Raw genomic sequence first — 72,089 nt, forward strand, 5'->3', positions numbered from 1 at the left:
GATTATTAGTGTTAATGTGATTATTAAGACGATAACAATTATTCTTTGCATCTTCTGGCATTTATTCCGACAAAGGATGGACATATCTGCAGTGTGTATTTATATTTAGTTTTGATATAGGACCTCTGCAATAACCAGCTGACGGTGAGAAATCCAAAAGAAAAATGCAAGTTGTAAAACCAAGAAACCAGAGCCATTTCACGTTGATTCCTCAGGGACTGTATTATGCGAAGATAAAGTTAACATTATAATGAAGAAATGATTGGTTCATTATTTTGTAGTAATTAATGAAACGAATGAAAAAAAAGACCAGTTCTCAATTATATGTAACAAATCATGTTCAAGTTGCTTTTGTTCATTATCTATTATTTGAGGATTATTTTTGTGTTATAGATGAACAATCCAGTTCATATGTTACAACAACAACAAGAACAACCCAGTATAATCTCACTAGTGGGGTCTGGAGAGGGTAGTGTGTACGCAGACCTTACCCCTACCATGAGGTAGAGAGACTGTTTCCAATAGACCCTCGGCATCCTTCCCTCTAAGAACTCCCCACCTTGCTCTTGGGGTGACTCAAACTCACAACCTCTTGGTTGGAAGTGGAGGTTGATTACCATCAGAGCAACCCCTCTTGCCAATAAATACTAGTGTTGAATTGTGACTTAAGAATAATGGGCAAATTACTATGAAAATAGTCACTTTCACTTTAATATATATATACTACGTTCTTTCTCTATTTGAAATAGAGTGAATGGGCAGTTTGGTGTTCTACCCAATTTTTCTAGCTATGTTTTTAGCTTTTGACGGATAGCACCTGCCTTTTACTAATTTCCTATCAAAAGTCTTAAAAGTAGAAGTCTTTAATTCATTCAGGAATTAACGATCAAATATATAGAAAAAACTAATTCTTGGTTTGCATAACTTAAACTGTTACTACTATACAATTCATAAAAATAGTATAATCTAATTTAGGACGAAAACTATGTTCTCTTCATTTGCTTTGAGTCGATAGTTACTGGATAAAGAAAAAAAACATTTTATGGAATTGCTCATGCTCGTATAGACTATGAGAATTTATATTTCTGGCTTTATTTTGTTTGGAATTAAGCCGCAATTATTGTTGTTTTAATATGTATTAGGGAAAAATATATATATAGTGGAACTAGAATTGGAAAGGTTCTAGCTACAAATTTTACATGGTTCAATTTGGACTTCCAATGTATATTCAAAGTAAAAGATTGTAAAAGTGACAAAACCATCTATTGGCATTCCCTTTAGGAAAAACTCGACAAAATATTTCAAATAAATGCAGATTAATTACAAACTGTAAATTCAATTACCTCACTTTAAACGCTATAAAATTAACAAGAAACTTCAGTATATATTCAACAGTAAACTTGTCTTCCTCCATTAAACAAAACAAAGAATTCCTAAAAAATAACATATCAAAGACGATCTGCGATGAAAACTTAAAGAAAAAAAATATATATCTATGCATCATTATTTAATCATAGAGAGTTTTGGAGCAACGGTAAAGTTGTCTCCATATTATATATAGGTCACGGATTCGAACAATGGAAGCAATCACTAATACTTGTATTAGGGTATGTTGTCCACGTCACATTCCTTGAGGTGCGGCCCTTCCCCGAACCCTGCACGAACTCGAGATGCCTTGTATATCGGGAGTCTATCATTTCTTTCGCCCTCTATTGTGTGAATACATTGAGCAATGAAACTCTTGCATTAAGTAAACTCCTAAAAACTTTCTCCCCACCACTTTCAATTCCACAAATACAATCTTCCAATTCATGCAATTTTTTAGACACCATTTTCACTTCTTCATCGTCTTTCTTTCTCAAACCCCACAATAAACTCTCCAATCCCATTTCTACAAATTCCACAATACCTTCATCTTCTTTCACTTTCTTGGTTTTCTTTCCTAATCCAATCCAAGAGCAAGTTGGTTTTGGAAATGCCATTGATACCCCAAGTCCATTAAAAAGTGCAATAGAAACCAATTCTGTAACTTCTATAATATCTTTCATGACTTCTGCTAGTTCTGCATCTCCATCTGGCACTGGTACACATTGTTGAGGCACAATATATTTTCCTATACATTGCACGTTAGACACAAGTTTTTCCATTTCTTTAGCCATTTTTCTCAAAGCTATTGCATAGGAAGCAATCTTGGATTCATCTTTGCGCCTTACAGCTACCTGTTGAAACATAATATATAATTAAATGATTAAAAATATACTCTATTGTTTAACCGCTTTAAGTTTTTAGATACGACGATCACATAATTAAACATGCTATCAGAGCGAACAAGAAGAGATTATTTGAATTCTATAGCCTTTTTTGAGGCTACTCTTTATTCTATCTCCTATAGCCATGTGGGCTAAATTTTGCCTTTAAAAGTATTTGGATGATTCTTTTTCTTTTTTGAAGACAATTTAGCTCACTCGGCTAAGGAGGGGCCAAAATGTAAAGAGTAGTCTAAAAAGGTCATTTGTGTCATGCACCGACAGGAGTTCTTGGTTCAAATCTCAGCGTCACTAAGTAAAAGCCACCGGAGCACTAAGCTCCCGCTATGCGCGGGATCCGGGAAGAGCCGAACCACAAGAGTATATCGTACGCAGCTTTACTCGCATCATTGCATCAACGTCACTCAAAACATAAAAAATACTTTCATGCGTATAGTTATGAAAAAGAATCAAGTTCACACGCAAGTAACGTGTTAAAGACACATCAATTTTTTTTTGAAAAACTTAAGTTTAAACTACCTGAGCAGCTAAATGCTCTTCCTTGAACGTGAGAATCAATGTCTGAAAAATTCCATAAACGTCAACAAAATGAAGGAAATCATCTAGAAGCTTCTCGACCAAATCAGAATGGCCATGTAAAGATTCATGAGTTTGTGGAAGCTGAAGAAGATCGTCAAGAGACTCGTGAACAATCTTGAGTTGATTCAATCCATCACAAAGCCAAGCTGAAGATCGATTTTCGGGCTTTAAAGCCCATGATTTAAGCTCGTTTAAATCATCTTTGAGCTGAGAAATTAAAGGATGAGATCGACAAGGAAGACTAGCTGATCGGACATGGAAGGTTTTTTTGGGTTTGTTTGAATGGTTAGGATGATTTGGAAAAGAAAGAGATCTTCGGAAATTGGCCACGATATTTGGTGTCATTGTTCTGGATTTTGATAATTTTTTCTCTTTTCCCATTTGGAGAGAGATGGGAATTTTGTGAGCAAAAATGTAAGGGGTTAGATAGTTGAGAGTGTTTATATAGGGACAAGAGGTTTTGGATCTAAAATTTTAGATCATGGGTGTACAAGTATTATTTTCCTAACTACTTCCATCTTTTTCATTTATCACTTTTATCCAAAAAATTAAATTGATACAAAATACTTTTCACTATTTAAGAAGGTAATACTATTTATTTCTCAATGTCAATCATACTCCTCCAACAAGGCCTTGAGTAGTTATAAATTACTCATTTAAAGAAGGATAAGTAATAATATTATTTAGTCAAATACTCTGGAACCCAGTATAACATTAAAAACCTATAATTTCGAAAACATAATGAGTTTGGTAGTAAAACCCTAAATATTAAATTCATAAAAAAAGGGCAGCCCGTGCACAAAGCATCCCGAATTCACGCGTGATCCGGGAAAGGGCCTCCTCTAAGGGTTTGATGTAGACAATCTACTCTAATACAAACATTAGTGATTGTTTTCACGCTTCGAACCCGTGACTTATACGCTACACGAAATTAACTTTACGGTTGCTCCAAGTCTCCTCTTTCTAAATATTAAGTTCATCAAATCAAAATTTTAGATCATCTTTCAACTAACCCCAAAAGTAAAGTAAAAGAGCATATAAAAGAGAATAAGGGAGAATATATCAAGGAATAAATCGACCTGTTGGGGAAGGCAAAAAGGCAAAATCCCGTTACAAAAGCTGAATGGGAGATTGGAGATGATCTGTATTCTGTAATTCACAGGTTATTCTGGTTTTCTTGTTGTGCTGGAGCCTAGACATCACGTGCAACTCACACCCTGTCCTATTTAATTTACTCTCTTATACTTATCCAACTGTTCTAAGCTATGACCTTTTGTTACTGCTAGAGCAAACAAGTTAAATTAATTTCCAGAATGTCATTCTTGTACTATACTACTACTTGTGTAACAATTATTGGCTGTTGCGTTATTATAATATTTTTGAGTTTTTTTAAAGACTGAACTGTTAGTAAGAAATATAGATACTGCCCATACTATAATATTTTCTTTTAGTATGTCCTGGTTTATTTGGCGTTATAATTTGGAAAATGATAAGAGAAAAAACTAAACGAAAAGTTTTTTTTTTTTTGCACACAGGTAATATGGAATAAGGACCGATATTCAATTGAGCAGCGGTTCAAAATTAATTTCTGGGTTGTGAGTCACGTTGTCTTTTCAAAATAAAGAAAAAGCTTCGTATTTGCGTGTTGAATGCGGTGAAATTAATAGCGAAATGTAGACCTAACTCACGTGTCCATTTATATAGTTGCCGCAATCAAAGGAAATCGAACAGCATATATAAATATATATGCCTTTTTATGATATCTTCAAAAGCTTCAAATACTATCGATCGCTATAATATTTTGTTGAGGTTTTTTATTTTTAAGATGAAATAGTCTTAAAATGAGGGTGAATGGAAAATGGAGGGAAAATGAAATTTTTGAGTAAAATTTTAAGTTTCCCTCTCTTGACAATGAGACATTGTCCCATACTGGAAGATGAAAAGATTTTTGATGGGTATATATATAATTGTTCTTCTTGTAGCTCTTAAATAGTTAAGAAGAAAGCAAGCCTCGCGCCGTCGTCGTCGTCGCTCGTTCGGCTTCGGCTTCGGTCAAATGATCGATTGATTGAGCTACGACAAAAACAATAATATTGGTGGGAAAAACACTCTTAAGGAATTTAATTTTATTTCTGTATTTGTGTTATTCTTATTATTCTGCAAACTAAAACCTTTGTGGATTTGTGTACTCCCGTTTTGGAGAGTAAAGCCTTCGTGGCGTTTTGTTGGAGATTAAAATCTACGTGACGTTTACTCCAGTTTGAAAACGTGTATTAAACGTTTGTTTGTGTCATTTTTTTACAGAAAAAATGACGACTGAAAGCGAAAACCAAGCTATTCTGATGGTGACTGCCAACGCATCGACAAGCCGAACACCGGTGTTGGCACAGGCAGAAAAACCCGGAAAATTTTTTGGGATTGATTTCAAGCGCTGGCAGCAGAAGATGTTCTTCTACGTAACTACGTTATGTCTACAGAAGTTCATCAAGGAAGATGTTCCTGATCTGCCAGATAAAACTCCAGAGAATGAACGCTTTATCGTGATTGAAGCGTGGAAGCATTCTGATTTTTTATGCAAGAATTATATTCTTAGCGGACTGGATGATAATCTGTATAATGTATACAGTAGCGTGGAGACGTCAAAAGAATTGTGGAATGCGCTTGAAAAGAAATATAATATTGAAGATGCTGGGATGAAGAAATTCGTTGCCGCAAAATTTTTGGACTACAAAATGGTAGATAGCAAGTCTGTTATTACCCAAGCCCAGGAATTGCAAGTGATTATTCATGATCTACTTGCTGAAGGTCTTGTCATCAATGAAGCATTCCAAGTAGCAGCAATGATTGAGAAGTTACCTCCGTTGTGGAAGGACTTCAAAAATTATTTGAAACACAAACGAAAGGAAATGCCCCTTGAAGATCTCATTGTTCGGTTGAGAATCGAAGAGGACAATAAAGCTGCTGAAAGGAGAGGCCGTGGAAATTCAACAATAATGGGAGCAAATATTGTTGAAGATAACAAAAAGAGGAAGAAGGCTTCTGGTCCGAAATACAACCCAAGCAAGAAGCAGTTCAGTGGAAACTGCTACAACTGTGGGAAAACCGGACACAAATCTACGGAGTGTCGTACTCCGAAGAAAGACAAGAAAAGGGGTCAAGCAAACATGGTAGTAAACCATGATGATGTTGATAACTTGTGTGCCATGCTTTCTGAATGTAACTTGGTGGGAAATCCTAAACTGTGGTGGTTTGATTCAGGAGCCACTCGCCATGTTTGTGCAGTTAGAGAAGCTTTTGCTACTTATGCTCCTGCTGGACCCGGAGAGACAGTTTATATGGGAAATGCTTCAACAGCAAAAGTTGAAGGATATGGGAAGATATTTCTGAAAATAACTTCTGGCAAGGTCATGACTTTGAACAATGTCCTTCATGTTCCCGAAATGAGAAAGAATTTAGTCTCTACTGGACTTCTTGTTAAGCACGGTTTTAAGTACGTTTTTGTGTCCAACAAGGTTGTCATAAGTAAGAATAAAATATTTGTAGGAAAAGGTTACCTCACTGAGGGACTTTTCAATCTGAATTTAATAGTTGTGGAAAACAATAATAATATTTCAGCTTCTTCTTACTTACTTGAGTCAAATGATTTATGGCATATACGTTTGGGTCATGTCAATTATAAAACCTTGCGGAAAATGATTAACTTGGAAGTACTGCCTAAGTTTGAATGCGAAAAATCAAAATGTCAAACATGTGTGGAATCTAAGTATGTTAAACATCCTTATAAGTCAGTTGAAAGGAATTCAAATCCTTTAGACTTAATTCACACAGATATTTGTGACATGAAGTCAATACCATCTCGCGGTGGAAAGAAGTATTTCATAACTTTTATTGACGATGGTACTCGATATTGCTATGTTTACTTACTGAATAGTAAAGATGAAGCAATAGACGCATTCAGGCAATATAAAAATGAAGTTAAAACGCAACTTAACAAGAAAGTAAAAATGATAAGAAGTGATAGGGGTGGTGAATATGAATCTCCTTTTGAAGAAATATGTTTAGAATATGGAATTATTCATCAAACAACAGCCCCTTACACGCCCCAATCTAATGGGATTGCGGAAAGAAAGAATCGCACATTAAAGGAGATGATGAATGCGTTGTTGATAAGTTCTGGTTTGCCACAGAACTTGTGGGGGGAAGCCATTCTTACGGCTAATCGAATATTAAATCGAGTGCCCCATAGCAAAACACAATCCATTCCATATGAAAAATGGAAAGGAAGGAAGCCCAACTTGAATTATTTTAAAGTGTGGGGGTGTTTGGCAAAAGTGCAAGTTCCTAAACCCAAAAGGGTAAAGATAGGACCGAAAACCGTTGATTGTGTTTTCATAGGATATGCGACAAATAGTAAAGCATATCGATTTCTGGTTCATAAATCAGAAAATCCCGACATTCATAATAATACGGTTATAGAATCAGATAATGCTGAGTTCTTTGAAAATATATATCCGTATAAGAAGGAATGTGAGTCGTTTGGTGAAGGATCTAAACGACCTCGGGAAGAAATAAAAAAAAGTACATGTAATTAGGAGAATCCAAGACGTAGTAAACGTCAAAGAACGTCTACTTCATTTGGACCAGATTTTGTGACTTTCTTATTGGAGAATGAGTCTCAAACGTTTAAAGAAGCTATGACTTCTTCGAAATTATTGTTTTGGAAAGAGGCAGTCAATAGTGAAATAGAATCCATATTGAACAACCATACATGGAAATTGGTTGATCTTCCTCCTGGAAATAAACCTTTGGGTTCTAAATGGATTTTTAAGAGAAAAATCAAAGATGATGGCACTATTGATAAATTCAAGGCAAGGCTCGTAGTCAAAGGGTATAGACAACGAGAAGGTCTAGACTACTTTGATACATACTCTCCAGTTACAAGAATTACGTCCATACGGATGTTAGTAGCATTAGCTGCAGTGTATGGTCTTGAAATTCATCAAATGGATGTTAAGACGGCCTTCTTAAATGGAGAGTTGGAGGAAGAAATTTACATGAAACAACCTGAAGGGTTTGTGGTTCCAGGTAAAGAAAAGAAGGTATGTAGACTTGTTAAGTCTTTTTACGGACTAAAACAAGCACCCAAATAATGGCATGCGAAATTTGACCAAACAATGTTGTCAAATGGTTTTAAGATAAATGAATGTGATAAATGTGTGTACATTAAAAATGTTCCAAATTACATAGTCATTGTTTGCCTATATGTGGATGATATGCTGATAATGAGTAATGACATTGCCAACATAAATGCTACTAAGCGTATGTTCAATAGCAAGTTTGATATGAAAGACTTGGGAGTTGCTGATTTAATTCTGGGAATTAAGATCCATAAGACTCCTCAAGGTCTGGCATTGTCACAATCTCATTATATTAAGACAGTACTTGAAAAATTCAAGCACTTGGGCTTTAAAGTTGCAAAGACTCCAATTGACGTGAATCTTGCATTAGCAAAGAATAAAGGCCAAAGCATATCACAATTGGATTATGCTCGTGTGTTGGGATGCTTAATGTATATCATGAATTGTACACGACCAGATATAGCTTGTGCTATAAGTAAACTGAGTCGATATACGAGCAATCCAGGCCAATCTCATTGGATGGCAATGAAACGAGTTTTGGGATATTTAGAACATACCCAGAACTTTGACTTGCACTACAGTAAATTTCCTACGGTGATTGAGGGATACTGTGATGCAAATTGGATCACCGGTTCAACTGATTCTAAGTCCACGAGTGGATATGTATTCACTATTGGTGGAGGAGCGGTATCTTGGAAGTCGTCCAAATAAACATGTATTGCCCGCTCTATAATGGAGGCTGAATTCATAGCCTTAGATAAAGCCGGTGAAGAAGCTGAATAGCTCCGGAATTTTTTGGAAGATATTCCATTTTGGCCCAAACCGTTGGCACCAATATGCATACATTGTGATAGTCAAGCGGCAATTGGAAGGGCTGGTAGCGTTATGTATAACGGTAAATCTCGTCATATACGACGAAGATATAAAACCGTTAGGCAATTACTCTCTAGAGGAATTATCACGATTGACTATGTAAAGTCAAGTGATAATGTGTCGGATCCACTTACAAAAGGCCTAACTAGAGAGGTAGTTGAGAAATCATCAAGGGGAATGGAGCTATGGCCGAGAACAAGTCATTGTGGCGGTAACTCTACCTAGAAGACTGGAGATCCCAAGATCTAGGTTCAAGGAGATCAAACAAAGTCATTAATGACGGTTCAACATTGTCAAATAAAATTTTAGTCCGTTCTCGTGATGAGATAATGTTCAGTACCAAGGATAAAACATTAAGGCTTTTTAATAATTTCTTAATTTGATACGGGGTATATCAAATAGTGCATCTACAGGATGACACGCTTAGGAATCACCTATGTAAGTGTGAAGTGTTAGCCGCTTCAAGGAGAACTTTGTAAGGCCAGTTCTCTACACACTTATGAAACCAGGCGGTGTTCATAGCTGAAACGAACACAACAATGAGAACCAAAGACGGTTAAGGGTTGATTGTGTGACTTATGGTTGTCTAGGTATACACCAAAGATCGACGGTTCAAGGATATCAAATCTACCGATTGACCGAGTATATCCGACATAAGTTTACTACGGAAAGTTCAAAGGGAAACCTACTTATCCAGATGCGATTAATCCTTGCTTGTAAATTACACAATTTTTCCATGCATACTTCCGTGATATAGCCATTCCCCATTTATGTGGGGGATTGTTGAGGTTTTTTGTTTTTAAGATGAAATAGTCTTAAAATGAGGGTGAATGGGAAATGGAGGAAAAATAAAATTTTTGAGTAAAATTTTAAGTTTTCCCCTCTTGACAATGAGACATTGCCCCATATTGGAAGAGGAAAAGATTTTTGATGGGTATATATATAATTGCTCTTCTTATAGCTCTTAAAGAGTTAAGAAGAAAGCAAGCATCGCGCCATCGTCGTCGTCGCTCGTTCGGCTTCGCCTACGGCTACGGCTACGGCTTCAGCTTCGGCTTCGGATTTGGATTTGGATTTGGATTTGGTCAAATGATCGATTGATTGATTAATTTTTTGGACCAAATTTATTTGTTAATAGTAAATATTAACGTAAGATTATTCGCATTTGTAACGGATATTTTCTAATCCGTGTATTGACCACAAGGCAGCCGCCTAATGCTCTTCCCACCATGAATGTGCTTGCTCCACAAACAAGCTAATGCTTGCTCCACCATGGAGGGTGGACGATTGTTCTTCTTCAACACTGGTTGCTATATATATGTGCAGCAGCTGTTGAAGAAAGACACACACAACACACAATACACAAGACTGAAATCGCTCAACAGATTTGGCTATACTTTGCACTCCTTCCTCTCAGCATTTCCATACGATTTTCTGAGTCTCTACTCATTCGTTCTGCATTGTTTTTAACTTCAAACAACGCAACTGTAAGTGTGATTTGCTACCGAACTTTGTGTTCGCTGAAACACTGGGGTTTGAAGTACCGCAACACCAGTGTGTGATTCGTTCTATCCTGGGAGGAAATAATCCATTACCTTGGGTACTAGGAGGGGATTAAATTCCTTAAGGAAACACTGTGACTTCAGTGGGCTCGAATTAATTACTGTTTCATTACGATAACTTATATTTTGCAGAATTATTATTTACAAATACAACAATATTGGCGGAAAAAACATATTTCAAGGACTTCTAGTAGATTAGCACAAAGCTTGAAGTAAAATTTTGTTTGGACAGAATGTATTAGTATTTCTTTTCTACATATTTTGGTCTAGATACCAACAAAGTCGACTGATAGTTACTTGACTATACAAATTTAAATAGTTATGCAAAAAGGGAAAAAAGGTACAACCATTGCTAGTCTAAAGAATTTTCTTTCCAAAAGTAAGTTTAGTAATAGTATTATCTTAAAGGCATTTTCATTCTTAAAACAATTTACAGCTAGGAATTTAGGAAAAGTCAATCATTCTGTCTATTCACATTATTGGCTACCTAGCAATAACAGAGGACGTTGCATGTACCATGCAGTTTAATAATTGAGTTAGATAATAAAGACCTTTTTGGTTAAAGATCATTCGAGAAAGAAAAGCTCCTAGAGATGATATCCTTCTATTTTAAATTTCTTTGCTTAGCAGTTGAAATTAATTAGAAAAACACATAAGATTGAAAACCACAAAGTCAAGTTTTTGGGATCCAAAATGTAGAAAAGGAAATTTTGCGTCACCTTAGTAAATGAAGAAAAGGTCTGGACAAGCAATAATAATAATAATAATAATAATAATAATAATAATAATTAAAGCGCGTGAAAGTCGAAGAAATCTCATATTAGAAGTCCTTCCTGATTTTCCTGCGTTTGTACTTTGTATGTCGCCTGATCCTTTTGTACTACTTTCTTTATTTATTACGTATCTCTTAAGTCTTTGATTGAATTATGAATAATTTTTTGTTTAATTAATCACACAATAGTACGGTTAATTTAGATTCACCTCATATATGGTTCATTTAATAGAAGCACTCTCTATCAAAATTTCTAAATTCCTAGAACTCGAGCCGAGACCTTTGGATAAAAATGAAGAGATTCCTATTCGTTCTACCATATCCCGGGGTGACTTATGAATGGAATAATTCCGTCCATCACCCTAATAACCGTTGCATGAAAAAGATCTTTTAGGATTAGTTAGTGCTTAAGTTGAGGCCATTAATGCCCCTTAATTTGATCTTATCTTAGAATCAAGCTAAGCCACTTTAGGGCTTTTTACTTCTGGAGGCTTTAAGTGCAAAGAATCAGAATAAGGACAACCTGTAATCTCAGAAACGTTTCAGTTGAAAATATTTTCTTGTGGTGGTCCTGGTGGAATAATATCAATGACGAGGCACCAAATTATAAGAGAGTGTATGCTCAAAAGTCAAAACAAAAACTGTTATTTGGTTTTAGTAAAATAAATTAGCTGTTGAATAATGTTATAACCAATTATGTCAACATGTCGTAATCCTAATGTTGTGGAAGATCGTGTGGAAGATAGTAGGTTAACTAGCACACAATCACACACAAAGCAAGTAAAGAAGAAAAATCAAAACAAGAATTTAACAAGGTTCGGCTAAGCCTAATCCTCGTACAGAAGCAGAGAGATTTTTTCACTATGAATGAGAAGAAATGCACAATATAATTTATAGAATCTCCAACTATAACCCCTATATATAGACCCTAAATAGTCTCAAACCTATAAGACAAAGGTTTTCCAATTTGACAAGGACAATATGTTTTCCTTTCCCAAATCTATTAGGACAATGGGGTTTCCTAACTCTATAAGGATTATAGGTTTCCTAAAAAATATAACAAAATAATTCAAGCCACAAAATAATAAATCTTCCCATTGGCTTGAATTCTCTTCATCAACCGGAACAACGTCTCTCTACCTTGCCCTCAGCCCTCGCAAGGGCTCTACCTATTGCCGCACATATCAACCAAGTCTAGGCAACGCCTAAACTTGTTAAAAGACTCAATCTCTTCAGCCATAGCACTAATCCGTCAAATTAGTTATGTACTTGGAATAGCTTCTCGATAACTATAACGCTCAAACACATCAACTGTCTCTGCAACTGCCAAAGCAAACTCCATAAAATTTGAATATCCAGGAAAATTACCATCAACTACATTTGCAAACCTTTGTGGTGGGTTGATCACTCTCTTCTCTCTGCCTGTTGCAATGCTATATGGTTGTTGCGCAGGTGCATCAACATTATCATCTTGATCAATATTCTGCACCTCCTCCACTACCTCTACTTTTGAACTACTGGCCTGAGCTAGTGGAGATTCAATTTCTAGCTCTATGTGGTCACTAACACCACAGTCTGTTTCTGCTATTGCCTTCTCCCTCTGACTGTCCAGTGAGGCAGATTCATTTAATGTTACATCCCTACTCATAATTAGCCCTGGAGTCTTTTGATATGTGCACCACAACCTATAATCTTTCACTCCAGTTGCATACCCTAAAAATATGCACTTCTTTGCCTTCATCTCAAGTTTTCCATCCCTAGCATGAGCATAAGCAGGACAACCAAATATCGTTAAATTTGAATAATCATCAAGCGAACCAGACCATACCTCAAAAGGAGTTTTGAACAGAATAGTTATGGATGGAGATCAGTTAACCAAATAACAAGCTGTATTGATTGCTTCAACCCAAAAATTCTTGATAACACATTAGTGTGAAAGCATGCTTCGTGCCCTATCACAAAGCGTTCTGTTCATATGTTCTGCAATACCATTTTTTTGTGGTGTTCCGACACAAGTGCGGTGTCTCACTATGCCCTCTCTGTTGCAGAAATTATCTAACTTAGAATTACAAAATTCCAAACCATTGTCAGTTCGAAGATGCTTAAATTTCTTTCCATCTGCCTCTGAACCATCGTCTTCCATTTAAGAAATGTCGGAAATGCCTCATCTTTTATTTTCCGAAAATACACCCACATTATCCTCGAGTAATCATCAATCAAAGTCATAAAATACTTGGCACCACTCTTGGAGGGAACTCTGTTTGGACCCCACAAGTCTGAATGTATATAATCTAACTTGCCTCTGGTCTTGTGCTCTGCCTTCTTGCTGAATTTTACCCTTGTATGTTTACTAAACACAAAATGCTCACAAAAATTCGAAATTTGATTTTTGTACCCATTCAACAAGTTTTGCTTACTCAACAAAGACAATCCCTAATCACTCATGTGACCAAGTCGCAAGTGTCACAACTGAGACTGATTCTGATCACTTTTCCCAGAAGCTACATCAGCTTCGGTTCAACTACAGTGGCCTGAAGAAGATACAATTTAGAATGTAGTTTACCCTTCATGAGTACTACAGATCATTTACGCACTTTAAGTATTCCATTCTTTGAGTGAAACCTATATCCTTGATCATCCAATGTCGAAACAGAGATCAAATTTCTCTTTATCCGAGGAACATTCCAACACTCAATATTTCTGATAATTCCATCAAATATTCTAAATCTGATGTTACCAATCCCCTCAACTGGTAATGGATTATCATCTCCCATGTAGACAGTCCCACTGATATGCTTGTAAGTTACAAACAAATTCTTGTGTGAACACATGTGGAAAGCACTAGAATTATGAACGCAGGAATTCTGCCCAAGACTAGAACTTACAGTACATACTTCCCCTACATAATCACTAGCATTAGAATTATTGCCAGTGTCAACAACATTTGACGAATTATCTATTTTCTACTTCCCTCTTTTCTCTTTCAGCTCGGGACAATCTTGCTTGCAGTGACCTTGCTCTTTGCACTCATAATAGTTTTGCTTCTTTTCTCTAGATTTCGATCTGGCAGTTGACTTTTTCCTTTTAAAGTCATTTTTTTGTGTTCTTCCTCTACTCACAACACCCCACCTCAGTTCTGCTGTCTGGAAAGCTCTTTTTCAACTCTTTAGATTTTAGTGCATTACTAACATCTTTAAGAGAAATATTGTCTTTCCCATATAGCAGCGTATCGATAAAAGTATCATAAGACGGTGGTAAAGAACATAATACAATCAAGGCCTGATCCTCACTCTCAATTTTGATATCCACGTTCTTCAGGTCCATTATAATTGAATTATCCTCATCAATGTGAGTTTTAACAGTTGTACCTTTATTCATACAGAGATTGTATAACCTCTTTTCAAGTAGAGGCTGTTTGTCAGTGATTTCTTAGAATACAGATATTCCAGCTTTTTCCATACCGTTGTTGCAGAAGTTTTTTCAGCAATTTAAGGAATAACGCTATCTATAACGCTCATAAAGATCGCACTCAAAGTCCCCCCTTCAGGTCTGCCTTCTCATTCAGGAAAATACTTATCAATTGCCTTCCATAACCCTTGTAACACCAGGGACGATTTGATCCTAATCTTCTATAGACTTAAACTAGAACCCCCGTCAAATTTCTCTACATCGTACTTTGTTGAAGATGATGAAGACATCTTAACCCTAGATTATATGTAGAAACCCGAACCTTGCTCTGATACCAATTATTATCGAAGATCATGCTAGCACACAATCACACACAAAACAAATAGAGAAGAAAATCAACACAAGGATTTAAAGAGGTTCAGCTAAGCCTAATCCTCGAGGCAGAAGCAAAGAGAGTTTTCCACTATGAGTGAGAAAAAAAGCACAATACAATCTTTAGAATCCCCAATTACAACCCCTATATATAGATCCCAAATAGTTTCAAACCTATAAGAGAAATATTTTCCAATTTGACAAGGACAATAGGTTTTCCTTTCCCAAATCTATTAGGACAATGGGGTTTCCTAAACCTATAAGGATTATGGGTTTCCTAAAAAATACAAGAAAATAATTCAAACCACAAAATAACAAATCTTCCCCTAGGCTTGAATTCTCTTCATCAACAGAAACAACGTCTCTCTACCTTGCCCTCAGCCTTCGCAAGGGCTCTACCCATTGCCACACACATCAACCAAGTCTAGGCAACGCCTAAACTTTTTAAGAGACTCAATCTCTTCAGTCATAACACTAATCCGTCAATTTGGTTATGTACTTGGAATAGCTTCTGGATAGCTATAACACTCAAACGCATCAACGATCTCTGCAACTACAAAAGCAAACTCCACAAAATTTGAATATCCAGGAAAATTACCATCAGCTACGTTTGCAAACCTTTGTGGTGGGTTGATCACTCTCTTCTCTTTGCCTGTTGCAATGCTATATGGTTGATGCGCAGGTGCATCAATATTATCATCTTGATCAATATTCTGCAACTCCTCCACTACCTTTACTTTTGAACTACTGGCCTGAGCTAGTGAAGATTCAATTTCTACCTCTATGCGGTCACTAACACCATAGTCTGTTTCTGCTATTGCTTTCTCCCTCTGACTGTCTAGTGAGGCAGATTCATTGAATGTTACATCCCTACTCATAATTAGCCCTGGAGTCTTTTGATCTATGCACAACAACCTATAACCTTTCACTCCAGTTGCATACCCTAGAAATATGCTCTTCTTTGCCCTTATCTCAAGTTTTCCATCCCTTACATGAGCATAAGCAGGACAACCAAATATCATTAGATTTGAATAATCATCAGGCAAACCAGACCATACCTCAAAAGGAGTTTTGAACTGAATAGTTGTGAATGGAGATCAGTTAACCAAATAACAAGTTGTATTGATTGCTTCAACCCAAAAATTCTTGATAACACATGAGTGTGAAAGCATGCTTTGTGCCCTATCACAAAGCGTTCTGTTCATACGTTCTGCAACACTATTTTGTTGTGGTGTTCCGACACAAGTGCGGTGTCTCACTATGCCCTCTCTGTTGCAGAAATTATCGAACTTAGAATTACAAAATTCCAACCCATTGTCAATTCGAAGATGCTTAACATTTCTTTCCATATGCCTCTCAACCATCGTCTTCCATTTAAGAAATGTCGGAAATGCCTCATCTTTTATTTTTTGAAAATACACCCACACCATCCTCGAGTAATCATCAATCAAAGTCATAAAATACTTGGCACCACTCTTGGAGAAAACTCTGTTTGGACCCCACAAGTCTGAATGTATATAATCTAACTTGCCTCTGGTCTTGTGCTCTGCCTTCTTGCTGAATTTTACCTTTATATGTTTACTAAACACACATGCTCACAAAAATTTGAAATTTGATTTTGTACCCATTCAGCAAGTTTTGCTTACTCAACAAAGACAATCCCTTATCACTCATGTGACCAAGTCGCAAGTGTCACAACTGAGACTGATTTTGATCACTTTTCCCAGAAGCTACATCAGCTTTCCATTCAACTACAGTGGCCTGATGATGATACAATTTAGAATGTAGTTTACTCTTCATGAGTACCATAGATCATTTACACACTTTAAGTATTCCATTCTCGGAGTAAAACGTATATCCTTGATCATCCAATGTCGAAACATAGATCAAATTTCTCTTTATCCGAGGAACATGCCAACACTCAATGTTTCTTATAATTCCATCAAACATTCTAAATCTGTTGTTACCAATCCCCTCTACTAGTAATGGATTGTCATCTCCCATGTAGACAGTCACACTGATCTGCTTGGAAGTTGCAAACCAATTCTTGTGTGGACACATGTAGAAAGTAGCACCAGAATCAAGAACCCAGGTTACGACACAGACTTCCCCTACAAGAACCTAGTGTTGACAACATTTGCCGAATTATCTATTTTCTACTTCCCTCTTTTCTCTTTCAGCTCAGGACAATCTCTCTTGTAGTGACCTTGCTCCCCGCACTCATAACAGTTCTGCTTCCTTGCTCTAGACTTCGATCTGGCGGTTGACGTTTTCCTGTTAAAGTCCTTTTGTTTTGTTCTTTCTCTACTCACAAGACCCTCACCCTCAGTTCTACTGTCTGGAAAGATCTTTTTTAACTCTTTAGATTTTAGTGCATTACTAACATCTTTCAGTGAAATACTGTCTTTCCCATATAGCAGCGTATCGACAAAAGTATCATAAGACGGTGGTAAAGAACATAACACAATCAAGGCCTGATCCTCACTCTTAATTTTGATATCCACGTTCTTCAAGTCCATTATAATTGAATTAAACTCATCAATGTGAGTTTTAACATGTGTACCTTCGTTCATACGGAGATTGTACAACCTCTTTTTTCAGGTAGAGGCAGTTTGTCAGCAATTTCTTAGAATACAGATCTTCCAGCTTCTTCCATACCGTTGTTGCAGAAGTTTCTTCAGCAATTTCTCAAAGAACGCTATCTATAATGCTCATAAAGATCGCACTCAAAGTCCTCTCCTTCAGGTTTGCCTTCTCTATCTCTTTCATCTCTTCAGGAAAATCCTCATCAATTGCCTTCCATAACCCTTGTAACACCAGGGGCAATTTCATCCTAATCTTCCATATACTGAAACTAGAACCCCCGTCAAATTTTTCTACTTCGTACTTTGTTGAAGATGGTAAAGACATCTTAATCCTAGATTGTACGTAAAAACCCGAACCTTGCTCTGATATCAATTGTTATGGAAGATCGTGCTAGCACACAATCACACACAAAGCAAATAGAGAAGAAAAATCAATACAAGGGTTTAACGAGGTTCGGCTAAGCCTAATCCTCGGGGCAGAAGCAGAGAGATGTTTTCACCATGAATGAGAAAAAAGGCACAATACAATCCAAAGATTCCCCAACTACAACACCTATATATAGATCCCAAATAGTCCCAAACCTATAAGAGAAATGTTTTTCAGTTTGACAAGGACAATAGGTTTTCCTTTCCCAAATCTATTAGGACAATGGGTTTTCCTAAACCTATAAGGATTATGAATTTCCTAAAAAATATAAGGAAATAATTCAACACGCAAAATAACACCTGATAATACTAATATGGTAGCAATATCATCTGCAATTTTTCTTACAATGTTCTTTGGTAGAACTAACTTATAAAGAGCTCATGCGCATACAGTGACAAACCCATATGCATGCAGGTTTCCTACATACCAAAAACAAGTACAGAGTCAGAATTCATGACATTTAAATTCTTTATACGTCACAACTGATGCAATGTCCAGGTAAAAAAATGTAAGTACGTACTTGGTAAACTATAGCTATGGATGCCAAAAAGTTTAAATATACGCTCCACTACCTCATGTGAATGACGATTTGTTTTTTAGTTTTTCTTACCCGTCCTACGAAGCTTTTCGTTTTGCTACTTTGATGATTCGAACCGACAATTTCAGGGTTAGAAGTGGAGGGTATCAGTGGCAAAGCCACATTGAAGCAAGGGGTGTCAAGCGACACACTTCACCAGAAAATTATACTATTTTGCTAGATAATATTTTTTAGGGAAAAGGGTCAACAACATCCCTCTATTATGTGAAAAGGATCACTTATACCCTCCGTTATACTTTCGGTCCACTATTACCCCTAACGTTATAAAATTAGTGTAAAAATAGCCTTCCTCCATTAAGACTCTCCACCACGGCTGATATCATTCTACATGGCCTGACATTATGCTGAGGTGGACACCACATGGCATGCCATCTCACCGCCCCAATCCCATTTTACCCCTCCCTCCACCTTATCTTCCACCACCACTTTCCACTTCACCTAACAACCGCCGTCATCACCACCTTAGTACAAGGAAAATCAAAATAAAAAGAAGAAAAGCTCCATTATAGGAAGGTAAAAAAAATCCAAACTACGAGTCTTCTAACATTTAACAACAATTAAACCCTCGCCTAAATCACCAACATCCAAACAATATCTAAGGCTAAGAAACTATAAAAAAAAAAAAAAAAAACTCAAGTTCCTGCAGCCCACATCTATACAACCAAGTCCAATATATGTTAGCAGTGGCGGACCCAATATTCTATACAGGCAGGTTCAATTTTAGAAGTACATAACTTTAGTCGTAAAATAGTAGTTGTCAAGTGGGTTCAAATAAAATATTTATACAAAATTTATGCAGCTTTAATCCTAATTTATACATATACACAGTATTATTTTTTGATGAAGCGGGTTCAGTTGAACCCGGTTGCCACCACGTACATCCGCCACTGTATGTTAGACTTATACCTCACCAATCACAACCTCATCCAAGTTCTCTGATTCAACTAATGCAACACCAACAACATCCTTCAACTCAATGGCATCTGTCAAGTTAATTTCAACTAAATTTTCACAATTTAATACCAAATTGGACAACCCCACATGGGTAAAAAAACTTAGACCTTGATAGATTGATTGACCTCAATATTTTCTTGCATAAACTAGTTGTAATTGTGAGTGAATTGAAGTGCCTGTAATTCTAGGACAAAGGGAAAGATCAAGATTGGTAACTCGAGGGTAATGGCCCAAGCATAATATGCATGTAATATTGAACTTAAGCAAGCTATGGATGTACGTACTGTTTTACTCATAGAATTAGGTGACCAAATGTGAGAATCAAGTTTTGAAGAAAGAGGTGATGATGGCGGTTGTGGCTGAGTGAGGGGGAAGGTAATTGGTGGAAGAAAAGGTGGAGGGAGGGGTAAAATGGGGTTGGGGCGGTGAGGTGGCATGCCATGTGGCGTCCACCTCAGCATGATATCAGGCCATGTAGAATGATATCAGCCATGGTGGAAAGTCTTAACGGAGGAAGGGTATTTTTGCACTAATTTTATAACATTAGGGATAATAATGGATCGAAAGCATAACGGAGGGTATAAGTGATCCCTTTCACACAGTAGAGGGATACTTTTGACCCTTTTTTCTTTTTTTTATTTTATATATATTTACTATACGTTGACTCCCCTTAATTTTTTGATGTATCTAATTATTTATATTTTGACACCAGTTGATGAAAATTCTGTATCCGTCACTGGAGGGTATTTGCCCCTTAACAACCCTCTCATGTGGCCGAGTTTCGGCGTATCTAATGAGCTTGCATGAGAACTAGTATGGAATGTGTTCGCAACGAAACAAGCGTTGCAAAGCTCAGCTGGCAATGTTGGCTATTAAGTCTACATCTCTTTAATGCACAAGTTGTGGATCACCCTGTCAAACTCCTATTATAGATTTTCAGTTCGATTCTCCTTTCCTGTCTCCATTTGTTTACATTTAGGTGGTTAGAATTATTGGTTCTGTTTTTGATATTTGAAAATAGTTCTTAAAAAGTTTTCAAAGGAATAATTTTGGAGAAAAGTTAATTACACGTGTAAATTTGTATTTGATAATGAGTTTCCTTGAAAGAATTTGTTATTCGAAAAAACAAAGTCTCTTTTTAGAATCACACATTCTTTTAAGATTTGAAGAACTTCGGCAAAAATTTTAAAAGAACTATCATTAATTGCAAAGGCAGATGTAGAGTACCGGTTTTGGATTCATCTGAAGATATAAATGTTTACCCGAAAAATTGGATAACGTTAGATTTGTGTATGGTTCTAAGGATATGTGATACAATTTGATATAAATCGTGTAGAAAAATAGAAATATGTGTATTGTTGACTATGAGAATGAAAATAGTGAGCAAAAAGAATGAATAAGATAAAGTAAAGCAAACACAAGGGGATATCTTTCAATATAAGAAGTGATCTTTTATTGCGGTATCCTGGCCTTGCTTACAATCCATGTCCCTCTTTATAGCAGAGGAGTCCTATTTTATATACAATAAACAATGCGTTAGTGGAGAGCCCATGATGTATTGTCTTTTCCTTGATTTCCGCCAAGATGCTCTCCCATAGTGCGGTTGCAACGGCCCTAGTCCGCGAGCTCGATACTGGCTCGAGCTTGGTGTTGGATCAAGCCTTCGGCCTTGGCCCGAGCTCGATTCTGACTTGGGGTCTCGGTATTTGGGATGAGTGTTGGTCGGTCCATGCATCCTCGATAATCTCCGCTTTGCCTCGTAGTTCTTTTTTGGATATGGGCTCGATAATGATATCGAGCTTATCATTGATCGGTCTTAGAGCTCGAAGCTCGCCGCCCTTACTTCGGACCTCGACCGAGCTTGCCATATAGATATCCTTTGATCGAAACATTATCATCTCTATCGGTCCGTACGACTGAGTCAAATCAGTTTCGACCATATACAGATAGTCCCCTCGTTTCTCGGAAAAGGATGTGGCGAGAAACGATATGATTTCCCAGTAGCTCGATCAAATATACACTGATATTTTTATCGATCCCAACCATGACGTATGTAATGCTCGATCATCTTATGCATCTTTACAGTCCCCGACTTTATCGAGGATACCCAAATTTTTTCTTCCCCTATGGGGATTGTCAGTTACCTTCGGTCCTTGGTGACCGAAGAAGATCAATCAGTGATGAATGCGGTGGGGCCCGCCTGTCTCTTCAACGAGGCCCAACATGCTTTGAATCGGGTAACTCTGATGGCATTTTCGCCGCTTTTTTTACACAGAGTTGTAGGTAATTTTAATGTTTCTCCTTTTGTTTGTAGGCTTCGATGTTGCATCACGAGGCTTTTCTTCGAATCAGGGAGGAGCATGATGCCGAGGTTCGGAGCCTCACTGAGAAGAGTGACTCGTACAAGCTTCTTAGTGAAAAACTTCGAGCAGATTTGACAGCGGCTTAGGAAGAGCATGAAGAGATGGCTAAGCAGTTATTCCGAATATTCCATGATAGTGAAGATAAAAAAGAGATAATCCCTAACGAACTGATTCTACAGGTTCGACAGAGGATCGGGCAGATTGGACGGCTTAACTCACAGGTAGATGCGCTACTGGCCGAGGCAGAAGAATTTAAAAAGTGTATGGATAACCATGCCTCGAGAAAGGAAACCGTCGAAGCTCAGTTGGAGCAGTCAGATGCCTAACTTCGATATGCGAAAGAAAATGCTTTGGGGATGATCGAAAAGATGAAAGAGCTTCAGCATCGGTTGGATTTGGCCAGCTTAGATAAAACAAATTTGGCCAAAGCACTCGAAGTGGCCAGATCTAAAGTGGTCGAGGCCAACAAAAGAGCCGATGCCAAAGTGGCTCAGTTCAGGATCGATGTCGAGGTTAATCAAGCCAAAGTAATGAGCATGGTCGAACATGCAAAGTGGCAGGCTCGGAGAGAGGCTCTCGAGGGGGTCAAAGCTCAGGGCTTCGATGTTGGGGCAGAGATTGAAGTCGCCAGGGCGGAGGAGAACAGAGCTCGGAGGTTGGCCTTTCCTGAGGAGGGCTCTGATGACTCGGGGGAGTCTGAAGACGAGGACGATGCCGAGAATACGGCCTCCGATGAAGATTGAGTCATTTAGGGCCTTAGGTCGATCGCTGCATTCTTTTGACACCACTTTCAATTTTTGTATAAAGAACTTCCTTTTGGAAGATTAGCCGCCTCTATACAAAATATTTGTAAATATAAATCTTTCTTCTTTTTGAAGAAAAATGGCCTTTCAAACTGAATAGATAGTTTGAATTTAAATCTCTGTTGCCTTCGGGCCTTGTGGGTAGTCCCCTTCGCTTTATCGGGCTCGAACATCCTTCAGCTCAAATAGTCAAGTGTTTGTTTTAATTAGAAGAAATGAGTAGTTTTGCTCGAAATCGAAATAAAAGTAGCACGCAGGCTTAGTAATAAAGTTAATGATTCAAACTTGATGCAATGCAGCCCGTAGGCGTAATGGTCGAAGTAGCCCGTAGGCTTAGTGGTCGAGTGAGTGCTTGCTCGAACTCAAAATAAAAGTATCCCGTAGGCTTAGTAGTCGAGTGAATGATTCGAACTCGAAATAATGTAGCCCTTAGGCATAATGGTCGAGTGAGTGCTTGCTCGAACTTGAAATAAAAGCAGCCCGTAGGCTTTAGTAGTTGAGTGAATGATTCGAACTCGAAATAAAGTAGTCCGTAGGCGTAATAGTCAAAGTAGCCCGTAGGCTTAGTAGTCGAGTGAATGATTCGAACTCGAAATAAAATAGCTCGTAGGTGTAATGGTCGAGTGAGTGCTTACTCGAACTCGAAATAAAAGTAGCCCGTAGGCTTTAGTAGTCGAGTGAATGATTCGAACTCGAAATAATGTAGCCCGTAGGTGTCATGATCGAGTGAGTGCTTGATCGGACTCGAAAAAGTAGCCCGTAGGCATCATGGTCGAGTGAGTGCTTGCTCGAACTCGAAAAAGTAGCCCGTAGGCTTAATAGTCGAGTGAGTGCTTGCTCGAACTCGAAACAAATAGTAGTCGAGTGAATGATTCGAACTCGAAATAATGTAACCCGTAGGCGTCATGGTCGAGTGAGTGCTTGCTCGAACTCGAAAAAGTAGCCCGTAGGCTTTGGTAGTCGAGCGAATGATTTGAACTCGAACTAATGTAGTCCGTAGGCATCATGGTTGAGTGAGTGCTTGCTCGAACTCGAAAAAGTAGCCCGTAGGCTTTAGTAGTCAAAGTAGCCCGTAGGCTTTAGTAGTCGAGTGAATGATTCGAACTCGAAATAATGTAGCCCGTAGGCGTAATGGTCGAGTGAGCGCTTGCTCGAACTCAATCCTGTTTGCATAATAAATCTTGAACATAGAATATTGGTAAAGTAGAGGGCTCTCTTCGCAAGTCATTATACATGGGTTCATGTTTTCCGTCAGGGCTCGGGCCAACTACATAAGCATGGTTCGTTTTGACCATTTGGCTCTTACAACGTTTCCTGTTGAGACACTGTTTGTCATGAAATAACGAAGTAACTTCCTTTGCACCGAACTTGATAATCGTCACAGATGCGTTCAATAATAAAGCCCCCTAGTATACGAGGTTGATTTTAAAGAGACCTTGGATACTCAGCAGTAGTATCATTTCCGCTATATTGTTGGTATCGATCTCTGGTCGACTTTTGCTTTTTTGTAACGGACCCAGAAATCAACTGGTCATCTTCGACTCTTATTTTGGATTGATATCGATTGTGCATATTGGTCTAAGTAATAGCTGGGTACTCGATCAGATTTTGCTTCAGCCGCCGCGAAGCCATCGAGCTCCGCTCGTTTAGACCTTGAGTGAAAGCTTGAACAGCCCAATCATCTGTGACCGGTGCAAGATCCATTCGTTCCATTTGAAAACGAGCTACGAACTCCCTTAGCATCTCGTTATCCTTTTGTATTACCTTGAATAGGTCTGACTTTCTGGTTTCGATCTTTATGGCTCCGGCATGTGCTTTTACGAAGTAATATGTAAGCATAGCAAAAGAATCAATAGAGTTAGATGGTAAATTATGATACCATATCATTACCCCCTTTGATAGGGTTTCATCGAATTTTTTCAATAATACAGATTCGATCTCATCATCTTCTAAATCATTGCCCTTGATGGCACACGTGTAAGAAGTGACGTGCTCGTTGGGGTCGGTCGTTCCTTTATATTTGGGTATTTTGGGCATACTGAATTTTTTGGGAATTGGTTTTGGGGCTGCACTCGAGGGAAAAGGCTTTTGAATGAATTTCTTCGAATCTAGCCCTTTTATCATTGGTGGAGCTCCCGGGATCTGATCGACCCTGGAATTATATGTTTCTACTTTTTTATCGTTGGCTTCGACTCGTTTTGTGAGTTCCTCGAGCAATTTAGCAATTTCGGGAGTAGTCCCCGATTATGGCTCATTTGACTTCACTATGGCTGGTTCCGTTCTGTGGGTGATTTCTCGAAGCGGATTGGGCTCCGGCCTGCTTTGTTCCTGAGTTTGGCTCTGCAACTGAGCTATCGCTATTTGCTGGGCTTGTAACATCTCGAAGATCTTCCGTAAGCTGACTCCGATCTCCCCCACGTTATGGGTGTCTCGAGCTACGGATCGAGTACCGCCCTGAATGCTTTTTTTTCCGGTTTGGAACGTTGGTTCGCCTCAAGGGCCACTTGTGAATTGACATCTAGCGGTACTTCGACTCGAGCTTCGGTGACATCGTTAATTTGCCTTCCGGCCCTGGGTGTGAAGTCGTTGGTTTCATCTTGAAGGCCGACTTCGTGGTCGATAGGCAAAGCCATCAATCAAGGGTTTGCCATTGTTGATATGAAGTTGTAGACTGGTGTGTATTGCGGATTTGTATCAAACAACCACTGTTACCCTTAGCCCCACGGTGGGCACCAAACTGTTTACCCGAAAAATCGGATAACATTAGATTTGTGTATGGTTCTAAGGATATGCGATACAATTTGATATAAATCGTGTAGAAAAATAGAAATATGTGTATTATTGACTATGAGAATGAAAATAATGAGCAAAAAGAATGAATAAGATAAAGTAAAACAAGCACAAGGGGATATCTTTCAATATAAGAAGTGATCTTTTGTTGCGGTGTCCTGGCCTTGCTTACAATCCATGTCCCTCTTTATAGCAGAGGAGTCCTATTTTATATACAATAAACAATGCGTTAGTGGAGAGCCTATGATGTATTGTCTTTTCTTTGATTTCCACCAAGATGCTCTCCCATAGTGCGGTTGCAATGGCCCTAGTCCGCGAGCTCAATACTGACTCGAGCTTGGTGTTGGATCAAGCCTTCGGCCTTGGCCCGAGCTCGATTGTGAGTTGGGGTCTCGGTATTCGGGATGAGTGTTGGTCGGTCCATGCATCCTCGATAATCTCCGCTTTGCCTCGTAGTTCGATTTGGATATGGGCTCGATAATGATATCGAGCTTGTCATTGATCGGTCTTAAAGCTCGAAGCTCGCCGCCCTTACTTCGGACCTCGACCGAACTTGCCATGCAGATATCCTTTGATCGAAACATTATCGTCTCTATCGGTCCGTACGACTGACTCAAATCGGTTTCGACCGTATACAATAACATATAATTATACAAATATAATGAGTTTAATACTAAGATCATTAAAGGTTGAACCCATAATAATATGTAAATCCTGAATCCAGATAATTGTCATCTTCAGATGATATATGTATAGATAAATCGCAAATAATCGAAAAGTAGAATTCTGGAATATAATTTGAATTTATCTCATTTGAATATTGTACCATTTATCTCTCGGGACATCCCGTACAATTGAAACAATAATATAAAACTGTAATATTATTTTACATTTGTTTTAAGAGTAAACTTAGCACGATGAACTAATACACACAGTATACCATATTTGTAAGATGATCGTATTTTGTTTTGTGTACGTAATAAAACATTGGTTCAAGATTAAAGAGTTTACAGTTGACATGCTTGGTAGTTGTTTGGTTTGTTTTAATTTTTGGGATCTTTATAGCCACCCATATTCATTATTTACTTTTTCTAGCCATATACATAAATTATACATTCATTATACATAATTATATACATATAATACATATATTATAACTTTATTGGCTATTTTTAGTTTAAGCGATTGGGTTTACAGCTATTTGTTGAGGTTTTTTGTTTTTAAGATGAAATAGTTTTAAAATGAGGGTGAATGGAAAATGGAGGAAAATAAAATTTTTGAGTAAAATTTTAAGTTTTTCCCTCTTGACAATGAGACATTGTCCCATATTGGAAGAGGAAAAGATTTTTGGTGGGTATATATATATAATTGCTATATATATATATATATTTGCTCTTCTTGTAGCTCTTAAAGAGTTAAGAAGAAAGCAAGCCTCGTGCCGTCGTCGTCGTCGCTCGGCTCGGCTACGGCTATGGCTTCGGCTTCGGCTTCGGATTTAGATTATCCGTATTTGTAACGGATATTTTTCAATCCGTGTATTGACCACCAGCTGCAATAGCAGCCGCCTAATGCTCTTCCCACCATGAATGTGCTTGCTCCACAAACAAGTGTTTGCTCCACAAACAAGCTAGTGCATGCTCCACCATGGAGGGTGGACGATTGTTCTTCTTCAACACTGGCTGCTATATATATGTGCAGCAGCTGTTGAAGAAAGACACACACAATACACAAGACACAAAACTGAAATCGCTCAACAGATTTGGCTATAAATTGCACTCCTTCCTCTCAGCATTTTCATACGATTTTTTGAGTTTCTACTCCTTCGTTCTGCATTGTTTTAACTTCAAACAAAGCAACTGTAAGTGTGATTTGCTACCGAACTTTGTGTTCGCTGGAACACTGGGTTTGAAGTACCGCTACATCAGTGTGTGATTCGTTTTATCCTGGGAGGAAATAATCCATTACCTTGGGTACTAGGAGGGGATTAAATTCCTTAAGGAAACACTGTGAATTCAGTGGGCTCGAATTAATTACTGTTTCATTACGATAACTTATATTTTACAGAATTATTATTTACAAATACAACAATATTGGCGGGACTAACAATCTTAAGGAATTTAATAATTTAATATTTATTTCTGTATTTGTGTTATTCTTATTATTCTGCAAACTAAATCCTTTGTGGTTTTGTGTACTCCCGTTTTGGAGAGTAAAGCCTTCGTGGCATTTTGTTGGAGATTAAAATCTACGTGATTTTTACTCCAGTTTAAAAACGTTTATTAAACGTTTGTTTGTGTCATTCTTTTACGGAAAAAATGACGACTGAAAGCGAAAACCAAGCTGTTCCGATGGTGACTGCCAACGCATCGACAAGCCGAACACCGGTGTTGGCACCGGCAGAAAAACCCGAAAAATTTTCCGGGATTGATTTCAAGCGCTGACAACAGAAGATGTTCTTCTACTTAACTACGTTATGTCTACAGAAGTTCATCAAGGAAGATGTTCCTGATCTGCCAGATAAAACTCCAGAGAATGAACGCTTTATCGTGATTGAAGCGTGGAAGCATTCTGATTTTTTATGCAAGAATTATATTCTTAGCGGACTGGATGATAATCTGTATAATGTATACAGTGGCGTGGAGACGTCAAAAGAATTGTGGAATGCGCTTGAAAAGAAATATAAAACTGAAGATGTCGGGATGAAAAAATTCATTGCCGCAAAATTTTTGGACTACAAAATGGTAGATAGCAAGTTTGTTATTACCCAAGTCCAGGAATTGCAAGTGATTATTCATGATCTACTTGCTGAAGGTCTTGTCATCAATGAAGCATTCCAAGTAGCAGCAATGATTGAGAAGTTGCCTCCGTTGTGGAAGGACTTCAAAAATTATTTGAAACACAAACGAAAGGAAATGTCCCTTGAAGATCTCATTATTTGGTTGAGAATCGAAGAGGACAATAAAGCTGCTGAAAGGAGAGGCCGTGGAAATTCAACAATAATGAGAGCAAATATTGTTGAAGATAACAATAAGAGGAAGAAGGCTTCTGGTCCAAAATACTACCCAAGCAAGAAGCGGTTCAGTGGAAACTGCTACAACTGTGGGAAAAATGGACACAAATCTACGGAGTGTCATGCTCCGAAGAAAGACAAGAAAAGAGGTCAAGCAAACATGGTAGTAAAGCATGATGATGTTGATAATTTGTGTGCCATGCTTTCTGAATGTAACTTGGTGGGAAATCCTAAACTGTGGTGGTTTGATTCAGGAGCCACTCGCCATGTTTGTGCAGTTAGAGAAGCTTTTGCTACTTATGCTCCTGCTGGACCCGGAGAGACAGTTTATATGGGAAATGCTTCAACAGCAAAAGTTGAAGGATATGGGAAGATATTTCCGAAAATGACTTCTGGCAAGGTCATGACTTTGAACAATGTCCTTCATGTTCTCAAAATGAGAAAGAATTTAGTCTCTACTGGACTTCTTGTTAAGCACGGTTTTAAGTGCGTTTTTGTGTCCAACAAGGTTGTCATAAGTAAGAATGAAATATTTGTAGGAAAAGGTTACCTCACCGAGGGCCTTTTCAATCTAAATGTAATGGTTGTGGAAAACAATAATAATATTTCAGCTTCTTCTTACTTACTTGAGTCTAATGATTTATGGCATGTACGTTTGGGTCATGTCAATTATATAACCTTGCGGAAAATAATTAACTTGGAAGTACTGCCTAAGTTTGAATGCGAAAAATTAAAATGTCAAACATGTGTGGAATCTAAGTATGTTAAACATCCTTATAAGTCAGTTGAAAGGAATTCAAATCCTTTAGACTTAATTTACACAGATATTTGTGACATGAAGTCAATACCATCTCACGGTGAAAAGAAGTATTTCATAACTTTTATTGACGACGGTACTCGATATTGCTATGTTTACTTACTGAATAGTAAAGATGAAGCAATAGACGCATTCAGGCAATACAAAAATGAAGTTGAAACGCAACTTAACAAGAAAGTAAAAATGATAAGAAGTGATAGGGGTGGTGAATATGAATCTCCTTTTGAAGAAATATGTTTAGAATATGGAATTATTCATCAAACAATAGCCCCTTATACGCCCCAATCTAATGGGATTGCGGAAAGAAAGAATCGCACATTAAAGGAGATGATGAACGCATTGTTGATAAGTTCTGGTTTGCCACAGAACTTGTGGGGGGAAGCCATTCTTACGGCTAATCGAATATTAAATCGAGTGCCCTATAGCAAAACACAATCTATTCCATATGAAAAATGGAAAGGAAGGAAGCCCAACTTGAATTATTTTAAAGTGTGGGGGTGTTTGGCAAAAGTGCAAGTTCCTAAACCCAAAAGGGTAAAGATTGGACCGAAAATCGTTGATTGTGTTTTCATAGGATATGCGACAAATAGTAAAGCATATCGATTTCTGGTTCATAAATCAGAAAATCCCGACATCCATAATAATACGGTTATAGAATCAGATAATGCTGAGTTCTTCGAAAATATATATCCGTATAAAAAGGAATGTGAATCGTTTGGTGAAGGATCTAAATGACCTCGGGAAGAAACAAAAGAAAGTACATGTAATCAGGAGGATCCAAGACTTAGTAAACGTCAAAGAACTTCTACTTCATTTGGACCAGATTTTGTGACTTTCTTTTTGGAGAATGAGCCTCAAACATTTAAAGAAGCTATGACTTCTTCCGAATCATTGTTTTGAAAAGAGACAGTCAATAGTGAAATAGAATCCATATTGAACAACCATACATGGGAATTGGTTGATCTTCCTCCTGGAAATAAATCTTTGGGTTCTAAATGGATTTTTAAGAGAAAAATCAAAGATGATGGCACTATTGAAAAATTCAAGGCAAGACTCATAGTCAAAGGGTATAGACAACGAGAAGGTCTAGACTACTTTGATACATACTCTCCAGTTACAAGAATTACGTCCATACGGATGTTAGTAGCATTAGCTACAGTGTATGGTCTTGAAATTCATCAAATGGATGTTAAGACGGCCTTCTTAAATGGAGAGTTGGAGGAAGAAATTTACATGGAACAACCTGAAGGGTTTGTGGTTCCAGGTAAAGAAAAGAAGGTATGTAGACTTGTTAAGTCTCTTTACGGACTAAAACAAGCACCCAAACAATGGCATACGAAATTTGACCAAACAATGTTGTCAAATGGTTTTAAGATAAATGAATGTGATAAATGTGTGTACATTAAAAATGTTCCAAATCACATAGTCATTGTTTGCCTATATGTGGATGATATGCTGATAATGAGTAATGACATTGCCAACATAAATGCTACTAAGCATATGCTCAATAGCAAGTTTGATATGAAAGACTTGGGAGTTGCTGATTTAATTCTGGGAATTAAGATCCATAAGACTCCTCAAGGTCTGGCATTGTCACAATCTCATTATATTAAGACAGTACTTGAAAAATTCAAGCACTTGGGCTTTAAAATTGCAAAGACTCCAATTGACGTGAATCTTGCATTAGCAAAGAATAAAGGCCAAAGCATATCACAATTGGATTATGCTCGTGTGTTGGGATGCTTAATGTATATCATGAATTGTACACGACCAGATATAGCTTGTGATATAAGTAAACTGAGTCGATATACGAGCAATCCAGGCCAATCTCATTGGATGGCAATGAAACGAGTTTTGGGATATTTAGAACATACCTAGAACTTTGACTTGCACTACAGTAATTTTCCTGCGGTGATTGAGGGATACTGTGATGCAAATTGGATCACCGGTTCAACTGATTCTAAGTCCACGAGTGGATATGTATTCACTATTGGTGGAGGAGCGGTATCTTGGAAGTCGTCCAAACAAACATGTATTGCCCGCTCTACAATGGAGGCTGAATTCATAGCCTTAGATAAAGCCGGTGAAGAAGCTGAATGGCTCCGAAATTTCTTGGAAGACATTCCATTTTGGCCCAAACCGTTGGCACCAATATGCATACATTGTGATAGTCAAGCGGCAATTGGAAGGGCTGGGAGCGTTATGTATAACGGTAAATCTCGTCATATACGACGAAGACATAAAACCGTTAGGCAATTACTCTCTAGAGGAATTATCACGATTGACTATGTAAAGTCAAGTGGTAATGTGTCGGATCCACTTACAAAAGGCCTAACTAGAGAGGTAGTTGAGAAATCATCAAGGGGAATGGGGCTATGACCGAGAACAAGTCATTGTGGTGGTAACTCTACCTAGAAGACTGGAGATCCCAAGATCTAGGGTCAAGGAGATCAAACAAAGTCATTAATGACGGTTCAACATTGTCAAATAAAATTTTAGTCCGTTCTCGTGATGAAACAATGTTCAGTACCAAGGATAAAGCATTAAGGATTTTTAATGATTTCTAAATTTGATATGGGGTATATCAAATAGTGTATCTACAGGATGACACGTTTAGAAATCACCTATGTAAGTGTGAAGTGTTAGCCGCTTCAAGGAGAACTTTGTAAGGCCAGTTCTCTACGCACTTATGAAACCGGGTGGTGTTCATGGCTGAAACGAACACAACAATGAGAACCAAAGACGGTTAAGGGTTGATTGTGTGATTTATGATTGTCTAGGTATACACCAAAGATCGACGGTTCAAAGATATCAAATCTACCGATTGACCAAGTATATCCGACATAAGTTTACTATGGAAAGTTCAAAGGGAAACCTACTTATCCAGATGCGATTAATCCTTGCTTGTAAATCACACAGTTTTTCCATGCATATTTCCGTGATATAGCTATTCCCCATTCATGTGGGGGATTGTTGAGGTTTTTTGTTTTTAAGATGAAATAGTCTTAAAATGAGGGTGCATGGGAAATGGAAGGAAAATAAAATTTTTAAGTAAAATTTTAAGTTTCCCCTCTTGACAATGAGACATTGTCCCATATTGAAAGAGGAAAAGATTTTTGGTGGGTATATATATATATATATATATATATATATATATATATATATATATATATATATATATATATATTTTTCTCTTCTTGTAGCTCTTAAAGAGTTAAGAAGAAAGCAAGCCTCGCGCCGTCGTCGTCACTCGCTCGGCTCGGCTACGGCTACGGCTTCGGTTTCGGCTTCGGATTTGGATTCGGATTTGGATTTGGATGTGGATTTGGTCAAATGATCGATTGATTGATTAATTTTTTGGACCAAATTTATTTGTTAATAGTAAATATTAACGTAAGATTATCCGCATTTATAACGGATATTTTTCAATCCGTGTATTGACCACCAGCTGCAATAGCAGCCGCCTAATGCTCTTCCCACCATGAATGTGCTTGCTCCACAAACAAGTGCTTGCTCCACAAACAAGCTAGTGCATGCTCCACCATAGAGGGTGGATGATTGTTCTTCTTCAACACTGTCTGCTATATATATGTGCAGCAGCTGTTGAAGAAAGACACACACAATACACAAGACACAAAACTGAAATCGCTCAACAGATTTGGCTATACATTGCACTCCTTCCTCTTAGCATTTCCATACGATTTTCTGAGTTTCTACTCCTTCGTTCTGCATTGTTTTAACTTCAAACAAAGCAACTGTAAGTGTGATTTGCTACCGAACTTTGTGTTCGCTGGAACACTGGGGTTTGAAGTACCGCTACACCAGTGTGTGATTCGTTCTATCATGGGAGGAAATAATCCATTACCTTGGGTACTAGGAGGGGATTAAATTCCTTAAGGAAACACTGTGAATTCAGTGGGCTCGAATTAATTACTGTTTCATTACGATAACTTATATTTTGCAGAATTATTATTTACAAATACAGCAATATTGGCGGGACTAACACTATTTGGGTTAATTCTTCTTAATTTTTATGCCCCAAATTCAATAGTATTCTGAGAATTTGATAATTAATCACGTTTCCGTTTTTCTTTATTCCTTTATATTCTTACTTTATGAATTAGATGAACGTGCGAATTGCTTGGTTCTCCTGGAAAATTCTTTACACTCTGAAGTAGTTTTGCTTCCTTTTTTCTATTTTTTTTTTTTCTTCTCAAAATCATTATGGAGATGCTTTGAGCCAGCTTTTAATTAGATTATTGAGGAATTAGAAAGTGTGTTTAATCTTCTGGAAAAGTGAACACGATTAACTAACTAGATTTCTTCTTGATCTTTTCTATTTTAAAATTTTTGACATAGTGAGCAAACTCGAAGAAGTTACGTGGTTGGAATTTATTCTCCTATAGGAGTGGAGTATGGGCTGGCAATGAAAGTTGAAACAAGGTAGGCAACTTCTTTTTGTTTTATTACAATGTTAATAGAGAAATGAAAGATTCAAGTAAACAATAATGATTACGAGACAAAATGCGATTGGAACTCAATCCCTTGGGTATATATTTACATGTATTCGATGATATAGCACCAATCAAATAATTTATCTATAATAGTAAAATATTAAAGTGATAATACATGTTTAAAAATAAAAAGGGGCAGCCCAGTGCATAAAGCATTCGGAATTCATGCAGGATTCGGGGTAGGGCCGCGCCCGAAGGGGTATGATGTAGACAACATACCCTAATGCAAGTATTTAGCGGTTGCTTCCACGACTCAAACTTGTGACCTATAGATCACACAGAGACAACTTTACTATTTTTCCAAGGCTCCCTTCTTAAATAATAAGATGTGTATATATAAGACACATATTTTACATTCATTGATTTGATATAAATTTCAAGTATAGTCCGACCGCCCTCGGAGTCCGTTATTATTTTTTTACAAAATCAACATGTGCTAATAAACATAAAAAAGTGAATATAATTACAAATTCATATAGCATGACCCTAAAACACCAAAAAATAAACCCGAAAGTCATGGCGAACCGATAAGTATTGCTCACTGTATGGGTCAAAATCTATCTCTAGAATATTTTAAGTCAAAATGGCATTAGTAAAACATTCCCAGGCTGCCACGCGTCGAAGTGATCTAATTTACAACGAAGGTCATGGTCGAAGAGTCAGCAGAGACTGAAGTCGAGGAATCAAAGATCGAGGCCGAGGTCGAATACCCTTGACAGAGTTATAACGGCTAGTTTCAAAATAGGATTTTAAAGAGAATATTCACTAGAATATTCTCTGCACTTGTACTATTAGGGTTTTTAGAAACATGTTTCCTATAAACAGAAATAGACACAATGATAGGGACATGGGAGATTCATTTTGTAAAATATACTTTGACTTTAAAGAGAGAATCAGATCTTATTGCAAGCATACAAAAACAATCTTTTCACTAAGATTCTTGTCCACACTTTTCTACTGGATCCGAGAATAACTCAAATATTCAAAGGCTTGTCCATCACTCATCATTGTCAAAAAGAATATCCACTGATTTCATCCTTTCTTGGGTGACTCATTCGTTCTATTTACATAAGTGTCATTTATTGTTGTTTATCACTATTTAATGCTACATTACTTCTATTTGACTTCTTAAATACTAATTGTGTGATACCGTTGCTATTAAAGTATATCTACATATTATTTATCGCACTTCCGAGAATTTTAACTTTGGGATATTATTGTTAACTAAGATTAACCCTCATTTGTATAAATTTAATTAGTTGAACCAAGATCTATATTTTTAGTCAAACAATTTGGCGTCGTCTGTGGGGATTTCTTAGTTAAATTTTTAGTTTCCTTTAAATCTACATCTAACGCAAGTCACTAACCTCACAAACCCCAAGATTTTCTTTCTTTGTACATACAAAACCTATATGGCAGGTAACTAAGGAGAAAGGACAAAAATAACAAGTGATCTCCCTGGCAACCTCATGAACGCTATCAACGAGAGCTGCGAAATAGTGGGCAAGGACATGACGATAACGCTTCCCCTAGGCGCGAGAGGTCGCCTCCCCCATTGTAGCATAACAAAACCCAATGGAAAAGGGGCCTCCATGTCCGCAGAAGAAGGGACGCCCCTGGCTGTGAAAACTCTTCTTGAAGCTTGGCCGACCGACATGCTAGTGAGCGTGCTCAATAAGCCCGCTCCAGGCATGACTACAGAAACTGCAAAAGCTTGCATGATACAACAAACAAACGAGCAGTGCAACCGACCAAACACTCCGACGACAGGTATAACTCACAATATTACTAACAGTGCAGGTGACAACGCCCTCACTGCCGTTCTAAAGAGGATAGAAGAATTGGAGAATGAAAACAAAGCACTTCGAGATCAGATGAAAGAACACCAAGAACGAGTCGACAAGATATCGGGCGCTCCTAAGCTGTTGCTAAAAAGGGACGCTGGCAGGTTCGTAGAGCAGTCATACATCGATGACGCTTCCCCACATGCCATACCAAAGATATCAAAATGCTGCCCTACCTCAGGATATACAATGGAACGACCGATCCCGAGGATCATGTGACCCATTACATCACTGCTGTGAAAAGCAATGACCTCGCCAAGAAACAAGTGTCCTCTATTTTGCTGAAGAAGTTTGGAAAAACCCTTACGGGAGGGGCATTAACATGATATTCATAGCTACCAAACCGCTCCATAGAAATATTCGAGGAAATGACCGATAAGTTCGTAACTGCCCATGCCGGAGCCAAGAAGGTTGAATCAAGAGTAAATGACATATTCGTTATCAAGCAGTTCTTGGGAGAGGGACTGAGGGACTTCCTCACCCGATTCAACAGAGTAAGGATGACTCTACCGAATGTGTCAGAAGGGATGGCGGTCGCAACTTTCTAGAACGGGTTGAGTAGAGATGATTCAAGAGTGACTAGAAAGTTGTTGAGCCGATTGATGAAATATCCTCCAACAACTTGGGATGAAATTCGTAATGCTTATTATGCCGAGGTCCGAGCAGACGAGGACGACCTCAACGGACAAACTCATCGGCTAATCTCGGTACAAATCGAATCCAAAAATAACAAAGAGACCACATCAGGAGGGATATCCCAGTTTCGCGACCCAACAGGGAACGACACTAGCCATACGTCAGTGCGGCCACCGCACCTTCCCTTGCTATGAAGAAGGCCCATCTAGGACAAGGACAGGGACCTACCAGAATGAGAGAGGTATGCCCCATTTATTATCTGCTCACAATTTTTATGTGTCACCTAAAGAAATAGTTTACACTCTTGAGAAACTCGGAACAAAGGTAAAGTGGCCGCCGAAGATGAGATCAGATCCGAACGCTAGAAAATCCGACACCCTCTGTGAGTTCCACCAGGAACGTGGGCACAAAACAAAAGATTGCATTTCCCTCAGACAAGAAGTCGTAAATATGTTGCGGCAAGGACACCTCAAACAACTGTTAAGCGACAAAGGGAGAAACAACTTCGCCAAAGGACGTGAACACCAAGGCACGCCGAAGCCACCATCACCAGCTCGTACTATCAACATGATCATCGGCGGCGATGATGACGTCTCTTTCAATGACATGAAGTTCACCACCATTCACAAGATCATGCGGTCTATCACCCACGAACGGTAAGACAAACTCAAATAATTATCATCTTCGATGAGTCGGATACCAGCGGTTTGAATTTTCCTCATAATGATGCCCTCGTCATTACTTTACACATTTTAGATACCGATGTCAAACGTATCATGGTGGATGATGGAAGTGGAGCGTACATTATCCATCCCCGAGTCTTCATCCAAATGAGACTCGAGGATAAGATAGTGCCACGTTGTATCACGCTAACTAGTTTTAATAATGCAGTTGAGAGGACGTTAGGGGAAATTACACTCCCCGTCTTGGCCGGCGTCGTGACTCTGGAGATGACATTCCATAGTATGGACCAGGCCACCGGTGGGATGGCCATGGATACATCCTACGAGAGCCATACCCTCCAGCCTATACCAAGTAATTAAATTTCCAACACCATGGGAATATTCAGCATACGCAGAGAACAACGCATGTCCTGAGAATGCTATCGCATTGCCTTAGACAGCACGACAACCCAACAAAAGAAAGACAAGGAAAAATGTATGTCATCATGGATCCCGAAATGGTCGAGGCTGCAGATTCGACCATAGAAGACCTCCACCCCGTTCATTTGGACCTCAATGACCGTAGCAAAAAGGCCTACATCAGCTGCAAACTACGGGAACCAGGTAAATTCAGTCAATTCTTAATAACTAATGCAGATTTGTTTGCCTTCAGCGATGCAGATATGTCGGGCATCCCAAGGGAAATCACCACACACAAATTAAACGTCGACCCGTTCCACCCCCAGTAAGACACATCAGGCATAAATTCAACCCCGCCATCAATGTTGTAGTACGCGATGAGGTGGAGAAACTATTAGAGAATAGCTCCATCAGGGAGTCGAAGCACCCTAAGTGGGTTGCCAACATAGTGATGGTCAAAAAGAAAAATGGGAAATGGCAGATGCACATGGATTTCACAGACTTGAACAAAGCATGTTTGAAGGATTCGTTCCCATTACCCCACATCGACCAATTCATCAACGCAACAGCCGGGAATGAGCTATTGAGTTTCTTGGACACGTACTCAGGCTATAACCAAATACTTATGGAGGAAGAAGACCAGAAGAAGACCACGTTCATCACCTACCAAGGAACGTATTGTTATAGTGTCATGCCGTTTGGGCTAAAGAATGCGGGGCCTACATATCAAAGATTGGTAACAAAGATGTTCAAAGATTAGATCGGCAAGACCATGGAAGTACATATAGATGACATGTTGGTCAAGTCCGTAAAGGTAGAGGACCACATCGATCATTTGAAGGAATTTTTCGACATACTAAGACGGTATGGAATGAAACTAAACCCGGAGAAATGCGCGTTTGGCGTAGCCTCAGGAATGTTTTTGGGTTTTTTTGTGTTGCAATAGAGGATCAAAGTAAACCCAGACCAAATCAAAGCTATCGAAGGGATAACGGAGCTCTTGACTACCAAGAAGCAAGTCCAAAGCTTGATTGCTCGAATCGTCGCCCTATCGAGATTTATCTTGCGGTCATCTGATAGATGTCACAAATTTTTTGCATACTCAAAAAGGACAACAGCCTCGAATGGACTCCCGAGTGTGTCCAGGATCTGCGAGAACTGAAGGCATACCTATCATCATCACCCATGCTTTCAAAACCCGAACATGGGGAGCAGCTCCTCGTCTATCTAGCCATTTTCGAAGTAGCGGTAAGTACAATCCTGATCTGCGAAAACAAAGGTACGAAATCTGCCCTCTATTACATTAGCAAAATACTCGTCGACGTCGAGACAAGGTACTCGCACCTCAAAAAATTGGCTCTGGCATTGGTCGTAGCTTCACGTAAGCTTAGACCCAATTTCTAGTGCCACCCCATCTCGGTCGTTACAACCTTTCCCCTGAGGAGAATTTTGCATAAACCTAAACTATCGGGGAGGCTGGCCAAGTTGGCCACCAAGCTAAGTGAGCACGGCATCACATACCAGCCATGAACGACGATAAAATCGTAGGTGCTTGCCGACTTCATCTCCGACTTCAGTGCAAAATAATGCCTGAAGTCGAAAAGAAAGCCATCCAAGCTTCCCTCCAAACACAAGACCTCTGGGTCCTATACACCGATGGTGCATCCAACACATCAGGGTCCGGACTGGGACTTGTACTCGAGGTCCCTACAGGTAAAGTAATTCACAGGTCCATAAGGTGCCTAGATATGACTAACAACGAGGCTGAGTATGAGGCTGTAATTGTAGGATTGAGGCTAGCACTCAAGTATGGGAAAAAACGGTTGAAACTCCGCTGTGATTCCCAGCTCGTAGTCAACCAAGTCATTGGGACTTTCCAAATCAAGGAAGAAATATTACAAAAATATCAGATCGAGATCTGCAAGCTACTACCTGAGTTCGACGAAGGCCAGCTCGACCAGATCCCACGTGCGCATAATGCCAAAGCGGACGGCCTCGCCAAATTGGCTATAACTACCAACAACATCACAACCGGGGATTAAAGCGTAGTACACCTACTCAACTCATCACTGGACCAAATTGAGGTAATAACCATAAACTTAACTTGGGATTGGCGCAATCGTATCATTGCCTAATTGCAGGACGACGCACTCCCAGACGATAAGAAAGAAGCCAAGAAACTAAGAATGCAAGCAGCCGATATAGTCTCTTTCATAGCGACCTATACAAGAGGACTTATGGAAGCCCCCTGGAAAAATGTCTAGGCCCAAACTATACTTAGCGCGTCCTCGAAGAAGTCCATGAAGGCCATTACGGTGCTCACTCCGGCAATCGAGTACTAGTTACATGCCTTATACGGGAGGATACTATTGGCCCACCATGAAAAAGGACGCCTCAGACTTCGTGAGGAAATGCGAACAGTGCCAAAGGTACGTCCCAATGATTCACAAAGCAGGAGAACACCTCCACTCAGTCACCTCCCTGTGGTCGTTCATCAAATGGGGAATGGACATCGAGGGTCCCTTCCCAGTAGGGTGAGGTAATATATGATTCCTTTTGGTTTTAACTGACTATTTCTCTAAATGTGTGGAAGCAAGAGCATTCACCCAAATACGGGAACAAGAGGAAATCACCTTTATATGGAGTAACATCATCCGCCGATTCGGCCTTCCCAAGGAGATCAGATGTGATTACGGACCCCAGTTCACATGAAAGAAAATGGACGAATTCTTCGAGAAATGGCACATCAAGAGGATACTTTCAACCCCATATCACCCAATGGATAATGGGCAAGAAGAGTCCTCCAAGAAGTCCATACGAAACATCATGAAGAAAAAACTTGAGGACGCCAAGGGACTGTGGCCGGAAATACTACCAGAAGTATTATGGTCCTACCAAATAACTCCGAAGACGAGCACAGGAGAGACGCCATACTCTTTGGTCTGCGGGACCGAAGTAGTGATACCGGTTGAAGTCGGAGAACCCAGTCTAAGGTACTCCCATGAAAGCGGTACGAGCAACGATGAGAACATGAGGCAAAAACTCGACGAGATTGATGAAGGAAGAGATATGGCGCATATAAGAATGGTCAGCCTAAAACAACAAACAAAACGCTATTACAACATGAGAGAAAAGGTCCAGCCGCTTAAAGGTAGGGACTACATGGTGAAAGCCAAAACGCAAGCAAGCAAAGACCCCCGAGAAGGCAAGCTGGGAACAAACTGGGATGATCCATACAATATCACAGCCAAAGCAAACAAGGGTTCATTCCAACTAGAGACAATGGAAGGCAAGCAACTACCAAACAATTAGAACATCGGCCACATCAAATACTTCAACTTCTAAAAGAAAAAGTGTCCTTCAAGTCGTACTCTTTTTCCCACACTTAAGTTTTTTCCTATTTGGGTTTTACCAAGGAGGTTTTTAACGAGGCGACGAAGGGAACACTTCAAGTCGAAGTATGCAAAGGAGGGACTGTTGTTACGCTTTCATTGCTTGTCTCCTCAATACTCTCTAAGTCAAACAATGAAGGGACTAGATTGACTGGGACTGGGACGCCAGCCAACACCCAAAATCTGTAACTCTCTCCAAGTATGTAACCAAAGCAATAACATCGAAGTAATAAGAAACTTAGGTTTACTAGAATACATTTTTGGTATTAAGGTTATGTTTGACCTTGCTCGAACAAACACCTATCGGCCCTCGGCCATGAATGCGAAAAGGTTAAGTTCGACCAAGTTCGAAAAAATACCTACCGGCCCTCGGCCGCGATTTAACAAAACGGTTATGATCGACATCGCCCGAACAAACACCTATCGGCCCTCGGCCACAAATATTAAAAAGTTAAGTTCGACCAAGTTCAAACAAACACCTACCGGCCTTCAGCCACGATTTAACGAAACAGTTATGATCTACATCGCTTGAACAAACACATGTCGACCCTCAGTCTCGAATACAAAAAGGTTAAGTTCGACCAAGTTCGAACAAGCACCTACCGGCCCTCGGCCACAATTTAACGAAATAGTTATGATCGACCTCAGTCGAACAAAAACCTACCGGCCCTCGGCCATGATTTAATGAAATATTTTCGACCAAGTTCAAAACAACACCTATCGGCCCTCGGTCAAATAACAACGAAGAAACACAGTCGACTTAAATAAACAAAGGGCTAATATAACCCATGAATATTCGTCTCCAAGATCACGACTAGCTAAAAGACAACAATAATGAGAAGGACAAAAAGCAAAACAAGCAAACAACAGAAGAAAAAAATATACAAGTATAGAAAATAAACCATAGGAATGGAAGAAGATGCAAAAAATAACTTTAATATTTCATACTTAAATTTTTTACAAAGGCTCTTGGAGACGCCGACAAAAACACACAGAAAAGCTAAAAAGAACACTACTGGCCATCACCATTGCAGCCTTCAGTGCCCTGGCCGGCTTGGTCTTCAACGGCATCACTACCCTGATCACCGATACCCTCACCATCTCGGCCCCCGACTCTCTCTCCATCCTCGCCCGTAGGGTATATGGAATCATCCTAAGCCTCGTCCTCGAGGCGGTCTATAGCATCCTCATCACCCATACTCTTCCTTACCAGTACGTGGAGTAGTCAGATCATAACCATAAGCAATTCGAGCCTCGTGAGCCTTGACACGAGCACCCTCAAAGTCTGCAGCAGAAATGGAGCACGCTATATGCAACTCGCGAAGCACATCCAGTCAGGCTTCGGTGTGAATCCACTCTTCATACAAGTCACAAGGAATGTTGGGGAAGCCAGAAGTCGCAGATAGAGAAGGCCATTCAAGTGGTTTGGCCTTCTCGGCCTCGAGAGCAGCAAACCTATCATAAAGATAATAGGTCTCTTTCTCCAACTTCCCAATCCTTTCATCGAGCCTCTCGTCTTTTAGCATTGTCGTTGACAAATCATTTTCTCTTTCGGAACGGAGAGCTCAGATCACCACCTCAAGGGACTCTTCCTTCCTTAAAGTCTCCGACCGAGTAGACTCCCCCTTGTATAGTCCCTCCGTCTTCTCGGCGACCTTGCCACTAAGAGTCTTCGCTTTGAATTGACACTCCTCAAGCTGGCCTCACAGCAAGACTACCTGAGCTTGGAGATCAATGCATTGGGATTCTACCCCCCCTGCTAAGATCGAGCTCTTTCTTTTTGCTCCTTAACGTCCCTTCCAGGACGTTGCACTTCCCCACTACCCCCACCAGCTCCTCGTCTCTTTCCTTCAAGTCATCCCTTAGTTGGCGCACATAGCCACTTTCGCGGAGCCGGCACTGGAGCTCCCTGTACTTCTCAAGGCATTTGAAGTACTTGTCCTTAAACTTCACATAAATATCTTTACATCTCTGCTCCGTACGAGCACTTTCAATCTCCAGGACAACCATCTGCAAAACGAACAAAAAGAGTTAGGGCCTATGAAAGAGCAAAACAAAAAGAAGATAATGAACAACAAATGTACTTGCCATAAGGGCGAGACCATCAATGTTATTTGACAGGATACTGTCATTTATAGTCTTTAGGGTCGTACCCTGAATTTCAGAACAAAGAGGGCCGGGGGAGGGGACTATCTCCTCGGTGTTCATAAGAAGGTTACGACCCATCGGGATCGCAATAGTCCTTGAACCCCCTTCCAACCTCACTTCGAGTTGGGTATGCCCCTCATCGATCATCCTCAACTCGTCTATATCCATGTAGGATTTAGATCTGACATCCTCCTCAGCAACATCATTCCTTCTATCATCAGTTGAAGAAGGGACGTCCGCCATGACCCCGGAAGATGAGGCCTCTTCGCGCCTCGAAAGGGCAGGGCCATCATTATGCTCCATGCCCTTGACCGTGTCCCCCACAGGTCGCTTGCCCGCTTCCTCCGAATGAGGGGCCTCGGGACTTTCCTTAGGACTCTCTCCAATATATACTGTGGCCGTTTCTCGAAGGATAAAGCCACAACCTCCCACAGCAACGGCCACCGGCCCCTCTCCTACCGTATCTATGACTCTCCGCTTATGGGGAATCAGACCGCCGTCATCAGGAGAAACGTCTTCTTTAACAACTAACGAGTAGGGTTGCGAAGCAGGAGTTACAGATGGAACGGAGACAGGCTCTCGAACTACGGTAGTAGAAGTTGAGACCAACGCGATGGTTACAACAGGAGCCAAGGCCGACGATGCAGTGGTCGACTTTCGAAAGGAAGGCACTGGTGCCCGCCTCCTCCGAGAACCCTTGCCTGGAAAAAAAGAGAATTAAGTCAGCAAAATGAATCCGTACATAACAGGAAATGGAGCGTCCACGATCAAAGAAGGGAAATTACCAGTCAAAGGTAGAGCATGCCTGAATTTCTTGAAAAAACCTGGCCAATCACGTAACCCTACGATGTGAGGGAGAAGCCGCTCGACCTAGTCAGAAATATGAGCGTCCAAAAGAGGAGGTGAGGACTTGGCTGCAAAATAAGAAGGCAAGAAGTCAGAATTTAGAACCAAACACGGGAGAGAAATCGGGTACTTACGAGTATAGTTCTAAGCTTCAGTAAAGCCGTTGACCTTGGCCACAACGTCGTCAGTTTTGACAAAAAAGAAGTTAAACCAGAGTTGGCGACTAGCCTTATCGTCCATCGTCACCACTAAGCATTTTCCCCCTCGGTAGGGAAGGTTCAACGTCATTCCCTTGTTAAAACTAGGGGCGAATAGATGTATTAAGTACCGTAGTGTCAATTAGACCCGGCCAGCTCGACAAACTTAGTGAGCATATTTATAATTGTATAGACGTATGGCACGAGCTGAGCAAGACAAATGCCATAGTCGCAATAAAACTCCTCCACCAACGGAAGGAGAGGGAAAGAATAGCCGACTTGGAAGGGGTAGGCATAGAGGGCACAATACCTAGGACGGTAGACCTGTACCGTGTCCCCTTTGACCGGGATCAACTCGATATGATTGGTAACGCCGAATTTGGACTTGAGCTACGCTAACTCCTTCACTGTCATAATTGATCGAAAAGCTCCAGGTGCGGCCTCTGGTGATTTGGTGAAATCGGACCTTGAGTCAGGGTTGCGTGGAATCATTTCCTCCACCGACGGGAAGGTTTAATCCTCAATGGTGGCGGGAACGCTCTCCCCATGGGAGGGGAACACCATTGCCAATGGGGAAACACGACTCCCCTCACCACCAAAACCAAAAAACGGTTTATCATGATTGGCACCGGAACAAAAATGGTAGGTCCAATTAAAGGTCACACGCGAAATGGAGCGACACATCGGGAATATGCGCCATAATGACGCATGACATCAAGACGTCACCCCAACCCGTCGACAATATAACTCCAGCAAATCACTCGGGAAATTCGAAGCATTTGTAATACGCGGCCCACAGAGGGCCACGTCGCTTGCTTACCATAACAACCATGACCCGCGTAGTCTGTTTGGTTAGCTCGACCACCAATAACATGATCCACTCATTGAACCCTCCTGCGAAGCTGGCCTCAATAAGCGGAGGGACTAACTCTACGGGTCAAAATCTATCTCTAGAATTGTCACATCCCGAACTCGCGGAGCGCGACCGACGATCAATCGAGTGAACTTGGTCAAGCAAGCCTGTTAGATACTTTCTACCCAAACTCACTTATGAGTAAAGAGAATACATATTTTCGTGGTCTGAAGTGGAATAAGTAATTCAAACACAACATAACTTGTTTGACTTCCCAAGCACAAATATGCAACCCACACTATATCTACGGAGCCTCTAATAGATACAAAAGAGTACTATGATAGTGCCAACAACAAGGCCCCGGCTATACCTCAAACACAATACAAAAGGAACAAAAGATACATGTTCCCGAAATGAAGTGCGGCTCACCAAGTCAGCTAGGAAGAGGATGTACCGCTATCATTGATCAATGTCTCATGTTTTGGAACCACCTACATCCATTGATGATGCAGCGCCCCAGACAAAAGGGACGTTAGTACATATAGAATAGTACTAGTATGAATGACAAACCACCCTCTCAATAGAACGATTAATAATACAAGAAAGAACAATCATGATATCAGTGGAAGCCTCAAACAACATCAAACCTCAAGTTAGGACCAAGACAATGTTCAAATAAATTTCCATATTTTAAGTTGGGAAATCTTTAGTACCAATATGCTACCATTCACAATACCACTGTACTTTTAGCACGGAGTCTGATCATGACCCGATCGGCTAGGCCGTCTCATCCGATACATCAACCACAATCATAATTTTAATTATAATTTTCAGACAATCACCACCATGTGTGCAGCATGGCGTCCGATCACGACCTGACCGGCTAGGCCATCTCACCACAATGATGTGTGGATCGACATCATCATTTTCTACCAATCATCTCATTTCATACTTCTTTCACATCTTTTTATTTTATTGGCACCAGTGGCCACAATTATAAAATTATTCTTGGCACGTCGGCCGTATTTAGTATTTCATGCTCACATTTTTCACTTTCAAACATCATCATCATCAACAACAAGGCATTTCAATCAAGGTTTTTAGTACACATGTGAGCAATTAAGAGTCTTAGGCACATAGAGATTTTTCACAAAATTTGGCATAATAGCCTTCGTTTGAACTTGACTTGAAGTCGAAATATTTTTAATGCACAACCCATACTTTGAACACATTCTCAAATGATAACATAACATGATAAAAGCATTTTGGATACATATTGAACATATATCTTTTAACACAAGCTTTTTCGAAATAGCCAATTTTATAACGAATAACTCGGGACTTACATAAATTATATGAATATCGTGGGATTCAATTCTAAGAGAGGGGTTTATCCAAAATACCTTGCTTGAGCTTCCCTTAAATTACCACAACGTCCCAACACTTCTAGCAATTCCAATCAACTAGAGATATAATAAAATTGAACTATTATTAGGGAGAGATTCATGGTTTCAACTCATTTGGGCATTTTATCGAACACTAGATGTGCAAATTGGTTACAAGGTTCTTCCACAAGATTTCTTTCACTTCACAACCCAATCTTTACCCATTTGGGTTCAATAATCTTCCCACAAACCCTATTGGTACATGCATGTATATATAATACTCTCACACCCAAGAATCATACTCCCAATCACCCATGTTTTATCCCAAACTCGAAATTGAAGACTAGGGTTAGAACCTTACCTTTTGAGTGAAGATCTTGTGATATTTTCATATTGGATTTCAAAGCTTGGACAAGATCTTGATGAACAAAGCACTTGAGCTTCTTCTTCTCTCTAGAACACTCTCACTTCTCTCTACAAATATCAAATTTTTTCCTTCAAAATGAGCCCCAAAGGCTATTTATCAAAATGGGATCGGGTTATAAAAATCAAAAAATGGAGCCCCGTCACAGATCATCGGTCGCATATGCGATCACATAATTCTTCTGGGATCCGTAAAATAGGCCGCATATTAGCCCTCCGGAACTGGGCAATACTTCCCCACTCTGCGACCGATCTGCGGTCGCATAATGCGCCGTAGAACTTCCCTCCGGAACATTTCATATTGGGTTCGCAATGGGTTATGCGGCCCGCAAAATGATTATGCGGTCGCATAATGGACCGCATAATAGTCCAAAAGTTTTGCCCATCTTACTGCTTCAGTCTGCGATCGATATGCGGTCCACAGACCAGTTCTGCGACCACAGAATAGACCGCAGAAATGCCCTACACTTCTAAAAAATTTCTTCAACTCCCTAACACACTATTCTACAATCATCAATGCATAAGTCTACCTCTGCACCATGAAACCTAAAATTCCTTTGTGATATTTTACGGGGCCTTACAAGAATATTTTAAGTCAAAATGGCATTAGTAAAACATTCACAGGCTGCCACGTGTCAAAGTGATCTAATTAACAACGAAGTACGTGGTCGAAGAGTCAGCAGAGACTGAGGTCAAGGAATCAAAGATCGAGGCCGAGGTCGAATACTCTTGACAAAGTTATAACGGCTTGTTTCAAGATAGGATTTTAAAGAGAATATTCTAGTGAATATTCTCTGCACTTGTACTATTAGGGTTTTAGGAACATGTTCCCTATAAACAGAAAGAGACACAGTGATCGGGGACATGGGAGATTCATTTTGTAAAATATACTTTGACTTTAAAGAGAGAATCAGATCTTATTGCAAGCATACAAAAACAAGCTTCTCACTAAGATTCTTGTCCACACTTTTCCACTGGATCCGAGAATAACTCAGATATTCAAAGGTATGTCCATCACTCATCATTTTCAGAAAGAACATCTACTGATTTCATCCTTTCTTGGGTGACTCATTCATTCTATTTACATAGGTGCCATTTATTGCTGTTCATCAAGTGACACTTCATGCTACATTACTTTTATTTGATTTACTTAATATTGATTGTGTGCCACTGTTGCTATTAAAGTATATCTACATATTATTTATCGCACTTTCGAGAATTTCATCTTTGGGATATTATTGTTAACTAATATTAACCCTTCTTTGTATAAATTTAATTAGTTGAACCAAGATCTATATTTTTGGTCAAACATTCACTAGGAGTTTTCTGTGGACTTACAAAATTTCAGGCCAATCGGAATCCGTCAAAAAATTTTACAAAATTAGCATGTACTAATGCACATAAAAAAGTGGATATAATCATAAATTCATGTTGCATGACCATAAAATGTCACATAATGAACCCAAAAATCATGGCGAAGCGATGTGTGTTGGTCACTAGGCCCTATTTATGGACATATGAAATTTCAGGCTAATCAGAGTCCGTCAAAAAATTCTACAAGATCAACATGTACTATATATAATATAATATACATGAAAAATGGATATAATCACAAATTCGTATTGCATGATCCTAAAACACTATAAAATAAATTCGAAAGTCATGGCAAAGCGAAGACTATTAGTCACTAGGTCGTTTCCTATGGACTACAAATATTCATGCCAATCAGAGTCCGTAAAATAAATCTACAAAATCAGCATGTACTAATACACATGAAAAGTAAATATAATCATAAATTTATGCTGCCTGACATCTAAACATCAAAAAATAAACCTTAAAGTCATGGCGAAGCGATGAATATTGGTCATTAGAACGTTTTCTTTGGACCTACAAAAATTCAGGTCAATCGGAGCTGTCAAAGAAAATCTATAAAATCAGCATGTACTAATATAGATAAAAAAGTGAATATAATTATAAATCCTGTTGCATGACCCCAAAAAATAAAAAATATAAACTAGAAAGTTATGGTGAAGTGATGAGTATTGGTCACTAACCATTTCCTTTGGACTTACTAATTTTTAGGCCAATTGTAGCCCGTCAAAAAATTTCTATAAAATAGCATGTACTAATACACACAAAAAAGTAGATATAATATTAAATCGCGTTGCATGATCCCAAAACACCAAAACATAAACTAGAAAGTTATGGCGAAGCAATGAGTATTAGTGACTAGGCCATTTTTATGGAGCTACAAAAATTCAGGCCAATCAGAGTCCGTCAAAAAATATTCTACAAAATCAGCATATACTAATACACACGAAAAAGTGAATATAATCATAAATTCATATTGTATGATCCCAAAACACCTTAAAGTGAATCCAAAAGTCATGGCATAACAATGAGTATTGTTCACTCGGCCGTTTCCTATGGACGAAATTTCAAGCCTATCGGAGTCCGTCAATTTTTTTTTACAAAGTTAGCATATACTAATACATATGAAAGGTGAATTTAATCATAAATTCGTGTTGCATAATCATGAAACACAATAAAATAAACCCCAAAAATATGGAAAAATAATGAGTATTGATCACTAGGTCGTGTTTTTATGGACATACAAAAATTCAGGTCAATTGGAGTCCGTCATTTTTTTTTTACAAAATCAGCATGTACAGCTAATACACATGAAAAAGTGGATATATTCATAAAATCGTGTTTCATGACCATAAAACACCATAAAATGAATCCAAAGGTCATGGTGAAGCAATGAATATTAGTCACTAGGTCATTTTCTATTGATTTACGAAAATTCAGGTCAATCGGAGTCCGTCAAAAATCTTCTACAATATCAACATGTATTAATACCCAAGAAATAATCATAAATTCATGTTGCATGACCCCAAAAAAGTATAAAATAAACCGGAACGTCATGGAGAAGCAATCAGATGGGTCACTAGGCTATTCTATGAACTATGAAAATTTAGGCTAATCGTAGTCCGTCAAAATAATTATACAAAATTAGCATATACTAATATACACGAAAAAGTGAAAATGATTTCAATTCATGTTGCATTTTCCCAAAACACCAAAAAATTAAACTTAGAAGTCATGGCGAAGCGATGAATATTAGTTAACATGCCATTTCGTACGGACCTATGAAAATTCAAGCCAATCGGAGTCCGTCAATTTTTTTTTTTTTACAAAGTCAACGTGTACGAATTCATATAAAAAGTGGATATAATCATAAATTCGTGTTGCATGACCTCACAACACTAAAAAAATGAATTCGAATATCATGATGAAATGATAAGTATTGGTCATCAGGCCATTCTCTATGGACCTACGAAATTTCAAGCCAATAGAAGTCCGTAAAAAATGATTCTACAAAATCAGCATATACTAAAACACACAAAAAGGTGAATAAATCATAAATTCGCTTTGAAAGACAGTAAAATACCAAAAAATAAATCCGAAAATCGTGGTTCGAAGAAATGAGTATTGGTCACTAGGTCTTTTCCTATGGACTTACAAAATTTCATGCCAATTGAAGTTCGTCAAGAAAATTTTACAAAATCAGCATGTACTAATACACATAAAAAGAGTAGATAATCATAAATTCGTGTTGCATAATCTCGAACTGCGATAATAAGAATCTAAAAGTCACAATGAGGCAATGTGTGTTGTAATATGATCTACAAGGTGATATCAAAACTTCTATGCTTGAAGCTTAAAGAAGGGGTTAGCCATCTGGTGTCTGAAAATCAGACAACCTTTGTACAGAAAAGATCCATGGTGCATAATGTTTTGGTTTTCTACGACCTTCTAAAACTTTAAAAGAGGAAAACAACCCCTAGATGCTTTATGAAAATTGACTTAAGGAAAGCATATGACTTGGTGAGCTGAAAATTTATAGAAAAGGCATTAAATGGCTATGGGTTTCTAGGAAAATCTGTCAAGCTTGTGATGGAGTGTGTAACCTCAACGAAATATTCTATCATTGTTAATGGAGAAGGGAATGGCTATTTTGAGGGTAGAAGAGGACTAAGTGGGGATCCCATGTCTCCCCTCCTATTTGTATTAGTTATGAAGTACTTGTCAAGAACACTTAAGTGTATCAGTGAACTTTCAGATTTTAACTTTTACCCAATGTGTAAACATCTCAAGCTCAATCACAATGATCTTCTATAAAGGTCAAGAAAATCTGTCAAAAGAGTAATGGAGGCACTAGATCACTTTACCAAGGTTACAGGATTGATAGCAAACATGGAAAAATCAAGTATATTTGTTGCAGGGGTAGATGAAACAACTAATAAGAGACTACTGGAAATAACTAGATTCACAATAGGGACCTTCCCTATTAAGTATCTGGGACTACTACTTTCTTCAAAAAAGTGGAACAAACTAGACTGTCATCAATTGACTGATAAGATCACTCAGAGACTAAAGTGTGGCTATTCAAAGCTACTATCCTACGCTTAGCGATTACAAATTATTAATGCAGTACTCTTCTCCATACATAATTTCTAGGGGGTTGTGTTTATACTTTCTTAGAGTGTGCTTGAAGAAGTTGATAAGCTATATAGGGAGTACTTATGGGGATACAGAGGAGAAGAAGATGACACCACTAATATCTTGGGATAAGATATGTGTGCCTAAAAAGTTTAGAGGACTTAATATTAAGAGTTGTCAATAATGGAATATTACAGCTGTTGGCAAACTTATATGGCAGCTATCAGAGAAGCAGGACTCCTTATGGGTGAAGTGGGTTCATGACAATAATATTTGGACACATAGGCCCCCTCTGGATTGCAGCTGGTATTGGAAGAAGATAAACTCCCTTGAATGATGACATGATCACTTGGTACATAAATGACAAATACATGTTGAATTCTACTGGAAGGTATTCTATTAAAGGAAGCTACATTGCTCTCAAAGGTAATCTTACAAACTGGGTTACTGCTGACCTGGTGTGGACTGTTATTTCTCAACTAAAGCATCGGTTTATTCTATGATTAGCTGTACAGAATAGACTCTTGACGAAAGATAGGCTTCGACAACTGAGTATTCAAGTGGATAATAGTGAATGCTGTCTTTGTAATACACACACAGTAGAAATTCCTCTGCATCTATTTGCAGAATGTGCATGGACCAGTGCACTACGAAAGGAATTGGAAAGCTGGCTGAACATCCAACTCCAAGAAGGAGAGGTGAAGAGGGCAATGGGAAGAATCAGAAGTAAGCATTGGAAGCAAGCAACTAAGAAAACAGTAACGACTATTTGGAGTGTTATCATCTACCATACGTGGAGGGCAAGGAAGTGGGTCATTTTCAAGAAACAAAGTGTAAATATTGAGCTAGTTGTAGTACAGATTCAGAAGAAAATTGTACTTAGATTAAAACTTCTAATCCAGACTAGAAGAAACTGTAGGAATAATAGATTGATACAAAATATCATGTGTAACTAGAAAGGTCATTTCTTAGGCCTAATTCTTCACATTAACCGTCCTAGAAGGTAGATGTGTAGTTAGGTGCTCTTTAGGTGTATTGTGAACTCATGTTTGTTGGTATGGTAATATTTACAGTTGTTACCAAAAAGAATAATAATAATAATAATAATAATAATAATAATAATAATAATAATAATAGTAGTAGTAGTAGTAGTAGTAGTAGTAGTAGTAGTAGTAATAGATTAGTAATAATAATAATTACAACAACAACAACAGTGATGATGATATTAATAATATTAATAAAAATAGTATTAAACTAATAATATAATGATAATAATAGGAAAAACATATTAAAAAAGGTAATTCAGATAGTTAAATAAAATTTGTGAGGCAAAAAATAAATATTTAAATAAATGCACCTTTATATAAATACACTAGAACAAGTTAAAAATAAATAGCAATGCCTTATGTTACCGGAAGATATGAATTCAATGAATAAAATATGTAGCAGAAATTATAATAAACTTGTAATATTTGTAATAAGATAAAAATATTATAAATTTTCAAGAAACAAAGTGTAAATATTGAGCTAGTTGTAGTACAGATTCAGAAGGAAATTGTACTTAGATTAGAACTTCTAATCCAGACTAGAAGAAATTATAGGAATAATAGACTGATACAAAATATCATGTGTAACTAGAAAGGTCATTTCTTAGGCCTAATTCTTCACATTAACCGTCCTAGAAGGTGGATGTGTGGTTAGGTGCTCTTTAGGTGTATTGTGAACTCATGTTTGTTGGTATGGTAATATTCACAGTTGTTACCAAAAAGAATAATAATAATAATAATAGTAGTAGTAGTAGTAGTAGTAGTAGTAGTAGTAGATTAGTAATAATAATAATTACAACAACAACACTCTTGATGATACTAATAATATTAATAAAAATAGTATTAAACTAATAATATAATGATAATAATAGGAAAAACATATTAAAAAGGTAATTCAGATAGTTAAATAAAATTTGTGAGGCAAAAAATAAATATTTAAATAAATGCACCTTTATATAAATATACTAGAACAAGTTAAAAATAAATAGCAATGCCTTATGTTACCGGAAGATATGAATTCAATGAATAAAATATGTAGCAGAAATTATAATAAACTTGTAATATTTGTAATAAGATAAAAATATTATAAAATATTATAAATATCATTATGACCTTTTAAAGAAAAATAGTCGCTCAGTGGGAAAATTAATTATAAAAGGACAAAATTGGATGTCAACATTCGTGAGTGGGGTCAAGGACCCGTTAAAGCTTCTTATTCTAATAGGATTGGGTCGTTCGCTTCGGCAAGACTATATACACTGGAATCGGGTCGTTCGCCTCGACAGGATTATTGTAATACACTCTTATGGGATTGGGTCGTTCACCTCGGTAGGATATTGTAACACACTCTTACGGGATCGGGCTGTTCGCCTCGGCAGTATCACGTATCATATTCTTATGGGATCGGGCCGTTCGCCTCGGCAGGATTATGTATCACACTCTTATGAGATCGGGTCGTTCGCCTCGACAGTTCTAATAAACACTCTTATGTGATCGGGCCGCTCGCTTCGGTAGAATCGTGCGTAACACTGACAAGGAGTTCGCGTACTTATGAGTTTCCTGACTTGAGATGTGACCATTGGTTTGGTATTGACCATTACGTATTCCATTTGAGGAGGTATCCGATAATTTATGAATTTGTGTTCATTGTTCAGCTGTAGACCGTATTATTTGCCTATATTTGTACTCATTGATTACTTACCATATTTCATACTTGTCTACTTTATTATATTGGATTTAAGAGACCACTAGTAAGTGTCAATGTCGACCCCTCATTACTACCTATTTAGAATTAGGCTAGATAATTACTGGGTATATGTTGATCTACGTACTCATGCTCCAGTTTTGCACTAAATGTGCAGGATCTGACAGGTTCCTATGGACTTATGAATTTTCAGGCCAATTGTAGTCCGTCAATTTTTTTTATAAAATAGCATATACTAATACATACAAAAAATTAGATATAATATTAAATCATGTTGCATGACCCCAAAACACCAAAATAAAACTAGAAAGTCATGGCAAAGCGATGAGTATTTGAGACTAGGCCGTTTTCTATGGAGCTATAAATATTCACGCCAATCGAAGTCCGTCAAAAATAATTCTACAAAATCAGCATATACTAATACATACGAAAAAGTAGATATAATCATAAATCCATATTGTATGATCCCATAATGCCTTAAAGTGAACCCAAAAGTCATGGCATAACAATGAGTATTGGTCACTAGGCTGTTTCCTATGGACGGAATTTCAAGCCTATCGGAGTCCGTCAATTTTTTTTACAAAGTTAGCATATACTAATACATATGAAAGGTGAATATAATCATAAATGTGTGTTGCATGATCATGAAATACAGTAAAATGAACCCCCAAAATATGGCAAAACAATGAGTATTGATCACTAGGTCATGTTTTTATGGACATATAAAAATTCAGGTTAATTGGAGTCCGTCATTATTTTTTACAAAATCAGCATGTACAGGTAATACACATGAAAAAAGGATATATTCATAAAATCGTGCTGCATGACCATAAAACGCCATAAAATAAATCCAAAAGTCGTGGTGAAGCAATGAATATTAGTCACTAGGTCGTTTTCTATTGACCTACGAAAATTCAGGTCAATCGGAGTCCGTCAAACATCTTTTACAATATCAACATGTATTAATACACAAGAAAAAGTGAATATAATCATAAATTCATGTTTTATGACCCAAAAATACTATAAAATAAACCTGAACGTCATGGAGTAACAATTAGATAGGTCACTAGGCTATTCTATGAACTATGAAAATTTAGGCCAATCGTAGTCCGTCAAAACAATTTTATAAAATTAGCATATACTTATATACATGAAAAGGTGAAAATGTTTTCACTTCATGTTGCATGACCCCAAAATACCAAAAAATTAAACTTAGAAGTCATGGAGAAGCGATGAATATTAGTTAATATGCCATTTCGTATGGACCTACGAAATTCTAGCCAATCAGAGTCCGTCAATTATTTTTTTACAAAGTCAGCATGTACGAATTCACATAAAAGTGGATATAATCACAAATTCGTGTTGCATGACCTCACAACACTAAAAAAAATGAATTCGAATGTCATGACAAATGATGAGTATTGGTCATCAAGCCATTCTCTATGGACCTACGAAACTACATGCCAATTGAAGTCCGTAAAATATGATTCTAAAAAATCAGTATATACTAATACACACAAAAAGGTGAATAAATCATAAATTCGTATTGAAAGACCGTCAAACACCAAAAAATGAATCCAAAAATCATGGTGCGAAGCAATGAGTATTGGTCACTAGGTATTTTTCTATGGACCTACAAAATTTCATGACAATTGGAGTTCGTCAAGAAAATTTTACAAAATCAGCATGTACTAATACACATGAAAAGAGTAGATAATCATAAATTCGTATTGCATAACCTCAAAATGCCATAATAAGAATCTAAAAGTCACAATGAGGCAATGGGTGTTGTAATGTGATCTACAAGGTGATATCAAAACTTCTATGCTTGAAGCTTAAAGAAGGGGTTAGCCATCTGGTGTCTGAAAATCGGACAGCCTTTGTACAGAAAAGATCCATGGTGCATAATATTTTGGTTTGCCATGACCTTCTAAGACTTTATAAGAGGAAAACAATCCCTAGATGCCTTATGAAGATTGACTTAAGGAAAGCATATGACATGGTGAGCTGGAAATTTATAAAAAAGGCATTAAATGGCTATGGGTTTCCAGAAAAATCTGTCAAGCTTGTGATGGAGTGTGTAACCTCAACGAAATATTCTATCATTGTTAATGGAGAAGGGAATGGCTATTTTGTGGGGAGAAGAGGACTAAATGGGGATCCCATGTCTCCCCTCCTATTTGTATTAGTTATGGAGTACTTGTCAAGAACACTTAAGTGTATGAGTGAACTTCCAGATTTTAAGTTTCACCCAATGTGTAAACAGCTCAAGCTCAATCACAATGATCTTCTACAAAGGTCAAGAAAAATATGTCAAAAAAGTAATGGAGGCACTAGATCACTTTACTAAGGTTACAGGATTGATAGCAAATGTGGAAAAGTCAAGTATATTTGTTGCAGGAGTAGATGATGCAACTAAGAAGAGACTACTGGAAATAACTAGATTCACAATAGGGACCTTCCCTATTAAGTATCTGGGACTACCACTTTCTTCAAAAAAGTGAAACAAACTAGACTGTCATCAATTGACTGATAAGATCACTCAGAGAATAAAGTGTGGCTATTCAAAGCTGCTATCCTATACTGAGCGATTATAAATTATTAATGCAGTACTCTTCTCCATACATAATTTCTGGGGGGTTGTGTTTATACTTCCTCAGAGTGTGATAAGCTATGTAGGGAGTACTTATAGGGAGGTATAGAGGAGAAGAAGAAGACACCACTAATATCTTGGGATAAGATCTGTGTGCCTAAAACGTTTAGAGGACTTAATATTAAGAGTTGTCGACAATGGAATATTGCAGTTGTTGGCAAGCTTATATGGCAGCTATCAGAGAAGCAGGACTCCTTATGGGTGAAGTGGGTTCATGACAATAATATCTGGACAAATAGGCCCTCTCTAGATTATAGCTGGCATTGGAAGAAGATAAACTCTCTGAATGATGACATGATCACTTGGTACATAAATGTCAAATAGAGGTTGAATTCTACTGGAAGGTATTCTATTAGAGGAAGCTACATTACTCTCAAAGGTAATCTTACAAAGTGGGCTACTGCTGACCTAGTGTGGACTGCTATTGCTCAACCAAAGCATCGGTTTATTCTATGGTTAGCTGTATAGAATAGACTCTTAACGAAAGATAGGCTTCGACTATTGAGTATTCAAGTGGATAACAGTGAATGCTGCCTATGTAATACACACACAGCAGAAACTCCTCTGCATCTATTTGCAGAATGTGCATGGATCAGTGAACTTCGAAAGGAATTAGAAAGCTGGCTGAACATCCAACTCCAAGAAGGAGAGGTGAAGAGGATAATGGAAATAATCAGAAGTAAGCATTGGAAGCAAGCAACTAAGGAAACAGTAGCGGCTATTTGGAGTGTTATCATCTACCATATGTGGAGGGCAAGGAACTGGGTCATTTTCAAGAATCAAAGTGTAAATATTGAGCTAGTTGTAGTACAGATTCAGAAGAAAATTGTACATAGATTAGAACTTCTAATTCTGACTAGAAGAAACTATAGGAATAATAGACTGATACAAAATATCATGTGTAACTAGAAAGGTCATTTCTTAGGCCTAATTCTTCACATTAACCGTCCTAGAAGGTAGATGTGTGGTTAGGTGCTCTTTAGGTGTATTGTGAACTCATGTTTGTTGGTATGGTAATATTTACAGTTGTTACCAAAAAGAATAATAATAATAATAATAATAATAATAATAATAATAATAGTAGTAGTAGTAGTAGTAATAATAATAATAATAACAACAACAACAACACTGATGATGATACTAATAATATTAATAATAATAGTATTAAACTAATAATATAATGACAATAATAGGAAAAACATATTAAAAAGGTAATTCAGATACTTAAATAAAATTTGTGAGGCAAAAAATAAATATTTAAATAAATGCACCTTTATATAAATATACTAGAACAAGTTAAAAATAAATTGCAATGCCTTATGTTACCGAAAGATATGAATTCAATGAATAAAATATGTCGCAGAAATTATAATAAACTTGTAATACTTGTAATAAGATAAAAATATTATAAAATATTATAAGTATCATTATGACCTTTTAGAGAAAAATAGTCGCTTAGTGGGAAAATTAATTATAAAAGGACAAAATTGGGTGTCAACATTCGTGAGTAGGGTCAAGGACCCGTTAAAGCTTCTTATTCTAATGGGATCGGGTCGTTCGCTTCGGCATGACTATATACACTCTTATGGAATCGGGTCGTTCGCCTCGACAGGATTATTGTAATACACTCTTATGGGATTGGGTCGTTCGCTTGGCAGGATATTGTCACACACTCTTACGGGATCGGGTTGTTCGCCTCGGCAGTATCACGTATCATACTCATGAGTTTCTTAACTTGAGATGTGACCGTTGGTTTGGTATTGACCATTACGTATTCCATTTGAGGAGGTATCCGATAATTTATGACTTTGTGTTCATTGTTCAGCTGTAGACCCTATTATTTGCCTATATCTGTACTCATTGATTACTTACCATGTTCCATACTTGTCTACTTTATTATATTTGATTTAAGGGACCACTAGTAAGTGTCAATGTCGATCCCTCGTTACTACCTATTTGGAATTAGGCTAGATACTTACTGGGTATGCGTTGATCTACGTACTCATGCTCCAGTTTTGCACTAAATATGCAGGATCTGACAGGTTCTTATGGACTTACGAAAGTCAAGTGTAGTCCGTCAATTTTTTTTTTATAAAATAGCATGTACTAATACATACAAAAAAGTAGATATAATATTAAATCGGGTTGCATGACCCCAAAATACCAAAACATAAACTAGAAAGTCATGGCGAAGCGATGAGTATTGGTGACTAGGCCGTTTTCTATGGAGCTAAAAATATTCAGGCCAATCGGAGTCCGTCAAAAAATATTCTACAAAATTAGCATATACTAATACACACGAAAAAATAGATATAATCATAAATTCATATTGTATGATCCCGAAATGCCTTAAAGTGAACCCAAAAGTCATGACATAACAATGAGTATTGGTCACTAGGCCGTTTCCTATGGACAAAATTTCAAGCCTATCGGAGTCCGTCAATTTGTTTTTACAAAGTTAGAATATACTAATACACACGAAAGGTGAATATAATCATAAATGCATGTTTCATGAATATGGCAAAACAATGAGTATTGATCACTAGGTCGTGTTTTTATGGACCTACAAAAATTCAGGTCAATTGGAGTCCCTCATTTTTTTTACAAAATCAGCATGTACAGCTAATACACATGAAAAAGTAGATATATTCATAAAATCGTGTTGCATGACCATAAAACACCATAAAATGAATCCAAAAGTCGTGGTGAAGCAATGAATATTAGTCCTGACTTGAGATGTGACCGTTGGTTTGGTATTGACCATTACGTATTCTATTTGAGGAGGTATCCGATAATTTATAAATTTGTGTTCATTGTTCAGCTGTAGACCGTATTATTTGTCTATATCTGTACTCATTTATTACTTACCATGTTCCATACTTGTCTACTTTATTATATTTGATTTAATGGACCACTAGTATGTGTCAATGTCGACCCTCCGTTATTACCTATTCGGAGTTAGGCTAGATACTTACTGGGTATGCGTTGATCTACGTACTCATGCTCCAGTTTTGTACTAAATGTGCAGGATCTGACAGGTTCACTTGGTGGTCATTTGGGCGCGTAGGCGGAGCTGCCGAGGGGACTTTATGGTGAGCTGCATTCCATGCTACGATTCACAGCACACAGAGTCTCCATCATAATTATTTACTTTATCCTGTCTATCTTATATTTCAGACAGATGTTGTATTGTTATTGTACTTTCTAGTAGATGATCATGCACTTGTGACACCGAATTTTGGGGGTTCCTAGTGGATGATTATTATTGCAGTTCACGTTATTATTATCATTTTACTTTATAATTTATTTATATTCAGAAATTGGTAAATGAAGGCACATATTTCTATGAGTACCAGATTTTATTCTATTTATTTAATGAAATTCTTGATTTTAAAAATTAAAATGGATAATTATTTATATGGTTCACCGTTGGCTTGCCTAACGGCGACGTTGGGCGCCATCATGGCCTATAGTGGATTTTTGGTCGTGACAGCTTGGTATCAGAGCACTAGGTTCACTTAGGTCTCATGAGTCACAAGCAAGTCTAGTAGAGTCTTTCGGATTGGTACGTAGACGCCTGTACTTATCTTCGAGAGGCTGCATAATTGTGAGGATAACTTCCCTTCCTTGATTCCTTATCGTGCGATTTGATTTTGTTGAGGCTTATTCCTTCAGTTCCTTCCTACTCATTCATACGCGACGTCAGGCATTTGTTATCATTCGAGCATCGACGAGTTGTGAAGATGTCGCAGATGTGGTGCAAAATATTTCTCCCTGTGTATTCGGGCGGGCTATTATCGTCGCATTATGGAAGGGTGTTCTGTCATTTCAGTCCAGTGTCGGTATTGCCTACAATCGAGATTGGATATTCCCGAATTTGGTGGAATTCTTGTTAACATTGTGGTATCGCCGTCCTTGATTGAACGCATTGAGGCTCGTCGGTATGTTGGTCTTCATTTGTGTGCCTCTGGGCACAGTGTTGTGAGATGGAACCTAAGAGGAAGTTATCAGAGATGGTTGTGTCTTGCGACTTCAGGATCGAATCGGCGTTTCCAATGTTGATGGTTCGAGAGAGATGATCTCTGAGGTGGTTTCTGTGCTTAGGAATTTTGAATGTGACGAGAAGGCGTGATTGGAATGTAGGAAAGTGTGAGTATTCGATCATTGTTTTGGATACAGTACAACTTTGAGTTTCAAGCATATTGTTGGACCTTCGGGTGATGTTAACGAATGAAAGGATTCTTATAGCCGGCGAATCAGTGTGGACCCAGGGAGATTAATTGATTTCATGATGGATGTAACTATAGCAATAACGTTGGAGGAGGTCGATATGAGGTTACATAGGTGGTCTATCTTATGTGAGCAGGTTAGCGGTTTCGTGATTTTGATTAGGTTACTACGAAGAGTTATACTTTTTGCCCAACATGGGATGCATGTATTATGATGTGAGCTTGGATAGATTGAAGAAGATGGTATGACTGTCAGGAGGTCGAGCGTGCGATTGTGGCTGATAATTGGGGATGCGTTATGATTAGTGCAACAAGAACTTATGAGAAATTTGGTTGAGCAATGGTGTGAGGTCATGGTAACTGAGGAGGAGGAGTCATTGTGGGTCCTGAATTTATGTGATTGTGGCTTAAAGCTAAGTAGGGAAGCATGTCGTCTACGATTAGGTCACGTGGTTGTGTGCCTGTGTAGTTTCTGGCTATCGGTTCATTGGTGGGTTAGTTATGACCAAGAGAAGAAAACATCAAGGCTAGTTTGGGTAAGGAATTTGACATATATGTGCTACATTTCACCTTATCGATTCATAATTCTTGTAGATGTGATGTGTAAGGAAAATAATTCATCCGGTTGCTTCGTTAGAAGTGTTCATGTTCTAGCAGAGCACTAGAGTTTAGTTATATATTCGGGACCAGGTCAGAGTGGGTAACTCTCAACAATAGTTCTAGTGGGTTCAAGAATTAAAGTGCGGTTTTTAAGAATTTTGGGTTCGTTATGTGGCTTAGGACTGGGTTTTGTAGCAGAGTGTGAAAAATACTTGGTGAATTTCTATGTTATCATTGGGTCTACGGTGCGGTGTTAGAGAAATGGGAGAAAGCGGGAGGTCTTCCAGAATGTGTGTACTGCGGGAGATGTTATTAGGTGCATAAGGACGGTATGAGATGGCTAATGGGTATTGAGACGATGCGGTCTTGTCATTTGGGTCACTCTGGATGAGTGTAGTTTGGGGTCTGTTATATGTTTTAATAGAACTATTGGGAGAAGTAGAGTCAGATAGTAATAGTTTGAATCAGCAGGGTTGTGGAAATGATCGGTTTCTTCGATGTGGTAAGGCTATGAAAGTGTTTTTTGGTTGTATGTGTGGGATTGATAGCCATCGTGGTTCAATTCCTTTGGAGGTATTTGATTCTGATTGATTGGTTATGTGTGAATGGATCCCAGAGGAGTTATGACGGTTTAAACTGCGATTTGAGGTTTGTATTTTCTGCGGTTATGGGAAGTTAGTTATGAGGGCGATCCTTCTTCGAAAATGAGTTAAGTGAAAGGTTTCGAGCTGATGGAGTGTTAACTCTACTGATGGTTCAGGATATTATGATGAAATTCTTGTACTCTCGAGTAGCAGCAGGATATGCGCAGTGAGCGGTATGGTGATTGAAAGTTGAGGATCAATGTTGCAGTTCAGTTTTGATAATTATCTCACGAGCTCGAAAGAGCAGTGTGAGATTTCAGATGTTCAGAGTATGATGGTGCTATCTTAGTGTCGCCTGAGAATGGTGTTCTGTGTAAGAGGCATGGCGTATTGATTCATGGATTGTTGATTTGCATTACATACACAACATGGTCGATGGCCATTGATGTTCAGATGTTTGCTACCTGGTGCGGGCATTTGTGGGATTATATCCCATGGGAAGATCATATAAGTGTGATATGTTAGTCATTTGAATTGTTAGAGATTGAAATCGGGTATGAAGGTTCCGGTACTGTTGCTGTTTAGAGAGTGTATGTTTGAGAAACGCTCTATTTCTTTGGTTGTGGACTGTGGAAGTTTGTTCCGGATTGGTTGGTTACTCGTATGTGTCATGGATGGGGTCATTGTGGATCTTTGAAAAGTTATTGGTCCAGTATGAGATGATCGAACTCGGCTGGAGGCCGTTGGTAGATCTAATGTGAATGTATGCTCTACATCAAGTCGATATGTTCATTCAGCATAGCATTGCTTATGGATGATTCTTCGGGCGTAGTGGATGATATTCCCAACATCGTCTATTTCAAGTGCTACTCTATTAATCCATGTGGGTTGCGAGGCGACTTGATTATCCACACCTGTGTTATAGCCCCGTGTATCTTGTCATTTGTTGTACCTTAGTTGTGCTTGGGTTTTGTCTCGCATGGTGCTATCCGACTCCCCAGGGTTGTATTTATGCACTTAGCGTGCTTGTGGTCGATACTCGGGCATTTCGTGGGAATGAGAATTATAGCATGGTGGGTATTTCCTTATTGATTATTATGTGTGGACCGATGGCACGCCGTCGCGGGTATCATGTTTGGATCGGCTTGCACGCCGCAACGGTATCATGTTTGGATCGAGTTGTATGTCGCAACGACATCATATATGGATCGGGTTGTATGTCGCAATGGTGAGGTTTTGAGTACGATTCCTTATACTTATTTTGTGTGCCTTGTTTCTCATCTCTGATATAGGTTCATAGCATTTGTTTGGTCATTTTATTCGTTATGTGGGCTGAGTAGTTCTTTGCCAGAGTTTGTTCTTCCTTATGTGTCAAATTTGAGTTGTAGCTTGTTGGCGCAGTGATGGCGTCATATGAGAGTTTAGACGGCGTTTGAGGTGGCTTAGTGCCCGAGCAGCTTGTACTGGGTGAGACGAGGTTATTGGACATTAAATCAGTCTGATCGGATTTATGTAAGGCATATGAAAGAGAAAATGACACTATTCAGTTCAGAACGAGGTAATTGTTCTTGTAAAGTGGAGAAACTGCATGATTTATTGCTTTGACAGATGGTTATGAGTTCCTGCACATCTATTTCATTGTTGCAGTACTGTGAGTGTTGAGACCGGACTTATATGTGTTGTGAGGTATACTATAGGCATTTGGTTCGTGAATTTGTAGCTATTGTAGTTGGAGGGCATTACTATGGACATACGAATTGTGCGGTGCATGGTGTGATTTTAGCATGGGTGTATGATCATGTTTTGATACAGCGAGTTGAGATTGATAAAGTGTCTGTATGTTGGAATCAGGTCTCGTGAAGAATTTCGGATGTTGGAAATTGGTTCTAAGGCTTGTAGGTTAAGCTAGCAGGAAAAATCTTTAGTCTGGCTCGAACTAATGTGCTCACATGGGTTGCGACGACACGGGTAGGTGCGCGAGGTGTTAAACAGTGTTTTTGGGAAACTCTAGAATGGTTCTTAGCAGTTCGAGGACGAACATATGTTTAAATAGAGGAGAATGTAACGACCCGAGCAGTCATTTTGTTCCATAGCACGTTGTTTGGCGGTTTGAGGTCTTGAGTATCTTCACTGCATATTTTATGACCTGTACGCATAGTCAAAGCTGAATTTCGGGAAGTTCAGATTTGATCTAGATAGAAAATTCTCAATTCAGAAGCTTTATGTTGGAAGAGTTGACCAAGATTTGACTTTTCAGTAAATGACCTGGAAATACGGATTTGAAAGTTCCAATAGGTTCGTATGATGATTTCGTACTTGGGCGTATGTTCGGGTTTAGTATCGGGTAGCTTGGGAGCATTTCGGTGCTTATTGTGAAAAGTTGGCATTTTGAAGGTTCTAAAATTTCCTAAGTTTGGTTTGAAGAAGACTTTGGTATTATCGATATCCGTTTGGGATTTTGAGCCTTGGAATAGGTTCGTATCGTGATTTATGACTTGTACGTAAAGTTTGGCGTCATTCCGGAATATTTTGATATGATTCAGACGCGTTCGTTGAAGTTTGAGTGTTTGAAAGTTAAAAAAATACTCTGATCGTCGATTCATGATTTTGATGATATTCTTGGAATTTCGAGCCTTTGGATAAGTTTCTATAAGGTATTGGGACTTGTTGGTGTGATTGAACGGGGTTCCGAGGGCCTCGGGTGTGATCCAGGGTGGTTTCGAACCAAGTTTGGATGTTTTGATGTTGTTGGTGTGCTGGTGTGCTTCACGATTGGGAAGGTAGTCCCGCGATCGCGAAGAAGTCTAATGAAGGGCCCCTGTTTTTCTCTTCGCGAACGCGAAGAGGCTCACACGAACGCGAAGAAGGACATGGTCTTACTTCGCGAACGCGAAGACTTAATCGCAAATGCGAAGAACACTGGGAGGGGGATGGCGGTGAGGAAGAAGGCCTTCACGAACGCGAGGGGTGGAGCGCGAACGTGTAGTGTGGCTGGGCAGCTGGGAGGAGTTGGCCTTCGCGATCGCGAAGAAGAGCGAGCCTGGGCAGATTTGATTTAATACGGGATTTGGCTCATTTTCTCTCATTTTTCACTTGGTTGGGCGATTTTTGGAGCTTTTGAAGAGGATATTTTCATCATCTATCATGAGGTAAGTTATTCCCACTTGTTGTAAGCTATATACATGAGTTGTATACGAATATTCTCATGAAAATTTGTAGAAATTGTGGGATTCGGAAGAAAATCTAGAATTCGATATTTTTGGATATTGACCACAAAATTGGGCATGGAATTAGGAATAAATTATATACTTGAGTTCGTGGTGTTATGCGTAATGTTTATCTTCGAATATTTTCAGAATCCGGGCACGTGGGCCCGAGTGTTAACTTTGTTGACTTTTCGAATGGAGTTGGAAATTGTTATAAATTGATTAATTATGAGTGTTGGAGTATAATTTTATTGGTTTCATGGTTGTTTGACTAGTTTCTGATCGATGGCCATTGGTTTGAGGTGCTAGAGAGGCGTTGAAGCTGGTTATGGAACTTCGAAGCGAGGTAAGTCTCCTGTCTAACCTTGTGAAGGGAAATTTACCTCATAGGTGTAATACTTATTACATGCTACATGTTATGGGAGCTACACACGTATGAGGTGACGAGTGTTTGTGCGTATGCTAGAATTCTTGATTATGTCCGGGTAGACTTAGATTCATGCCATGCTTTAAATTGTACTAATTGAGTTATTCATGCCTATTTAATTACTTTATTTCACATTACGACCTGAGACTAGACTCACGTAGAGTAATGGACTCGTTGTTTTAGATATTTGATGAGCTACTGGATTAGCCGTGGAAAATTGTGCTTCCCTTACGAATTTCTTCCGCGTTGTGCGTATTCATCGAAAAGTTTTCGTAAATTTCATAACTCACACGTATATTTGTGAGTAGGGTCAAGGACCCGTTAAAGCTTCTTATTCTAATAGGATCGGGCCATTCGCCTCAGCAGGATTATTGTTATACACTTTTATGGGATCGGGCCATTCGCCTCGGCACCTCCTATGGGATTGGGTCGTTCGCCTCGACAGGATATTATAACATTCTTTCGAGATTGGGCCGTTCACATCGACAGTATCACGTATCATATTCTTATGGGATCGGGTCTTTCGCCTCGGCAGGATTATGTATCACACTCTTATGGGATCGGGCCGTTCGCCTCAGTAGTTCTAACAAACACTCTTATGGGATCGGGTAGCTCGCCTCGGTAGAATCATGCGAAACACTGATAAGGAGTTCGCGTACTCATGAGTTTCCTGACTTGAGATGTGACCGTTGGTTTTGTATTGACCATTACATATTCCATTTGAGGAGGTATCCGATAATTTAGGACTTTGTGTTCATTGTTCAGCTGTAGACCGTATTATTTGCCTATATATGCACTCATTGATTACTTACCATGTTCTTGTCTACTTTATTATATTTGATTTAATGGACCACTAGTAGTGTCAATGTCAACCCCTCATCACTACCTCTTCGGGGTTAGGATAGATACTTACTGGGTGTGCGTTGATTTACGTACTCATGCTACATTTTTGCACTAAATGTGCAGGTTCTGACAGTTTCACTTAGTGGCCATTTGGGCGCGTAGGCGCAGCTGCCGAGGGGACTTTATAGTTAGCTGCATCCCATCCTACGATTCACAGCACACAAAGTCTCCATCATAATTATTTACTTTATCCTGTCTATCTTATATTCCAGACAAATGTTGTATTGTTATTGTACTTTTTAATAGATGCTCATGCACTTGTGACACCGGGTTTTGGGGGTTCCTAGTGGATGTTTATTATTGTAGTTTACGTTATTATTATCGTTTCACTTTATAATTTATTTATATTCGAAATTTGGTAAAGGAAGGCACATGTTTCTATGAGTGCCGGATTTATTCTATTTATTTAATGAAATTCCTGATTTTAAAAATTAAAATGAATAATCATTTAGATGGTTCACCGTTGGCTTGTCTAACGGCGACGTTGGGTGCCATCACGACCTATAGTAGATTTTGGGTCGTGACACGTTCGCAGGCCTCAGAGTCACCATCTTACTTCATTATGCTGCTATTAAATTTTAATTCAAAAATGTATAGTGTTTAGAAATTCTAGTTTATTTTAGTAGTGCTTATGACTCCGTACTACTTGTTTTGGAAAATGTATAACTATTGGCTGCTTGTGGCTATGTATGTCATTTAATGGTTTATGATAAATGATTAAATTGTTTAATTCTGTTATTAAATCAATATGTGTTAGGCTTACCTAGTCTTAGAGACTAGGTGCCATCACGACATCCTAAGGTGAGAAATAGGGGTCGTGACACAACCTTGTATATATTCTAGTTGGTGAGAGACCTCTTGCATCATATGTTCAGACCTTGGCCAATCAGTTCATGAGATTAGACGTTTTGGAGCCTAGTCGGGTTCTTGCTTGCACAGTCTCTCGGTCTTCTTTGTATGAGCGCATAAGAGAACGTCAGTATGGCGACCCCTATTTATTTGTCTTTAAGGACACTGTGCAACACAGTGGTGCCAAGTAGGTTTCTATTGGAGATAATGGGGTGTTGCGGATGTAGGGTCAAATTTGTGTGCACAATGTGGATGGGCTTCGTGAGTTAATTCTTAAGGAGGCCCACAGTTTACAGTATTCCATTCATCCGGGTGCTACCAAGATGTAATAGGATTTGAGGCAGCATTATTAGTGGAAGTATAACGACTCAACTGGTTATTTTGCTTTCTAAATCCCCGTTCCCTTAAATAAGACTCCTCGTATGTGCTTTTACTATTTTATGACTTGCGGGGATGGTTAGTGGGGGTTGAAATCAGAACACTTAGTTCCTTAATATTGGCATAAAAGGGACTTGGTTAATAGTTTTAGTAAACAATCTCGGAATCAGGATTTGATGGTCCCAATAGGTTCGTATTATGATTTTGGACTTAGGCGTATGTTCGGATCGGGTTTCGGATGATCCGAAAGCGTTTCGGCACTTAATATTGAAAGTTGTCGCATTGGAGGTTTTCAAGTTATTTAAATTTGCTTTGAAGTAGGTTTTGGTGTTATCGAGGACCATTTAGGATTCCGAGTTTGGGAATAGCTCCATATGGTAATTTGTGACTCGCACGCAAAATTTTGCATCATTCCAAGTTGATTTGATAAGAATCGGACGCGCGGAAGTGTTTCTAGAAGTTTTTGAGTTTCATAATTTGATTCATGTGTTTTGGCGTCCGATTCGTATTTCTCGATGTTATTTTGGTGTTTTGATTACGCGAGCGGGTTCGTATTGTGTTGTTGGATGTGTGAGTGTTATTAGATGTGGTCCCGGGGGCCCGGATGCGAAACGGATTGGAATCGGACTCGGAAATTTGCATGAAGGACTGCTGGTGCACCAGTTCTGGTGCGTCCGCACCTGCGATATTTTGGCCGCAGGTGCGAGTTTTGATCACAGAAGCGGCCTTGGATTGGTGGTCAGTGTCTCGAAGAAGCGAAGGGAGTTCCACAGAAGCGGCCTCGCTTTTGCGATAATAGGGTCGGAGATACAAATAGAGGCCGGCCAGGCCTAGTTCGCAGGTGCGACAGATCTTCCGTAGAAGCGGGTATGCAGAAGCAGGAGCCCGTTGCAGAAGTGAAAGGAGGAATCCTAGGCTAGGACTACACCTGCGATGGATTTTCTGAAGGTGCGGCATCGCAGGTGCGCCTCAGGACACGTAGAAGCGAAAATCGATAGGGCAGTGAGTTTCATTTAAGGTCGGGACTTAGGCTATTTTGGTTCATTTCTTTCACTTCTTAGACGATTTCGAGCTCTTGAAGTGGGGTTTTCACCTAGCACTTTTGGGTAAGTAATTTTTATACAAGATTAGTTTAATACATGCATATTTGGGTAGATTCTTAACACATAAATTGTAGAAATTATGGGTTTAGTTGAAAAATCTAGGTTTTGATAAAAATGGGATTTAACCACGAAAATGATTATGGAATTGGATGAACATTATATATTTGGGTTAGTGAGGTTATGGGTAACATTTATCTTTAAATATTTCCGGAATCCGGGCACGTGGGCCCAGGGGTGAATTTTAAGAATCTTCCGACTTGGGTTGGGAAATTACTCTAATAGCTAAGTTATGAACTTGTGAGTGTATATTGATTAATTTATATAATATTTGACTAGCTTCGGATTTTTCGGCACTAAGTTGAGACTTAGAGTGAGTTCGTGGGCCAGAAAGTGAGCTTTGTGACGAGGTAAGTCTCTTGGCTAACCTTGTAAGAGGGAATTTACCCCATAGGTGTTTTGAATTTCTATTTGCTTCTAATTGAGGGGGCTACACATGCACGAGGTGACGAGAGTCCGTACGTAGCTACTAATTTTGCTTAAGTCAGGGTAGTTTTAGGACCCAAATCATAAAATACTTGTATTTTTTGCACTCCACTTGTTAATTTAAGTGCCTAAATTATATTAAAACTTGATAAAGGATTCGTAAAAACTGAATTTCACTTACTTTGAGTTTAGGCGGGTTACTTGACCGTTAATGGAAATTATGCTTCCTTGTGTATTAATATTGTAATAGATTTTAAATCGGATGTTCATAGAGTATTCTCTCTTCTTGTGGAGCGGGACGAACGCCTCAGCAGTATAATAGATGCATCTATGTTTCATACCGCTCGACCCTCGGCAATTTACACATTATTCTGGATTGGGCCATACGACCTCGTCATAAATCGTGCGTGTTAATGCTTGGGGCCCGAATACACTTGATATTATTATTTTTAGGAAATGAGGGGTTATAATTCTTTTATTGGCCCGAATTGTATCTGGAGTTAGTATGTGTTAGTTGAAGATTTATGGAATTTACTGTCAGTTAAAGAATCATTTATTCACTGCTTGTTATCGTGTTATTATTATTATTCACATATCGCATGCCCATTTAGAATTCCTGTATTTTATTGTTGGCTCATAGTGAGTGCCGATGTCGATCCCTCATCACTACTTCTTTGAGGTTAGACTGGATACTTACTGGGTATATGTTGTTTATGTACTCACGCTACACTTCTGCACTAATCGTGCAGGATCTGAGGCAGGTACATCTAGCAGTCAGTCAGGCGCGTACCTTCTTTACCCCGAGGCTTAGTGGTGAGATGCTTTCTGAGTCCGTTCTGCAGCACCCAGACTCTCTCTTTTGTATTTACTTTCTGTCTACTCTATTTCAGAAAGTAGCTTAGTGTTTTGTATATTCTACTAGTTGCTCATTCATTTGTGACCCCGGATTTTCAAAGCATGCCGGTAGAGATTTGATGGTTAGTGGGTATTTATATCATTGTACTTGCTCCTTTATGAGCTTATGCTTACTTTATTAAATTTTTTACTTCTCATTTACTTGATAAATATAAATCAACTACTTTGAAATTATTAAACAGAATAAATACATGGCTAGTTCATTGTTGGCTTGCCTAGCGGTGACGTTGGGCGCCATCACGGCCTATAGGAGAAATTGGGTCATGACAACATGGTATCAGAGCACTAGGTTCACGTAGTTCTCACAAGTTATGAGCAGGCCTAATAGAGTCTTGCGGATTAGTGCGGATACGCCCGTACTTATCTTCGAGAGGCTATAGGGTGTTAGGAAACTACTCTTTCTTTATCTCATGTCGTGCAGTTGATGTTGTGCTAAGTGTATTTCTCTTATTCTCTCACAGATGGTGAGAACGCGCGCAGCAGATGTACTCGACCATGGAGGAGTTGTTCCCTCTGTTACTAGAGGCCGAGGGAAGGCTCCAGCTCGTGGTAGAGGACGAGGGCATTGTAGAGTTACTCCGGTTGTGCCACCAGTGGATCCAGTGGAGGATCCTGCTATTGAGGAGCAGGGCGAGGTGCCTGCCACGGAGCCAGCCCTAGTGGATTTCATGTACACACCACGATTCCAGGAGGTCATGGGACGTATGCTATTGTTCATGGATTCTATGACTTAGGCTAGTTTATTTCCAGCAGACCCAGCCATATCTCGGGCGGGAGGGGGAGCACATACCCCTACCTCCCAGGCTCCAGGGCATGCAACTGTCGTATATCAGACCCTAGGCGCACTACCCGTGGACAGAGCTCAGCCAGTTGTAGTGGCTATACTAGAGCCCAGACCAGCTACGACCGGTGCTATTGGATAGATGGACCAGGCTACATCCTCCTGTCTTTCGAGGTGAGCGACATGAGGACCCCCAGGACTTTATTGATCGTTGCAGGGATAGATTGCACAACATAAGGATATTGAAGTCCCATAGGGTGGACTTTACCACCTTTTAGCTCGAGGGCAGGGCCCGTAGATGGTGGAAGTCCTATCTTCTCGGCAGGCCAGCAGGTTCTCCTCTCTTGACTTGGGATCAGTTCACACACCTCTTCTTGGATAGATATATTCCACCATCTTAGAGGTAAGAGTTGCGATTTCAGTTCGAGTAGCTCCAGTAGGGCCAGATGTCGGTGACCCACTATGAGGTGAGATTCTCTGAGTTGTGTCACCATGCACTTATGATACTTCACACCGATGCAGAGAGAGGGTAGAGGTTTGTTGCGGGTTTGCAATCTGGTATCCAAAACACTATGGCCCGAGAGGTTGAGATAGGGACTTCTTATGAGCTGGTTATGGAGATAGCTTAGAGATCGGAGGTGTTCGTCAGCGGAGCCGAAAGCAGACGTTGAGGGACAAACGGTTTCGATATTCTGGAGGGTTCAGTGGTGCTCCGGATGCCCACATAAAGAATTACCCCATACACGATTTGAAGTTGGCCGTGATAGTTCATGCTCTCAAAATCTGGAGGCATTATCTTTATGGGGTGTCCTGTGAGGTTTACACCGATCATCGCGGATTGCAGCATTTATTCAAGTAGAGGGATCTCAATTTGAGGCAGCGCAAGTGGCTTGAGCTACTAAAGGATTATGATATTACCATCTTTTATCATCAGGGCAAGGAGAATGTGGTTGTGGATGGCTTGAGCAAAGGCGGAGAGTATGGGTAGTTTGGCATTCAGTTCAGCAGAGGAAAGGCCATTAGCTTTCGACATTCAGACCTTGACTAACAAACTTATGAGGTTGGATATTTTAGAGACCAGTT

At 38.8% G+C, this 72,089-nt stretch overlaps 2 protein-coding genes across 2 annotated transcripts; one reads left to right on the forward strand and one right to left on the reverse strand.

The window, feature by feature from the left end:
- Positions 1-1,364: 1,364 nt before the first annotated feature.
- Positions 1,365-3,269, reverse strand: LOC104110971 (uncharacterized). The gene is made up of 2 exons (XM_009620546.4): positions 2,787-3,269; positions 1,365-2,219 (listed from the first exon to the last, which is right to left on the reverse strand). The coding sequence occupies exons 1-2, from the start codon at positions 3,225-3,227 to the stop codon at positions 1,710-1,712; spliced, it is 951 nt and encodes a 316-aa protein (XP_009618841.1). The 5' UTR covers positions 3,228-3,269; the 3' UTR covers positions 1,365-1,709.
- Positions 3,270-40,112: 36,843 nt separating this feature from the next.
- Positions 40,113-40,706, forward strand: LOC138910563 (uncharacterized). The gene has a single exon (XM_070201805.1). It carries the CDS (start codon positions 40,113-40,115, stop codon positions 40,704-40,706), a length of 594 nt encoding a protein of 197 aa, XP_070057906.1.
- The last annotated feature ends 31,383 nt before the right edge of the window (positions 40,707-72,089 follow it).

The sequence above is a fragment of the Nicotiana tomentosiformis genome, chromosome 4 (genome assembly GCF_000390325.3).
Source record: "Nicotiana tomentosiformis chromosome 4, ASM39032v3, whole genome shotgun sequence".
In the NCBI taxonomy this organism is placed as follows: domain Eukaryota; kingdom Viridiplantae; phylum Streptophyta; class Magnoliopsida; order Solanales; family Solanaceae; genus Nicotiana; species Nicotiana tomentosiformis.

Excerpts from the sequence above, each read along its gene's own strand:
- LOC104110971 (XM_009620546.4), bottom strand. The coding sequence starts at position 3,227 with ATGGGAAAAGAGAAAAAATTATCAAAATCCAGAACAATGACACCAAAT. Across the intron at positions 2,220-2,786 it reads AAGAGCATTTAGCTGCTCAG|GTAGCTGTAAGGCGCAAAGA; the intron begins GTAGTTTAAACT and ends ATGTTTCAACAG.
- LOC138910563 (XM_070201805.1), top strand. The coding sequence starts at position 40,113 with ATGGACGAATTCTTCGAGAAATGGCACATCAAGAGGATACTTTCAACC.